Raw genomic sequence first — 64,283 nt, 5'->3', positions numbered from 1 at the left:
AGGGGAGAGGAGCGCACACACACACAGGTCACAGGGGAGAGACGCGCACCACAGGTCACAGGGGAGAGACGCGCACACACACACACAGGTCACAGGGAGAGACGCGCACACACACACACAGGTCACAGGGGAGAGACGCGCACACACACACACAGGTCACAGGGGAGAGACGCGCACACACACACAGGTCACAGGGGAGAGAGAGGGGCGCACACACACACACAGGTCACAGGGGAGAGAGAGGGGCGCACACACACACACAGGTCACAGGGGAGAGACGCGCACACACACACACAGGTCACAGGGGAGAGACGCGCACACACACACAGGTCACAGGGGAGAGACGCGCACACACACACACACAGGTCACAGGGGAGAGACGCGCACACACACACACACAGGTCACAGGGAGAGACGCGCACACACACACACACAGGTCACAGGGGAGAGGCGCGCACACACACACACACAGGTCACAGGGGAGAGGAGCGCACACACACACAGGTCACAGGGGAGAGGCGCGCACACACACACACAGGTCACAGGGGAGAGAGACGCACACACACACACAGGTCACAGGGGAGAGACGCGCACACACACACACAGGTCACAGGGGAGAGACGCGCACACACACACACAGGTCACAGGGGAGAGACGCGCACACACACACACACAGGTCACAGGGGAGAGACGCGCACACACACACAGGTCACAGGGGAGAGACACGCACACACACACACACACACACAGGTCACAGGGGAGAGACGCGCACACACACACACACAGGTCACAGGGGAGAGACGCGCACGCACACACACAGGTCACAGGGGAGAGACGCGCACACACACACACAGGTCACAGGGGAGAGACGCGCACACACACACACAGGTCACAGGGGAGAGACACGCACACACACACACAGGTCACAGGGGAGAGACACACACACACACACACACACACAGGTCACAGGGGAGAGACGCGCACACACACACACAGGTCACAGGGGAGAGACGCGCACACACACACAGGTCACAGGGGAGAGCACGCCAACACACACACACACAGGTCACAGGGGAGAGACGCGCACACACACACACAGGTCACAGGGGAGAGACGCGCACGCACACACACAGGTCACAGGGGAGAGACGCGCACACACACACACAGGTCACAGGGGAGAGGCGCGCACGCACACACACACAGGTCACAGGGGAGAGACGCGCACACACACACACAGGTCACAGGGGGAGAGACGCGCACACACACACACAGGTCACAGGGGAGAGGCGCGCACACACACACACAGGTCACAGGGGAGAGACGCGCACACACACACACAGGTCACAGGGGAGAGACGCGACACCAACACAGGTCACAGGGGAGAGACGCGCACACACAGGTCACAGGGGAGAGACGCGCACACACACACACACAGGTCACAGGGGAGAGACGCGCACACACACACACACAGGTCACAGGGGAGAGACGCGCACACACACACACACAGGTCACAGGGGAGAGAGAGGGCGCACACACACACACAGGTCACAGGGGAGAGAGAGGCGCGCACACACACACACAGGTCACAGGGGAGAGACGCGCACACACACACACAGGTCACAGGGGAGAGACGCGCACACACACACACAGGTCACAGGGAGAGAGAGGGGCGCACACACACACACACACAGGTCACAGGGGAGAGACGCGCACACACACACAGGTCACAGGGGAGAGACACGCACACACACACACACAGGTCACAGGGAGAGACACGCACACACACACACACAGGTCACAGGGGAGAGACGCGCACGCACACACACAGGTCACAGGGGAGAGAGAGGGGCGCACACACACACACAGGTCACAGGGGAGAGACGCGCACACACACACACACAGGTCACAGGGGAGAGACGCGCACACACACACACACAGGTCACAGGGGAGAGGCGCGCGCACACACACACACACAGGTCACAGGGGAGAGGCGCGCACACACACACACAGGTCACAGGGGAGAGGAGAGCACACACACACAGGTCACAGGGGAGAGGCGCGCACACACACACACAGGTCACAGGGGAGAGACGCGCACACACACACAGGTCACAGGGGAGAGACACGCACACACACACAGGTCACAGGGGAGAGACGCGCGCACACACACACACAGGTCACAGGGAGAGACGTGCACGCACACACACAGGTCACAGGGGAGAGACGCGCACACACACACACAGGTCACAGGGGAGAGACGCGCACACACACACACAGGTCACAGGGGAGAGACACGCACACACACACAGGTCACAGGGGAGAGACACGCACACACACACAGGTCACAGGGGAGAGGCGCGCACACACACACAGGTCACAGGGGAGAGACGCGCACGCACACACACAGGTCACAGGGGAGAGACGCGCACACACACACACAGGTCACAGGGGAGAGACGCGCACACCACACACAGGTCACAGGGGAGAGACGCGCACACACACACACAGGTCACAGGGGAGAGACGCGCACACACACACACACAGGTCACAGGGGAGAGACGCGCACACACACACACACACAGGTCACAGGGGAGAGAGAGGGGCGCACACACACACACAGGTCACAGGGGAGAGACGCGCACGCACACACACAGGTCACAGGTCACAGGGGAGAGACGCGCACACACACACACAGGTCACAGGGGAGAGACGCGCACACACACACACAGGTCACAGGGAGAGACGCGCACACACACACACAGGTCACAGGGGAGAGACGCGCACACACACACACAGGTCACAGGGGAGAGACGCGCACACACACACACACACAGGTCACAGGGGAGAGAGAGGGGCGCACACACACACACAGGTCACAGGGGAGAGACGCGCACACACACACACACAGGTCACAGGGGAGAGACGCGCACACACACACACACAGGTCACAGGGGAGAGACGCGCAACACACACACACACACACACAGGTCACAGGGGAGAGGCGCGCACACACACACACACAGGTCACAGGGGAGAGGCGCGCACACACACACAGGTCACAGGGGAGAGACGCGCACACACACACACAGGTCACAGGGGAGAGACGCGCACGCACACACACAGGTCACAGGGGAGAGACGCGCACACACACACACACACACACAGGTCACAGGGGAGAGACGCGCACACACACACACAGGTCACAGGGGAGAGACACGCACACACACACAGGTCACAGGGGAGAGACACACACACACACACACACACACACAGGTCACAGGGGAGAGACGCGCACACACACACACAGGTCACAGGGGAGAGACGCGCACACACACACACAGGTCACAGGGGAGAGACGCGCACACACACACACAGGTCACAGGGGAGAGACGCGCACACACACACACACAGGTCACAGGGGAGAGACGCGCACACACACACACAGGTCACAGGGGAGAGACGCGCACGCACACACACAGGTCACAGGGGAGAGGCGCGCACGCACACACACACAGGTCACAGGGGAGAGACGCGCACACACACACACAGGTCACAGGGGAGAGACGCGCGCACACACACAGGTCACAGGGGAGAGGCGCGCACACACACACACAGGTCACAGGGGAGAGGAGCGCACACACACACAGGTCACAGGGGAGAGACGCGCACACACAGGTCACAGGGGAGAGACGCGCACACACAGGTCACAGGGGAGAGACGCGCACACACAGGTCACAGGGGAGAGACGCGCACACACAGGTCACAGGGGAGAGACGCGCACACACAGGTCACAGGGGAGAGACGCGCACACACACACACACAGGTCACAGGGAGAGACGCGCACACACACACACAGGTCACAGGGGAGAGACGCGCACACACACACACAGGTCACAGGGAGAGAGAGGGGCGCACACACACACACAGGTCACAGGGGAGAGAGAGGGGCGCACACACACACACAGGTCACAGGGGAGAGACGCGCACACACACACACAGGTCACAGGGGAGAGACGCGCACACACACACACAGGTCACAGGGGAGAGAGAGGGGCGCACACACACACACAGGTCACAGGGGAGAGACGCGCACACACACACACAGGTCACAGGGGAGAGACGCGCACACACACACACAGGTCACAGGGGAGAGAGAGGGGCGCACACACACACACAGGTCACAGGGGGAGAGACGCGCACACACACACACACAGGTCACAGGGGAGAGGCGCGCGCACACACACACACACACACAGGTCACAGGGGAGAGGCGCGCGCACACACACACAGGTCACAGGGGAGAGGAGCGCACACACACACAGGTCACAGGGGAGAGGCGCGCACACACACACACAGGTCACAGGGGAGAGACGCGCACACACACACACAGGTCACAGGGGAGAGACGCGCACACACACACAGGTCACAGGGGAGAGACGCGCACACACACACACAGGTCACAGGGGAGAGACGTGCACGCACACACACAGGTCACAGGGGAGAGACGCGCACACACACACACAGGTCACAGGGGAGAGACGCGCACACACACACACAGGTCACAGGGGAGAGACACGCACACACACACACAGGTCACAGGGGAGAGACACGCACACACACACAGGTCACAGGGGAGAGACACGCACACACACACAGGTCACAGGGGAGAGGCGCGCACACACACACAGGTCACAGGGGAGAGACGCGCACGCACACACACAGGTCACATGGGAGAGACGCGCACACACACACACAGGTCACAGGGGAGAGACGCGCACACACACACACAGGTCACAGGGGAGAGGAGCGCACGCACAAAGGTCACAGGGGAGAGACGCGCACACACACACAGGTCACAGGGGAGAGACGCGCACACACACACAGGTCACAGGGGAGAGACGCGCACACACACACACAGGTCACAGGGGAGAGACGCGCACGCACACACACAGGTCACAGGGGAGAGACGCGCACACACACACACAGGTCACAGGGGAGAGACGCGCACGCACACACACAGGTCACAGGGGAGAGACGCGCACACACACACACACACACAGGTCACAGGGGAGAGGCGCGCACGCACACACACACAGGTCACAGGGGAGAGACGCGCACACACACACACAGGTCACAGGGGAGAGACGCGCACACACACAGGTCACAGGGGAGAGGCGCGCACACACACACACAGGTCACAGGGGAGAGACGCGCACACACACACAGGTCACAGGGGAGAGAGAGGGGCGCACACACACACACAGGTCACAGGGGAGAGACGCGCACACACACACACACAGGTCACAGGGGAGAGACGCGCACACACACACACACAGGTCACAGGGGAGAGACGCGCACACACACACACACACACAGGTCACAGGGGAGAGGCGCGCACACACACACACACAGGTCACAGGGGAGAGGCGCGCACACACACACAGGTCACAGGGGAGAGACGCGCACACACACACAGGTCACAGGGGAGAGACGCGCACACACACACAGGTCACAGGGGAGAGACGCGCACACACACACACAGGTCACAGGGGAGAGACACGCACACACACACAGGTCACAGGGGAGAGACACGCACACACACACAGGTCACAGGGGAGAGACGCGCACACACACACAGGTCACAGGGGAGAGACACGCACACACACACAGGTCACAGGGGAGAGACGCGCACACACACACACAGGTCACAGGGGAGAGACGCGCACACACACACAGGTCACAGGGGAGAGACACGCACACACACACACAGGTCACAGGGGAGAGACACGCACACACACACAGGTCACAGGGGAGAGACGCGCACACACACACAGGTCACAGGGGAGAGACACGCACACACACACAGGTCACAGGGGAGAGACGCGCACACACACACAGGTCACAGGGGAGAGACGCGCACACACACACAGGTCACAGGGGAGAGACGCGCACACACACACACAGGTCACAGGGGAGAGACGCGCACGCACACACACAGGTCACAGGGGAGAGACGCGCACGCACACACACAGGTCACAGGGGAGAGACGCGCACACACACACACAGGTCACAGGGGAGAGACACGCACACACACACAGGTCACAGGGGAGAGACACGCACACACACACAGGTCACAGGGGAGAGGCGCGCACACACACACAGGTCACAGGGGAGAGACGCGCACGCACACACACAGGTCACATGGGAGAGACGCGCACGCACACACACAGGTCACAGGGGAGAGACGCGCACACACACACACAGGTCACAGGGGAGAGACGCGCACACACACACAGGTCACAGGGGAGAGACGCGCACACACACACACAGGTCACAGGGGAGAGACGCGCACACACACACACAGGTCACAGGGGAGAGACGCGCACACACACACAGGTCACAGGGGAGAGACACGCACACACACACAGGTCACAGGGGAGAGACGCGCACACACACACAGGTCACAGGGGAGAGACGCGCACACACACACAGGTCACAGGGGAGAGACACGCACACACACACAGGTCACAGGGGAGAGACGCGCACACACACACAGGTCACAGGGGAGAGACGCGCACACACACACAGGTCACAGGGGAGAGACGCGCACACACACACACAGGTCACAGGGGAGAGACGTGCACGCACACACACAGGTCACAGGGGAGAGACGCGCACACACACACACAGGTCACAGGGGAGAGACGCGCACACACACACACAGGTCACAGGGGAGAGACACGCACACACACACAGGTCACAGGGGAGAGACACGCACACACACACAGGTCACAGGGGAGAGGCGCGCACACACACACACAGGTCACAGGGGAGAGACGCGCACACACACACACAGGTCACAGGGGAGAGACGCGCACGCACACACACAGGTCACAGGGGAGAGACGCGCACACACACACACACACAGGTCACAGGGGAGAGACGCGCACACACACACACAGGTCACAGGGGAGAGACGCGCACACACACACACAGGTCACAGGGGAGAGACGCGCACGCACACACACAGGTCACAGGGGAGAGACGCGCACACACACACACACACAGGTCACAGGGGAGAGGCGCGCACGCACACACACACAGGTCACAGGGGAGAGACGCGCACACACACACACAGGTCACAGGGGAGAGACGCGCACACACACAGGTCACAGGGGAGAGGCGCGCACACACACACACAGGTCACAGGGGAGAGACGCGCACACACACACAGGTCACAGGGGAGAGAGAGGGGCGCACACACACACACAGGTCACAGGGGAGAGACGCGCACACACACACACAGGTCACAGGGGAGAGACGCGCACACACACACACACAGGTCACAGGGAGAGACGCGCACACACACACACACACACAGGTCACAGGGGAGAGGCGCGCACACACACACACACAGGTCACAGGGGAGAGGCGCGCACACACACACAGGTCACAGGGGAGAGACGCGCACACACACACAGGTCACAGGGGAGAGACGCGCACACACACACACACAGGTCACAGGGGAGAGACGCGCACACACACACACACACACAGGTCACAGGGGAGAGGCGCGCACACACACACACACAGGTCACAGGGGAGAGGCGCGCACACACACACAGGTCACAGGGGAGAGACGCGCACACACACACAGGTCACAGGGGAGAGACACGCACACACACACACAGGTCACAGGGGAGAGGCGCGCACACACACACACACACAGGTCACAGGGGAGAGACGCGCACACACACACACAGGTCACAGGGGAGAGACGCGCACACACACACAGGTCACAGGGGAGAGACGCGCGCACACACACACACACAGGTCACAGGGGAGAGACGCGCACACACACACACACACACACACACACACAGGTCACAGGGGAGAGACGCGCACACACACACACACAGGTCACAGGGGAGAGACGCGCACACACACACACACAGGTCACAGGGGAGAGACGCGCACACACACACAGGTCACAGGGGAGAGACGCGCACACACACACAGGTCACAGGGGAGAGACGCGCACACACACACACAGGTCACAGGGGAGAGACGCGCACACACACACACACAGGTCACAGGGGAGAGGCGCGCACACACACACAGGTCACAGGGGAGAGACACGCACACACACACAGGTCACAGGGGAGAGACGCGCACACACACACAGGTCACAGGGGAGAGGCGCGCACACACACACAGGTCACAGGGGAGAGGCGCGCACACACACACACACAGGTCACAGGGGAGAGACGCGCACACACACACAGGTCACAGGGGAGAGACGCGCACACACACACAGGTCACAGGGGAGAGACGCGCACACACACACAGGTCACAGGGAGAGACGCGCACACACACACAGGTCACAGGGGAGAGACGCGCACACACACACAGGTCACAGGGGAGAGGCGCGCACACACACACAGGTCACAGGGGAGAGGCGCGCACACACACACAGGTCACAGGGGAGAGGCGCGCACACACACACACAGGTCACAGGGGAGAGGCGCGCACACACACACACACACACACACACAGGTCACAGGGGAGAGGCGCGCACACACACACACACACACACACACAGGTCACAGGGGAGAGGCGCGCACACACACACAGGTCACAGGGGAGAGGCGCGCACACACACACAGGTCACAGGGGAGAGGCGCGCACACACACACACAGGTCACAGGGGAGAGACGCGCACACACACACACAGGTCACAGGGGAGAGACGCGCACACACACACAGGTCACAGGGGAGGTCAGGATCTACAGTTGCTCCGTGATTCTTTGGTACCTTGTGATTCTTGAGGTCAATGAAGCCGAATCCCCGGTGGTCGCTCTTACGGTTCTTCATGATGCGGACCTTGCGTGTAGACAGCTGCACGTAGGGGCAGAGCGCCTTCACCACACTCTCTGGGGTCGTGTTCACACCAATGCCTCTGATGATAACGGCTGCGGACAGACAAGAGACTCCTGAGGAGCGGCTGCAACTCTCGTGTGTCTCATAGATGGAGCCAGGACAGGACCCACTTGCTGGCGCTCGCCGGCGCTCGCCCCACTTGCTGGCGCTCGCCCCACTTGCTGGCGCTCGCCCCACTTGCTGGCGCTCGCCCCACTTGCTGGCGCTCGCCCCACTTGCTGGCGCTCGCCCCACTTGCTGGCGCTCGCCCTACTTACTGGCGCTCTCGGACTCGGCTGGCTTTCCACCTTTGGCGGTGTTGGGACTCTTCTTCCTGTCGGGGCTGTGGGTGGAGGGACTCTGCTTGGCTGGGCGTTTCTTGGCGCGTCGTGAGGTTAGGAAGGGCGGCGTCTTGGCATCTTTCAGGGGATCTCGCACAGGTAAGTGGTCAGACCCTACACAGAACAGCGGACAATATACTGTCACTTCCAGTCACTTTTATATTGTGAGATACAGGACTGCCCTGGGGGTGACTTACCTGCCCGGAGCGCACTGCACTGCCAGCACCGCTCCTTAGATAAGACATTTGCCACGTTACACTGTGAAAACACAAGCAAAGAGGGTGAGAGGAATCAGAAAGCACCCAGCCTCAGCCCCACCGCCCCGGGCACAGCACCCACCTGCTGACAGCTCCACCGGTCTGTATTTGGGATATACTTCAGATTGACCTTTTTCCCTCTAAAATGTAGGACGCCCTAAAAATAAAAAGAAATACGTGAAAGTCAAAAACATCGGGGGGGGGGGGGGCAGGACCAGGTGTGCCGCTCCCAGCACAAGGTTTGGGGGATAGCGGGGGAGGGAGGGGTGCTGGACAAGGCGCGGCGCTCCCAGGACACGGGGGAGGGGGGGGCCGGACCAGGCGCGGTGCTCCCAGGACACGGGGGAGGGGGGCAGGACGAGGCGCGGTGCTCCCAGGACACGGGGGAGGGGGGCAGGACGAGGCGCGGTGCTCCCAGGACACGGGGGAGGGGGGCAGGACGAGGCGCGGTGCTCCCAGGACACGGGGGAGGGGGGCAGGACGAGGCGCGGTGCTCCCAGGACACGGGGGAGGGGGGCAGGACGAGGCGCGGTGCTCCCAGGACACGGGGGAGGGGGGCAGGACGAGGCGCGGTGCTCCCAGGACACGGGGGAGGGGGGCAGGACGAGGCGCGGTGCTCCCAGGACACGGGGGAGGGGGGCAGGACGAGGCGCGGTGCTCCCAGGACACGGGGGAGGGGGCAGGACGAGGCGCGGTGCTCCCAGGACACGGGGGAGGGGGGCAGGACGAGGCGCGGTGCTCCCAGGACACGGGGGAGGGGGCAGGACGAGGCGCGGTGCTCCCAGGACACGGGGGAGGGGGGCAGGACGAGGCGCGGTGCTCCCAGGACACGGGGGAGGGGGGCAGGACGAGGCGCGGTGCTCCCAGGACACGGGGGAGGGGGGCAGGACGAGGCGCGGTGCTCCCAGGACACGGGGGAGGGGGGCAGGACGAGGCGCGGTGCTCCCAGGACACGGGGGAGGGGGGCAGGACGAGGCGCGGTGCTCCCAGGACACGGGGGAGGGGGGCAGGACGAGGCGCGGTGCTCCCAGGACACGGGGGAGGGGGGCAGGACGAGGCGCGGTGCTCCCAGGACACGGGGGAGGGGGCAGGACGAGGCGCGGTGCTCCCAGGACACGGGGGAGGGGGGCAGGACGAGGCGCGGTGCTCCCAGGACACGGGGGAGGGGGGCAGGACGAGGCGCGGTGCTCCCAGGACACGGGGGAGGGGGCCAGGACGAGGCGCGGTGCTCCCAGGACACGGGGGAGGGGGGCAGGACGGGGCGCGGTGCTCCCAGGACACGAAGGGGGGGGGGCAGGACGAGGCACTGCGCTCCCAGCACACGGGGGAGGGCGGCTGTGAAATGAGGATGTCTGAGCTGCACACAGTGCACAAGGAAAGAACAGTGAGGCTGCTCCTATAAAGGGACAAGACAGCGGCACTGCCCCTCAGAGGACTGGCACAACACAGGAACAGGATAGATTCCTTGGACAGAGTCTGATGGACAGAAGGCGGACGCACCTCTGCCCCTCATACAGTGCGTACAGAAAGTATTCAGGCCCCTTTAAATGTATCACATTGCAACCAATTGGTAAGATCAAAAAACTCTCCTTTGCTTAGTAATGTGCCCTCCTGATGGGAAAAACAGAAATGTAGATATTTTTACTAATTATTTAACAAGAAAAACTGAAAAATCACCTTGTGTTAAGTATTCATTTCCTTCTGATCCTCCATTAGATGGTTCTACTCCTTCATTGGGGTCCAGTCGTGTTTAATTAAACTGATTGGACTTGAAGAAAAGCTCACACCTGTGAGCATGTAAGAGCGCATGAGAATCATGAGGTCTAAGGAACTGCCCAAGAAGCACAGAGACCGAATTGTGTCAGTGCACAGATGTGGTCAAGCTTACAAAAGAATTTCTGCAGCTCTTCAGGTTTCTAAGAGCACAGTGGCCTCCATAATCCTTACATGGAAGAAGTTTAGGACGAACACAACTCTTCCTCAACCTAGCCGTCCAAACAAACTAAGCAATCATGGGAGAAGTGCCTTTGTGAGTGGTAAAGAAGACCGATGGAATCCCTGTGTCTGAGCCGGGGGCAGGCGCGCACACTGCGGGGCAGAAGAACGTTTTGATCTTATCAATTGGCTGCAATGAAACAGAGTGAAAAGGGCCCCTCTATCAGCCCCCGCGGGCCCCTCTATCTGCAGGACGGGTGGAGCCCCCCGCGGGCCCCTCTATCAAGTATGTGCCAGGAGATAACGCAGAGCAAGAGGACGCCAGGAGGATACAGAGCAGACAAACCTGCAGTCCTATGTAAGTAAAGCCATCAGGTAAGAGAAAGCTACAGTGTGATCATTTTATGGACTCTGCTTGCTGACAGCAGATGCTTTGTTACAATAGCAGTCCTGTTTGCTATAATGTATCGGTCTGCGGTTATGTTCACAGATGTGGCAACTGTAACAAACCATCAGCTGTGAGATTTATTGTATGAGGAAAGGTTTTTCAGTCCCTGGACAGGAAGCAGAGATGGATGCAGCAGGACAACCACTATGTGCACCCTTGGGATGTCCTGCACATCTCTGTATTACTACCCCCATCAGGACTGTACGAGGTGCACGTACTTGTCATTCATATTACGGAACTCAGGCCTGACCACGAGGGGGCACTCTAACCTAGCGCCTGCTATCCCCCTCCCACCGAACATGTGACCCCAGGACTACGCAGCCGCTGCCTACATCATTACAGGCTAACCCCCTCCCCTCTCCTGAGGATATGCATCCGAAGGAGACTCCATTCACAATACACAGATTCACAAAGAACATGCAGCATAATGGAGGAACCATATGGCGGCACATGGGGCACAACTTTATGGACGGTGCCGCCATTCAGGGGTGAAAGGGGAATAGATCACCTCAACTGCAGCCCCAACAACACGAGCCGATGTCTGCTGGGGGCCTCAGTCACTATAGACCTGGATGTGAGAGGACCCTCAGTCACTATAGACCTGGATGTGAGAGGACCCTCAGTCACTATAGACCTGGATGTAAGAGGACCCCCGGTCACTATAGACCTGGATGTAAGAGGACCCCCAGTCACTACACTGCACTACAGACCTGGATGTGAGAGGACCCTCAGTCACTACACTGCAATACAGGCCTGGATGTGAGAGGACCCCCAGTCACTACACTGCACTACAGGCCTGGATGTAAGAGGACCCCCAGTCACTACACTGCAATACAGACCTGGATGTGAGAGGACCCTCAGTCACTACACTGCAATACAGACCTGGATGTGAGAGGATCCCCAGTCACTACACTGCAATACAGGCCTGGATGTGAGAGGACCCTCAGTCACTATAGACCTGGATGTGAGAGGACCCTCAGTCACTATAGACCTGGATGTGAGAGGACCCTCAGTCACTATAGACCTGGATGTGAGAGGACCCTCAGTCACTACAGACCTGGATGTGAGAGGACCCCCAGTCACTACACTGCAATACAGACCTGGATGTGAGAGGACCCTCAGTCACTATAGACCTGGATGTGAGAGGACCCTCAGTCACTACAGACCTGGATGTGAGAGGACCCCCAGTCACTACAGACCTGGATGTGAGAGGACCCCCAGTCACTACACTGCACTACAGACCTGGATGTGAGAGGACCCTCAGTCACTACACTGCAATACAGACCTGGATGTGAGAGGACCCTCAGTCACTACACTGCAATACAGGCCTGGATGTGAGAGGACCCTCAGTCACTATAGACCTGGATGTGAGAGGACCCTCAGTCACTACAGACCTGGATGTGAGAGGACCCCCAGTCACTACACTGCAATACAGACCTGGATGTGAGAGGACCCTCAGTCACTATAGACCTGGATGTGAGAGGACCCTCAGTCACTATAGACCTGGATGTGAGAGGACCCTCAGTCACTATAGACCTGGATGTGAGAGGACCCTCAGTCACTATAGACCTGGATGTGAGAGGACCCTCAGTCACTATAGACCTGGATGTGAGAGGACCCTCAGTCACTATAGACCTGGATGTGAGAGGACCCTCAGTCACTATAGACCTGGATGTGAGAGGACCCTCAGTCACTATAGACCTGGATGTGAGAGGACCCTCAGTCACTATAGACCTGGATGTGAGAGGACCCTCAGTCACTATAGACCTGGATGTGAGAGGACCCTCAGTCACTATAGACCTGGATGTGAGAGGACCCTCAGTCACTATAGACCTGGATGTGAGAGGACCCTCAGTCACTATAGACCTGGATGTGAGAGGACCCTCAGTCACTATAGACCTGGATGTGAGAGGACCCTCAGTCACTACACTGCAATACAGACCTGCCGTTGAGAGGACCCTCAGTCACTACACTGCACTACAGACCTGGATGTGAGAGGACCCTCAGTCACTACACTGCACTACAGGCCTGGATGTAAGAGGACCCTCAGTCACTATAGACCTGGATGTGAGAGGACCCTCAGTCACTACACTGCACTACAGACCTGGATGTGAGAGGACCCTCGTTCACTACACTGAATTACAGACCTGGATGTGAGAGAACCCTCAGTCACTACACTGAATTACAGACCTGGATGTGAGAGGACCCTCAGTCACTACACTGCAATACAGACCTGGATGTGAGAGGACCCTCAGTCACTATAGACCTGGATGTAAGAGGACCCCCAGTCACTACACTGCACTACAGACCTGGATATAAGAGGACGCCTGATGACTCCAGGGCACTTTAGACCAGGACATGAGCGGATCCCTCAGAGTGCCGCTCTACAGACGCCCAGTGACATTACTGTGCCGTACTTGGATGTTTGGGCACAATATGGCAGCCCCCCTAGATGTTAATCTTACCCCTACACAGACCGCCTCCTGTGTGTGGGCAGTCACTTGACTACTCAGCCCTGGCACAATCGGCCCCCTCTCTCCAGCCTCGGACCACCTGCACCATACATGTGTACAAGGGTCGGGTCTGGGACCCCTGACCCTTCACAGTGGCTTCAGTCTGGAACATTTTGACCACTTTGTCCTGATTCCCAATATTTAGACCTGGAGCTTCCCGAGTCCAGCCCTGACATTTTGAGGAGCCCATTTCATGCGCCTGGCACCAATGAGGAGAGACCTCCAGGATAATGAAGACCTTTCCTGCCCCATTCTGTTAACCCTTTGCTTCCCTGCCTGACCATACAGCACAGTAGAGCTGGCACTAGAGTGCCCCCACTGGGCTGTAGAGGGTATACACATGTTATGCAGATGTTCCACTAGTGTGTCAGGAGCCGCTAAATAGCTGCACCCACAAACCAGCGGAAGGTCTGGCGGGGGCGCAGGAGGGTGGCCCTGTCTCCCTTCCTCTCCATCTTTCCAGGGCAGCGCTGAACAGGTGGACAAGTAACCTTGTTGGCTTCCATGCATCCGACGGCCTCTTCCACGAGGGAAAACTCCACGCAGACAGAGCCGAAGCTGTAACCTAGGGACAGCATGTGATAGACGGGACGTGAGTTAGTACCGCAGCAACAGACATGGCATCACTTACAGCCCCCCTCCCCCCAATACACGCAGCCCTGTATACATGTATACCACAGGACCCTACAGTAGTTACACTGGTCACGCATTTATAAATATTACCGACACAAACTTGGGTCGTGTTCACATGACATTTTTGGAGACTCCAGGATCTCCATAGGGAAGGCTCTGAGTACAACCTAACCCGTCCATAGACTTACACTGGCAGCTTCTGATCGTCCACCAGCACAGTGCATGTCACATCCAGGAGGAAACACAGGCTGCTCTGTATCCTTCTGTACATGCTCCGCCGAGGCCATGATGTCACTATACGGCCTCTATCCCCGTCCTCTGCCGAGATTATACTACGAGTGTTTCCCAGTGATGTCACTATACGGCCTCTATCCCCGTCCTCACCTGAGATTATACTACGAATGATCCCCAGTGATGTCACTATACGGCCTCTATCCCCGTCCTCAGCTGAGATTATACTACGAGTGTTCCCCAGCGATGTCACTATACGGCCTCTATCCCCGTCCTCACCTGAGATTATACTACGAGTGTTCCCAGGTGATGTCACTATACGGCCTCTATCCCCGTCCTCACCTGAGATTATACTACGAGTGTTCCCAGGTGATGTCACTATACGGCCTCTATCCCCGTCCTCACCTGAGATTATACTACGAGTGATCCCCAGTGATGTCACTATACGGCCTCTATCCCCGTCCTCACCTGAGATTATACTACGAGTGTTCCCAGGTGATGTCACTATACGGCCTCTATCCCCGTCCTCACCTGAGATTATACTACGAGTGTTCCCCAGCGATGTCACTATACGGCCTCTATCCCCGTCCTCACCTGAGATTATACTACGAGTGTTCCCCAGCGATGTCACTATACGGCCTCTATCCCCGTCCTCACCTGAGATTATACTACGAGTGTTCCCAGGTGATGTCACTATACGGCCTCTATCCCCGTCCTCACCTGAGATTATACTACGAGTGTTCCCCAGCGATGTCAATGACCGTGTAAGGAGAACCCTGGTCATCAATATACTCTGATCTCCAGTATATGTATCCCCCCCCCCTGTACTCTGATCTCCAGTATATGTATCCCCCCCCCTGTACTCTGATCTCCAGTATATGTATCCCCCCCCCCCCCTGTACTCTGATCTCCAGTATATGTATCCCCCCCCCCCTGTACTCTGATCTCCAGTATATGTACCCCCCCCCCTGTACTCTGATCTCCAGTATATGTACCCCCCCCCCTGTACTCTGATCTCCAGTATATGTACCCCCCCCCCCTGTACTCTGATCTCCAGTATATGTATCCCCCCCCCCTGTACTCTGATCTCCAGTATATGTATCCCCCCCCCTGTACTCTGATCTCCAGTATATGTACCCCCCCCCCTGTACTCTGATCTCCAGTATATGTACCCCCCCCCTGTACTCTGATCTCCAGTATATGTATCCCCCCCCTGTACTCTGATCTCCAGTATATGTACCCCCCCCCCTGTACTCTGATCTCCAGTATATGTACCCCCCCCCCCCTGTACTCTGATCTCCAGTATATGTACCCCCCCCCCTGTACTCTGATCTCCAGTATATGTACCCCCCCCTGTACTCTGATCTCCAGTATATGTACCCCCCCCCCCTGTACTCTGATCTCCAGTATATGTATCCCCCCCCTGTACTCTGATCTCCAGTATATGTACCCCCCCCCCTGTACTCTGATCTCCAGTATATGTATCCCCCCCCTGTACTCTGATCTCCAGTATATGTACCCCCCCCTGTACTCTGATCTCCAGTATATGTATCCCCCCCCCCTGTACTCTGATCTCCAGTATATGTATCCCCCCCCCCTGTACTCTGATCTCCAGTATATGTATCCCCCCCCCTGTACTCTGATCTCCAGTATATGTACCCCCCCCCCTGTACTCTGATCTCCAGTATATGTATCCCCCCCCTGTACTCTGATCTCCAGTATATGTACCCCCCCCCTGTACTCTGATCTCCAGTATATGTACCCCCCCCCTGTACTCTGATCTCCAGTATATGTACCCCCCCCCCTGTACTCTGATCTCCAGTATATGTACCCCCCCCCTGTACTCTGATCTCCAGTATATGTACCCCCCCCCTGTACTCTGATCTCCAGTATATGTACCCCCCCCCCCTGTACTCTGATCTCCAGTATATGTACCCCCCCCCTGTACTCTGATCTCCAGTATATGTATCCCCCCCCCCTGTACTCTGATCTCCAGTATATGTATCCCCCCCCCTGTACTCTGATCTCCAGTATATGTACCCCCCCCCTGTACTCTGATCTCCAGTATATGTATCCCCCCCCTGTACTCTGATCTCCAGTATATGTATCCCCCCCCTGTACTCTGATCTCCAGTATATGTATCCCCCCCCCTGTACTCTGATCTCCAGTATATGTATCCCCCCCCCTGTACTCTGATCTCCAGTATATGTATCCCCCCCCCCCTGTACTCTGATCTCCAGTATATGTATCCCCCCCCCTGTACTCTGATCTCCAGTATATGTATCACCCCCCCCCCCCCTACAAGTTTGGACACTTCAGAATCTGCACAAGGAATAATCAACTCCAGGTCGGAGGGTGCCGGGGTCCATTACATTGGGAGGAGCGGATGAAAAGGCAACGCCCCCTATTATTCAATGGGCACCAACCCACCAGGACTGGGCAGGACCTTTGCTCCTGGGGTACATGGCAGTGGGGGCAGCAGGGATCCTCTAAGTGGGGGTGGGAGCAGCTGTGCCTGGCCAGGGGTCTGCAGCAGGTGACATCATTCACATGGGCACCCACCTGGAATGTATCCAATGAGGTTCACCCCATCATCGGGCAGACGGTGCGCGCCGGAGAGCGCCGAGAGGATCTGCGGAGCAAAAGGGACAATGAGAGGATGGACAGACTGATACCCCGCCAGACGCCCGACTCGCCTCCGCACCTCGCCGCCCGGCCCGCCGCCGCACCTCGCCGCCAGACGCCCGGCCCGCCGCCGCACCTCGCCGCCAGACGCCCGGCCCGCCGCCGCACCTCGCCGCCAGACGCCCGGCCCGCCTCCGCACCTCGCCGCCAGACGCCCGGCCCGCCTCCGCACCTCGCCGCCAGACGCCCGGCCCGCCTCCGCACCTCGCCGCCAGACGCCCGGCCTGCCTTAGACGCCCGGCCTTAGCTTGCATAAGAAGCTAAGAGCAGATTCTGCCAGAGGGGGGCGCTCACTAGTGTGAGCTTCCTTCATCCTTGTTCTGGAACAAACAACTCTACTAACCCCCTCACACCACGCTGCCCCCTGCAGGCAGAGACTTACAGGAGAGCACTTACCTCTTCCCTGGATGCTCCGGTTGGGAGGCCATCCAGCCATATGATCCTGGTGGCCCCGTCGGGGATAGTAGTCCTCCTGTAGTCCTTGTCCTGAGGGGAGAGAGGCAAGATGCATTAGCTTAGGGATTCATCTCTCACTTCTATAGGTGCCCTCCTTGCATCACATGCCCCCTCCCCCATAGGGCCCTCATCATCACTCTGTATGTTCTCTGACATACACAGGTTGCCAAGAATGTGCCATAACTGGGGGAGCCTACCTTACTTCCAGGTTGAAGGTCATCGTGGGATTTTCTGTCTGGACCTCGAGCCACTCTGAGGTCCACATCGTTGTACTCCTGGTTTCTGTAGTCCGTGTCCCGTCTGCCCAGGAACTCCACGCCGGTGGATTGTCCCACGGCTGCTAACTTGCTGCTGGGGGCAGGGTGAGGGGTCTTGGCCTTTGCAGGCTTCTCTGGGGTGTGAGCACCCGCCACTGCCCTGGCGCCTCCTTTTTCTTGCTGCTTTAACTCCTTAGCTGCCAGTTTGAGGAAGTCATAGAGCAGGGAGCTCTGGCTGAGGATGTCCACCGAGGTCTGTTCCTTGCCTCCGCGGAAGTCCTCATCCTTCTTCTGCAGGTATTTACCCATCCTGAAGTCTTGATCGCCTCCGGCCTGAGCCATGTCCTTGCTGCGCATGTCTTGGTCCCCAGGTCGGGGCTCTTTGATGTCCGTTGGGTATGCTAGGACTTTGCTTGGCGCCTCCTTGGTGTCTAGGTTAAGGTCTTCTGGCTTGGGTTGATCTCTAAAGTCTACGTCCAGCTTCCCGGGGTAGGCGCACTTGTCTGACTCCCCCTTTGCTGTGGACAGTGGCCCCTCCTGAACAGGAGCCTTATTATTCATCTTGGACGGAGGTGGAATTGGCGGCTCCTCATAAGGCAGGAAGGGGATCCTCTGCTCTGCACCTGGGGGCACCGGAGCAGGAGCCACCATTGATCTTTTGAGTTCTTTTTCTTTTGTCTCCATCTTTGCACCACCAGCAGGCATCTTCTTTGTGTCTGCGCTCTTTTTTGTGCCATCTTCACTCTTGCGGTAATCTGTGTCTGCACTCTCTCTTTCACGGTAGTCTGAATCGGCGCTCTCTTTACCCCAGTAATCTGAGTCAATAGCCTCTATGTCTCTGTAATCTGAGTCTGTGTTGTCTCTGTAGTCTGAATCGGAGGTCTCTTTTTCCCGGTAATCTAAGTCTACGCTCTCTTTCTCCCGATAATCAGTGTCACTATTAATGCCGGGAATCTCCACTTCCTTCTTATTGGCGGCTGTCTCCTTCAGGTTGGCCCCCTCCATGTACTTAGGCCCCGGGCCCTTTGTCTCAGTATCGTTGTGGGAGTAGCCGATCACCATCCTCTCTCTGTAGTCCAGTTCCTTCTCTTGGTCCATGAAGTTCATGTCGGGCTTCCTGAACCTTAGGTCTAGGTCCGCAGATTCTCGGACATGTGCAGGGAGTCCCCTATCTAATGGCGAGCGCTCTCTCTGCATCATGTCTCCACCCCCCCTGTCTCTGAACACCAAGTCTGAGGATTCTCGCTGTCTCAGGACAATGTCTTGCAGGGCGTCCAGGCGACGCTTGTACTCCAGCTCCTCCATTTCCCTCTGGGAGAAGTCCGGCATGGAGCTGATCCTCTGCCTTTGCTGCTCCAGCGCCTCCCGCTCTCGCAGCTCCATCTCCGCCAGCATCCTCCTCCTGTACTCCAGGCTCTCACGCTCTCTGAAGATGAGAGGGGGTGGCAGTCTCTCCCTGTAGGCAATGGCTGCTCCTTCGTGTCTGTAGTCCACATCCGGCATCCCTCTTGCAGCCGTGATGGAGGCTTCTCTCTCTCTGTAGTCCATATCAGGTGCCAGGGCCCTATAATTCATGTTCAGCCTCGGCCTCCTGGAGGGGTGCAGCTGCTCCTGTTCCCAGTGTCTGTCTATTGCCATATCCCTGTGCATGAAGGGAGCAACTCCAGGGCCACTAAAATGAGGATTAGATCCCCTGGGGCCATCCCGGAAAGGGAAAGGCGGTCGTCCTCGCATTCTGGGATGGGGGCCGGGGGGGATTCTAGGTGTAAATGCTTCGCCCCTGAAAAGAAAAGCAGAAAAGGTTAAGCTGTGCCCTGTACAGAGCAGCGGCTTTCAGGGCAACTTCACATCCAGCACCTTCCAATAGGGAAGAGCAGAAAGTCGTGCCGTCCCCTCCTGTGGAATTAAATCAAATATATCAAACACTCACCGAAATCCGGGCGGGGGTTGTCGGGGGGTGTCCCACATGTTCACTGCCAGGGAAAGGCAAATCTGCAGAGAAATTTAACAGAAATTAGTCATGTGACACCCAACATGGCCCCCTCCTTCTACATCTTATATACCAGAATCATGGTATATAAGCATCAGCCCCTGAGGAGGAGGTGACCCCAGAGTGGAGACAATAGACACCCCCCCCCCCATCCCTCACCCTAGCAGGCCCCCCACCTGGGGGAAGACGATATCCAACCCCTCCTCCGGCCCCTACCCCAAAGAGATCCAACCCCCCTCTTCGGGTTTCCATCCCTACACCCCCCCCCCCCCAAGGCAACCCCATTATCCAGGCCCCTACAAGAGGAGACAATCGGCACCCCCACCCACGAGGAGACAATCACCGCCCCCCCTCCACCAGGCCCCTCCCACGAGGAGACAATCGCCGCCCCCTCCACCAGGCCCCTCCCATGAGGAGACAATCGCCGCCCCCTCCACCAGGCCCCTCCCATGAGGAGACAATACCTTCCCCTACAAAGACACATGTATTTGATCCCTTGGAGGGTGGGACTTTTCACTACATCCGAGCAGCGCCGCACACAGCATCGCCAAGGAGGAGGAGGAGGAGGATAACCACTAACATCCACAATCCCTCCCCACAGCAGAGGGACCATTTATCCTCTACAGGTCACGTTATAGGCAGACTACTAGAAGACTCGGCATCGCCCCCGCTGCGCCCTGTCCTGCTCTTCGACGTTAGCGAGTGATTACCGTCGGCCCCGCCCCCAACGTCCCCGGTTCCGTTACCAGTCAGGCGCCTCAGCTCTCCGCCGATCCTCTTAGAAGCGAAAAACAGAGACTTCCGGTGTAAGGCGGAAATACGTCACGCGCTCCTCGCCGCAAGGCTTTGTGGGACCCGTGGTCCTTATTCTCAGGGAAAAGCGGAAATAACACGGTGTGGACTGCAAGTCCCGAGGGTCAGTGCGCGGGGAGGAGCGAGGGATGCCGGGAAGTGTAGTGCCTGCGGAAGAGAAAGCTGCAGGACCTGGGGGAGTGGCATGCTGGGATTTGTAGTCCCCCTGTGAGGATCCAGGTGTGTGGTATGTTCTGTATTTCCCGCCATTATACGGGGTCTCTGTGTAGTGAGCACAGGGGCTGCTCTGTGCCCCCGGCTCTGACCCCATGGTGACGCTGTGGCCCCCGGCTCTGACCCCCGTGGTGACAGTTGTGACCCCCGTGGTGACAGTTGTGACCCCCGTGGTGACAGTTGTGACCCCCCCGGCTCTGACCCCCGTGGTGACAGTTGTGACCCCCCGGCTCTGACCCCCGTGGTGACAGTTGTGACCCCCCGGCTCTGACCCCCGTGGTGACAGTTGTGACCCCCGTGGTGACAGTTGTGACCCCCCGGCTCTGACCCCCGTGGTGACAGTTGTGACCCCCCGGCTCTGACCCCCGTGGTGACAGTTGTGACCCCCCCCCCCCGGCTCTGACCCCCGTGGTGACAGTTGTGACCCCCCGGCTCTGACCCCCGTGGTGACAGTTGTGACCCCCCCCCCCCCCGGCTCTGACCCCCGTGGTGACAGTTGTGACCCCCCCCCCCCCCCCGGCTCTGACCCCCGTGGTGACAGTTGTGACCCCCCCGGCTCTGACCCCCGTGGTGACAGTTGTGACCCCCCGGCTCTGACCCCCGTGGTGACAGTTGTGACCCCCCGGCTCTGACACCCGTGGTGACAGTTGTGACCCCCCCCCCCCCCCGGCTCTGACCCCGTGGTGACAGTTGTAACCCCCCGGCTCTGACCCCCGTGGTGACAGTTGTGACCCCCCGGCTCTGACCCCCGTGGTGACAGTTGTGACCCCCCGGCTCTGACCCCCGTGGTGACAGTTGTAACCCCCCGGCTCTGACCCCCGTGGTGACAGTTGTGACCCCCCCCCCCCCCCCCCCCGGCTCTGACCCCCGTGGTGACAGTTGTGACCCCCCCCCCCCCGGCTCTGACCCCCGTGGTGACAGTTGTGACCCCCCCGGCTCTGACCCCCGTGGTGACAGTTGTGACCCCCCGGCTCTGACCCCCGTGGTGACAGTTGTGACCCCCCGGCTCTGACCCCCGTGGTGACAGTTGTGACCCCCCGGCTCTGACCCCCGTGGTGACAGTTGTGACCCCCCGGCTCTGACCCCCGTGGTGACATTTGTGACCCCCCCGGCTCTGACCCCCGTGGTGACAGTTGTGACCCCCCCGGCTCTGACCCCCGTGGTGACAGTTGTGACCCCCCCGGCTCTGACCCCCGTGGTGACAGTTGTGACCCCCCGGCTCTGACCCCCGTGGTGACAGTTGTGACCCCCCGGTTCTGACCCCCGTGGTGACAGTTGTGACCCCCCCGGCTCTGACCCCCGTGGTGACAGTTGTGACCCCCCCGGCTCTGACCCCCGTGGTGACAGTTGTGACCCCCCCGGCTCTGACCCCCGTGGTGACAGTTGTGACCCCCGGCTCTGACCCCCATGGTGACAGTTGTGACCCCCGACTCTGACCCCCGTGGTGACAGTTGTGACCGCCCCCGGCTCTGACCCCCGTGGTGACAGTTGTGACCGCCCCCGGCTCTGACCCCCGTGGTGACAGTTGTGACCCCCCGGCTCTGACCCCCGTGGTGACAGTTGTGACCCCCGGCTCTGACCCCCGTGGTGACAGTTGTGACCCCCCGGCTCTGACCCCCGTGGTGACAGTTCTGACCCCCGGCTCTGACCCCCGTGGTGACAGTTGTGACCCCCGGCTCTGACCCCCGTGGTGACAGTTGTGACCCCCGGCTCTGACCCCCGTGGTGACAGTTGTGACCCCCGGCTCTGACCCCCGTGGTGACAGTTGTGACCCCCGGCTCTGACCCCCGTGGTGACAGTTGTGACCCCCCGGCTCTGACCCCCGTGGTGACAGTTGTGACCCCCCGGCTCTGACCCCCGTGGTGACAGTTGTGACCCCCCGGCTCTGACCCCCGTGGTGACAGTTGTGACCCCCCGGCTCTGACCCCCGTGGTGACAGTTGTGACCCCCCGGCTCTGACCCCCGTGGTGACAGTTGTGACCCCCCGGCTCTGACCCCCGTGGTGACAGTTGTGACCCCCCGGCTCTGACCCCCGTGGTGACAGTTGTGACCCCCCGTGGTGACAGTTGTGACCCCCCGTGGTGACAGTTGTGACCCCCCGTGGTGACAGTTGTGACCCCCCGTGGTGACAGTTGTGACCCCCCGGCTCTGACCCCGTGGTGACAGTTGTGACCCCCCGGCTCTGAACCCCGTGGTGACAGTTGTGACACCCGTGGTGACAGTTGTGACCCCCCGGCTCTGACCCCCGTGGTGACAGTTGCGACCCCCGGATCTGACCCCTGTGGTGACAGTTGCGACCCCCGGATCTGACCCCTGTGGTGACAGTTGTGACCCCCGACTCTGACCCCCGTGGTGACAGTTGTGACCCCCGGCTCTGACCCCCGTGGTGACAGTTGCGACCCCCGGATGTGACCCCCGTGGTGACATTTGCGACCCCCGTGGTGACCTTGTGACCTCCGGCGCTGACCCGGAATTTAATGGTTTTCTTCTTCAGTTTCTTGCAGCAGAATCTCCTCCCCCACAATGCAGCAGGGTTGGTCCTGACCTCTGGCTGTCCCCAGGTCACTGCAGCTGTGAGCTAGGGCCCTCGGCCAGGTGAGGGCTGGGAGTGTCAGGGCATGCTGGGACTTGTGGTTCAGCCATGACGTCTGCAGCAGCTCCATCACTGACTCTAGAAGAGGGAGGCGACCGCTCCGAGAGCCCAGCGCCCGCACTAACCCAGGGGACGGAGCCCGGTGAGTGTCAGCTCCGCAGTCTCCAGCCTCTGCAGGGGCCGCTCTGACCTCTGACCTCTCCGCAGGTGCCAGCCAGGATGAAGCCATGTTTGTCCATGCCCAGTCCTACGAGGACCTGAGTGGAGAGGTGGAGGGGCCTGGGAGCCCGGAGCCACAGGGGGAAAGCCTCGAGGAGATCAGCCAGGACTTCAGTAACCTCAGCACCCAGCTCAGCCACGAGGAGACTCCTGAGTGTGAGGACCCCCTGCCCCCCGCTGATGGAGGAGCCCGGGCGCTGGACGACTGGTACCACCACCACAAGCATGTCTTTGTACTGAGCGAGGCAGGGAAGCCCGTGTATTCCCGCTATCAGTCAGAGGAGGCGCTGTCCAGCACTGCCGGGGTCATGATGGCGCTTGTCTCATTCCTGGAGACCGGCAAGAACGCCATCCGCTCCATCCACGCAGGTACCGGAGCACAGGGGCCAGTGCACTGGGGAAAGCTGGGTACAGGACAACACAGGGGCTACTGCACTGGGGAAAGCTGGGTACAGGACAACACAGGGGCTACTGCACTGGGGAAAGCTGGGTACCGGACAACACAGGGGCTACTGCACTGGGGAAAGCTGGGTACAGGACAACACAGGGGCTACTGCACTGGGGAAAGCTGGGTACAGGACAACACAGGGGCTACTGCACTGGGGAAAGCTGGGTACCTGACAACACAGGGGCTACTGCACTGGGGAAAGCTGGGTTACCAGACAACACAGGGGCTACTGCACTGGGGAAAGCTGGGTTACCAGACAACACAGGGGCTACTGCACTGGGGAAAGATGGGTTACCAGACAACACAGGGGCTACTGCACTGGGGAAAGCTGGGTTACCAGACAACACAGGGGCTACTGCACTGGGGAAAGCTGGGTTACCAGACAACACAGGGGCTACTGCACTGGGGAAAGCTGGGTTACCGGACAACACAGGGGCTACTGCACTGGGGAAAGCTGGGTACCGGACAACACAGGGGCTACTGCACTGGGGAAAGCTGGGTACCGGACAACACAGGGGCTACTGCACTGGGGAAAGCTGGGTACCGCAATGTGCAGGGGTGAGCTGTACATGTGGGGGGGGGGGCAGGGAGGAGCTGTACACGCGGGGGGGGGGGGGGATTTACATGGGGGGGAGGCAGGGGTGGCAGGGCAGGAAAGGGCTGTATGTTGGGTGGGGGGGAGGCAGCCTGTCCATGACCTGTCTCTTCTCTTGCAGAGGGTTATGTGGTGGTGTTTGTGCGGCGCTCCCCTCTGGTGCTGGTCTCGGTGTCGCACGGCCGGCAGTCGGAGCAGGAGTTGGCGCAGGAGCTGCTCTACATCTACTACCAGATTGTCAGCCTGGTGACGGCCGCGCAGCTGCACCACCTCTTCCAGCAGCGCCCCAGTTATGACCTGCGGCGGCTTCTCTCCGGCTCCGAACGCATCACTGACAACCTGCTGGACTCCATGGACAGGGACCCCAGCTTCCTCCTAGGGGCGGTGCGCTGTCTCCCCATGGCCCCCGCACTGCGTGAGGCCACCACACACTGTCTGCAGCAGGCCAAGGCCAAGAGCCTGGTCTTCTCCATCCTCATGTCCAGGCAGCAGCTGCTCACCCTGGTGCGGAGGAAGGACCAGTATCTGCACCCCATTGACATCCACCTGCTCTTCAACCTGGTGACCTCCTCCAGCTCCTTCCGGGAGGGTGAGGCCTGGACCCCTGTGTGTCTCCCCAAGTTTAACCCTTCTGGCTTCTTCCACACTCACATCTCGTACCTGAGCCACAACCCAGAGCTGCTCCTGCTGATGGTCTCCACTGATCGCGAGGACTTCTTCACTGTCTCCAACTGCAAGAAGAAGATCATGGAGCGGCTGGAGAAGCGGGGGACATGGGGACCCCTGAAGGAGGCTCTGAGGGGGGCGCGCTATGACGTGGAGCAGGTCGGAATCCCGGAGCTCAGACATTTTCTGTACAAGTCCAAGAGCTCCGGCCTCTACACCAGGTGAGATGTGTGATGAATGATGGAGGTAAATGCAGGGGGGGCCGCGGCCTGTGGAGTCAGGGGGGATTGAGGAGACCCTGCACTGGTATGATTGGTAAGCGAGTCTTTGCTCATGTAATGAGAAGCTATTGACCCCAGGCCTGGGTAGTAGCAACCCCTAGCACTGTATGGACCCCCTCCCCAAAGTCGGAAGCTTCCCCTGATGATTGCAATGGACACTTTTTTTTTTTTTCTAAATCTGTTATTGCTTTATTATTTTCAGCATAACACAAAAACACATTGGGGCTCATTTACTAAGGGTCCGTGGACCGCAATTCTGTCGGGTCTTCCGAATATTTACTTTTTGCGCTGAATTTTCCCAGGTTTTTGCCGCATGCAATCGGATTGTGGCGTATCGGCGCCGGTTTGCATGCAACAGAAATCATGGGGGCGTGCCGTCGGACAACCCAACGGATTTGGACAAACCGCAGAATTTAAAAACAGAATTGTGTCACAAGATCAGCACTTACATGCACCAGGAAGAAGAACGTGAACTCCGGCGGACCTGGGCTGGGAAGCAACACATGCAGGAAATTGGACGCACGACCCTAGTGAATCGCGGCAGCACCCGATTCCTCATCGGACAACGCACCGTGGGATCATGCCCCAATGTCTGCATTGTCAAGGCCCCACCTAGATTTAAGTCACGGCTGTGAGCGGGATATCTTCCTGTAACTGCTGGAAATCCTTAAAGGGCTTGGCCACTCTTTAACATAAATTGTCCATGTGCTTCTACTGCCTTAAAGGGGTTTTCCCACGAAGGTAAGTTAGGCTGCTCCATTAGTCTGACGGAGCGGCGAGGGGTCGGTCGGACCACTCGTTCTTGTGATCGGCGAGGGTCCGACTGACCCCTCACCCCCCCACTGATAGGACCGTGAATAGGGCCTAGCTTGCCTGAGTGGAAAAACCCCTTTATTCCCTGAATGTTCACCAATTGATTTATCATCCCTGATGCTTCTTCTATTGTGTTGTGCAGACTCTCTGTAGGATCTTTGTTTACATGTCTGTGCACTTATAAATGGGAGGGACCTGTAGCAGGAGATTATGGCTTATCCTGCTCCCTTCCCTCTCCCAGGACTGAGGGAAAAGACACTGGAGGCTGCCACTGGTACGGACCGAGAGAAATAGACACACTGGAGGCTGCCACTAGGACGGACTGAGAGAGAGAGACACACTGGAGGCTGCCACTGGGACGGACTGAGAGAAGGAGACACACTGGAGGCTGCCACTGGGACGGACTGAGAGAAGGAGACACACTGGAGGCTGCCACTAGGACGGACTGAGAGAAGGAGACACACTGGAGGCTGCCACTAGGATGGACTGAGAGAAGGAGACACACTGGAGGCTGCCACTAGGATAGACTGAGAGAGAGAGACACACTGGAGGCTGCCACTAGGACGGACCGAGAGAAATAGACACACTGGAGGCTGCCACTAGGATGTACCGAGAGAAGGAGACACACTGGAGGCTGCCACTAGGACGGACTAAGAGAAGGAGACACACTGGAGGCTGCCACTAGGACGGACTAAGAGAAGGAGACACACTGGAGGCTGCCACTAGGATGGACCGAGAGAAGGAGACACACTGGAGGCTGCCACTAGGACGGACCGAGAGAAGGAGACACACTGGAGGCTGCCACTAGGATGGACTGAGAGAGAGAGACACACTGGAGGCGGCCACTAGGACGGACCGAGAGAAAAGACACACTGGAGGCTGCCACTAGGATGGACTGAGAGAGAGAGACGCACTGTAGGCTGCCACTAGGACGGACTGAGAGAAGGAGACACACTGGAGGCTGCCACTAGGATGGACTGAGAGAGAGATACACACTGGAGGCTGCCACTAGGACGGACTGAGAGAGAGAGACACACTGGAGGCTGCCACTAGGACGGACTGAGAGAGAGAGACACACTGGAGGCTGCCACTAGGACGGACTGAGAGAGAGAGATACACTGGAGGCTGCCACTAGGACGGACTGAGAGAGAGAGACACACTGGAGGCTGCCACTAGGACGGACTGAGAGAAGGAGACACACTGGAGGCTGCCACTAGGATGGACCGAGAGAAGGAGACACACTGGAGGCTGCCACTAGGACGGACCGAGAGAAGGAGACACACTGGAGGCTGCCACTAGGATGGACTGAGAGAGAGAGACACACTGGAGGCGGCCACTAGGACGGACCGAGAGAAAAGACACACTGGAGGCTGCCACTAGGATGGACTGAGAGAGAGAGACGCACTGTAGGCTGCCACTAGGACGGACTGAGAGAAGGAGACACACTGGAGGCTGCCACTAGGATGGACTGAGAGAGAGATACACACTGGAGGCTGCCACTAGGACGGACTGAGAGAGAGAGACACACTGGAGGCTGCCACTAGGACGGACTGAGAGAGAGAGACACACTGGAGGCTGCCACTAGGACGGACTGAGAGAGAGAGATACACTGGAGGCTGCCACTAGGACGGACTGAGAGAGAGAGACACACTGGAGGCTGCCACTAGGACGGACTGAGAGAAGGAGACACACTGGAGGCTGCCACTAGGATGGACTGAGAGAGAGAGACACACTGGAGGCTGCCACTAGGACGGACTGAGAGAGAGAGAGAGACACACTGGAGGCTGCCACTAGGACGGACTGAGAGAGAGAGACACACTGGAGGCTGGCGCTAGGATGGACTGAGAGAGAGAGACACGCTGGAGGCTGCCGCTAGGATGGACTGAGAGAGAGAGACACACTGGAGGCTGCCGCTAGGATGGACTGAGAGAGAGAGACACACTGGAGGCGGCCACTAGGATGGACTGAGAGAGAGAGACACACTGGAGGCTGCCACTAGGATGGACTGAGAGAGAGAGACACACTGGAGGCTGCCACTAGGACGGACTGAGAGAGAGAGAGAGACACACTGGAGGCTGCCACTAGGACGGACTGAGAGAGAGAGACACACTGGAGGCTGGCGCTAGGATGGACTGAGAGAGAGAGACACGCTGGAGGCTGCCACTAGGATGGACTGAGAGAGAGAGAGACACACTGGAGGCTGCCACTAGGATGGACTGAGAGAGAGAGAGACACACTGGAGGCGGCCACTAGGACGGACTGAGAGAAGGAGACACACTGGAGGCTGCCACTAGGATGGACTGAGAGAGAGAGAGAGACACTGGAGGCTGCCACTAGGACAGACTGAGAGAGAGAGACACACTGGAGGCTGCCACTAGGATGGACTGAGAGAGAGACACACACTGGAGGCTGCCACTAGGACGGACTGAGAGAAGGAGACACACTGGAGGCTGCCACTAGGATGGACTGAAAGAGAGAGACACACTGGAGGCTGCCACTAGGATGGACTGAGAGAGAGAGAGACACACTGGAGGCTGCCACTAGGATGGACTGAGAGAGAGAGACACACTGGAGGCTGCCACTAGGATGGACTGAGAGAGAGAGACACACACTGGAGGCTGCCACTAGGACGGACTGAGAGAGAGAGACACACTGGAGGCTGCCACTAGGATGGACTGAGAGAGAGAGACACACTGGAGGCTGCCACTAGGATGGACTGAGAGAGAGACACACACTGGAGGCTGCCACTAGGACGGACTGAGAGAGACACACTGGAGGCTGCCACTAGGATGGACTGAGAGAGAGAGACACACTGGAGGCTGCCACTAGGATGGACTGAGAAAGAGAGACACACTGGAGGCGGCCACTAGGACGGACCGAGAGAAAAGACACACTGGAGGCTGCCACTAGGACGGACTGAGAGAGAGAGAGAGAGACACACTGGAGGCTGCCACTAGGACGGACTGAGAGAGAGAGAGACACACTGGAGGCTGCCACTAGGATGGACTGAGAGAAGGAGACACGCTGGAGGCTGCCACTAGGATGGACTGAGAGAAGGAGACACACTGGAGGCTGCCACTAGGACGGACCGAGAGAGAGACACACTGGAGGCTGCCACTAGGACGGACTGAGAGAGAGAGAGACACACTGGAGGCTGCCACTAGGACGGACTGAGAGAGAGAGACACACTGGAGGCTGCCACTAGGATGGACTGAGAGAAGGAGACACACTGGAGGCTGCCACTAGGACGGACCGAGAGAGAGACACACTGGAGGCTGCCACTAGGACGGACTGAGAGAGAGAGAGACACACTGGAGGCTGCCACTAGGACGGACCGAGAGAAGGAGACACACTGGAGGCTGCCACTAGGACGGACCGAGAGAAGGAGACACACTGGAGGCTGCCACTAGGACGGACTGAGAGAGAGAGAGAGAGACACACTGGAGGCTGCCACTAGGACGGACTGAGAGAAGGAGACACACTGGAGGCTGCCACTAGGACGGACAAAGAGAGAGACACACTGGAGGCTGCCACTAGGACGGACTGAGAGAGACACACTGGAGGCGGCCACTAGGACGGACTGAGGAGGGAGAAACGGGAAGTTGTATAGTGATAGAAAGTGCTGCCTGGGAAGAACAGGGGAAGGTACAGCTACATACACAGTACATACATACAAGTCTAATGGAAGAGATTTATAGAAAAGTGGCCAACCCCTTTAAAGTGAGTGTTGGCTTAGGCAAGTGATGGGGAACCTTTTAGAGACTGAGTGCCCAAACTACAACCAAGATCCTTCAACATCATTCAGTTGTATTCCCTCTCCTGAGGCCACCAATACAGTTGAAAGAAGGAGGGCAAATTCACACGCTCATTGTAGCTTCTCTCCAGGAAGAATGGTGGGTCCAGCAGGAGGACCTCCAAAGACCATGCAGTCCAGTCAGCACCTTCTCACTTCTGCAGTTTCAAACAGCCAATGAAGTGTCGCTTTAAAATAGCGCTGAGAGGAGCATCCCTTAAGTTGCTTGGGACTGCAGGAAGATTTGATGGATTTGGTCCTGTTTGGTGAAATTGTGGCAATGGCCTGAGTGCCCACAGAAAGGTCTCCGAGTGCCACCTCTGGCCACCACACTTGTAATACATGGTTATTGCAGCGCATTAGTATGAGGCAGTGATCACACATGATCGATCACTAGTTCATATCCTACTAATGTAAAAATACAAAAAAAGTTTAAAAAAAACACCCCAAAAAGAAATCATTAAAAATACCGTATATACTCAAGTAAAATGTGCTGGAAAACGGAGAACTCGCCCTCCCACGCCCCCAGGCAGGTTCTCTTCTATCCATCAATGCTCCGGCATCAGCTCCATGTCCCCGCGTGGTCCGTGGCAGGCACCGTGACGTTATGGCGCCTGCGACGACCACGCGGGGACACAGACAATACCGGAGCATTGATGGATGAAAGAGAACCTGCCGGGGGGCGTCGGAAGGGGAGTACACAATGGGGCAGATTTACTTACCCGGACCTGTCGCGATCCCGCGGTTTGTTCTCCGAGGATTCGGGTTCTGCTGCCATTCACTAAGATCGTGCGTCCAATTTCCTGCATGTGTCACTTCCCCGCTCAGGTCCCTGGAGTTCACCTTCTTCTTCCTGGTGCATGTAAGTGCATTGTCCGTGTATAATGCGCTGTGCGGGGAGTCACTAAGAACCTGCGCCCGATATCCTGCATGTGTCACTTCCCCGCTCAGGTCCCCGGAGTTCACCTTCTTCTTCCTGGTGCATGTAAGTGCATTGTCCGTGTATAATGTGCTGTGCGGGGAGTCACTAAGATCCTGCACCCGATATCCTGCATGTGTCGCTTCCCCACTCAGGTCCCTGGAGTTCACCTTCTTCTTCCTGGTGCATGTAAGTGCATTGTCCGTGTATAATGCGCTGTGCAGGGAGTCACTAGGATCCTGCGTCCGATATCCTGCATGTGTCGCTTCCCCGCTCAGGTCCCCGGAGTTCACCTTCTTCTTCCTGGTGCATGTAAGTACATTGTCCGTGTATAATGCGCTGTGCGGGGAGTCACTAAGATCCTGCACCCGATATCCTGCATGTGTCACTTCCCCGCTCAGGTCCCCGGAGTTCTCCTTCTTCTTCCTGGTGCATGTAAGTGCATTGTCTGTGTATAATGCGCTGTGCGGGGAGTCACTAAGATCATGCACCTGATATCCGGCATGTGTCGCTTCCCCGCTCAGGTCCCCGGAGTTCACCTTCTTCCTGGTGCATGTAAGTGCATTGTCCATGTATAATGTGCTGTGCGGGGAGACACTAAGATCCTGCACCCGATATCCTGCATGTGTCGCTTCCCCGCTCAGGTCCCCGGAGTTCACCTTCTTCTTCCTGGTGCATGTAAGTGCATTGTCCATGTATAATGTGCTGTGCGGGGAGACACTAAGATCCTGCACCCGATATCCTGCATGTGACGCTTCCCCGCTCAGGTCCCTGGAGTTCACCTTCTTCTTCCTGGTGCATGTAAGTGCATTGTCTGTGTATAATGCGCTGTGCGGGGAGTCACTAAAATCCTGCACCCAATATCCTGCATGTGTCGCTTCCCCGCTCAGGTCCCCGGAGTTCACCTTCTTCTTCCTGGTGCATGTAAGTGCATTGTCCATGTATAATGTGCTGTGCGGGGAGACACTAAGATCCTGCACCCGATATCCTGCATGTGTCGCTTCCCCGCTCAGGTCCCCGGAGTTCATCTTCTTCCTCCTGGTGCACGTAAGTGCATTGTCCGTGTATAATGCGCTGTGCGGGGAGTCACTAAGATCCTGCGCCTGATACCCTGCATGTGTCGCTTCCCCGCTCAGGTCCCTGGAGTTCACCTTCTTCTTCCTGGTGCATGTAAGTGCATTGTCCGTGTATAATGTGCTGTGCGGGGAGTCACTAAGATCCTGCGCCCGATATCCTGCATGTGTCGCTTCCCCGCTCAGGTCCCTGGAGTTCACCTTCTTCTTCCTGGTGCATGTAAGTGCATTGTCTGTGTATAATGTGCTGTGCGGGGAGTCACTAAGATCCTGCCCCCGATATCCTGCATGTGTCGCTTCCCCGCTCAGGTCCCCGGAGTTCACTTTCTTCTTCCTGGTGCATGTAAGTGCTTTGTCCATGTACAATGCGCTGTGCGGGGAGTTACTAAGATCATGCGCCCAATATTCTGCATGTGTCACTTCCCCGCTCAGGTCCCCAGAGTTCACCTACTTCCTCCTGGTGCATGTAAGTGCATTGTCCGTGTATAATGCGCTGTGCGGGGAATCACCAAGATCCTGCGTCCAATATCCTGCATGTGTCACTTCCCCGCTCAGGTCCCTGGAGTTCACCTTCTTCTTCCTGGTGCATTGTCCATGTATAATGCGCTGTGCGGGGAGTCACTAAGATCCTGCGCCCGATATCCTGCATGTGTCGCTTCCCCGCTCAGGTCCCTGGAGTTCACCTTCTTCTTCCTGGTGCATGTAAGTGCATTGTCCATGTATAATGTGCTGTGCGGGGAGTCACTAAGATCCTGCGCCCGATATCCTGCATGTGTCGCTTCCCCGCTCAGGTCCCTGGAGTTCACCTTCTTCTTCCTGGCGCATGTAAGTGCATTGTCCGTGTATAATGCGCTGTGCGGGGAGTCACTAAGATCCTGCGCCCGATATCCTGCATGTGTCGCTTCCCCGCTCAGGTCCCCGGAGTTCACCTTCTTCTTCATGGTGCATGTAAGTGCATTGTCCGTGTATAATGCGCTGTGCGGGGAGTCACTAAGATCCTGCGCCCGATATCCTGCATATGTTGCTTCCCCGCTCAGGTCCCTGGAGTTCACGTTCTTCTTCATGGTGCATGTAAGTGCATTGTCCGTGTATAATGCGCTGTGCGGGGAGTCACTAAGATCCTGCGTCCGATATCCTGCATGTGTCGCTTCCCCGCTCAGGTCCCCGGAGTTCACCTTCTTCTTCCTGGTGCATGTAAGTGCATTGTCTGTGTATAATGTGCTGTGCGGGGAGTCACTAAGATCCTGCGCCCGATATCCTGCATGTGTCTCTTCCCCGCTCAGGTCCCCCGAGTTCACCTTCTTCTTCCTGGTGCATGTAAGTGCATTGTCCGTGTATAATGTGCTGTGCGGGGAGTCACTAAGATCCTGCACCCGATATCCTGCATGTGTCACTTCCCCGCTCAGGTCCCTGGAGTTCACCTTCTTCTTCCTGGTGCATGTAAGTGCATTGTCCGTGTATAATGCGCTGTGCGGGGAGTCACTAAGATCCTGCCCCCGATATCCTGCATGTGTCGCTTCCCCGCTCAGGTCCCCGGAGTTCACCTTCTTCTTCCTGGTGCATGTAAGTGCATTGTCTGTGTATAATGTGCTGTGCGGGGAGTCACTAAGATCCTGCACCCGATATCCTGCATGTGTCGCTTCCCCGCTCAGGTCCCCGGAGTTCTCCTTCTTCTTCCTGGTGCATGTAAGTGCATTGTCCGTGTATAATGCGCTGTGCGGGGAGTCACTAAGATCCTGCGCCCGATATCCTGCATGTGTCGCTTCCCCGCTCAGGTCCCCGGAGTTCTCCTTCTTCTTCCTGGTGCATGTAAGTGCATTGTCCGTGTATAATGCGCTGTGCGGGGAGTCACTAAGATCCTGCGCCCGATATCCTGCATGTGTCTCTTCCCCGCTCAGGTCCCCCGAGTTCACCTTCTTCTTCCTGGTGCATGTAAGTGCATTGTCCGTGTATAATGTGCTGTGCGGGGAGTCACTAAGATCCTGCCCCCGATATCCTGCATGTGTCACTTCCCCGCTCAGGTCCCTGGAGTTCACCTTCTTCTTCCTGGTGCATGTAAGTGCATTGTCCGTGTATAATGTGCTGTGCGGGGAGTCACTAAGATCCTGCCCCCGATATCCTGCATGTGTCACTTCCCCGCTCAGGTCCCCGGAGTTCACCTTCTCCTTCCTGGTGCATGTAAGGGCATTGTCCGTGTATAATGCGCTGTGCGGGGAGTCACTAAGATCCTGCGCCCGATATCCTGCTTGTGTCTCTTCCCCGCTCAGGTCCCTGGAGTTCACCTTCTTCTTCCTGGCGCATGTAAGTGCATTGTCCGTGTATAATGCGCTGTGCGGGGAGTCACTAAGATCCTGCACCCGATATCCTGCATGTGTCACTTCCCCGCTCAGGTCCCAGGAGTTCACCTTCTTCTTCTTCCTGGTGCATGTAAGTGCATTGTCTGTGTATAATGTGCTGTGCGGGGAGTAAGTAAGATCGTGCACCCGATATCCTGCATGTGTCACTTCCCCGCTCAGGTCCCTGGAGTTCACCTTCTTCTTCCTGGCGCATGTAAGTGCATTGTCCGTGTATAATGCGCTTTGCAGGGAGTCACTAAGATCCTGCAACCGATATCCTGCATGTGTCGCTTCCCCGCTCAGGTCCCCGGAGTGCACCTTCTTCTTCCTGGTGCATGTAAGTGCATTGTCTGTGTATAATGTGCTGTGCGGGGAGTCACTAAGATCGTGCACCCGATATCCTGCATGTGTCACTTCCCCGCTCAGGTCCCTGGAGTTCACCTTCTTCTTCCTGGCGCATGTAAGTGCATTGTCCGTGTATAATGCGCTGTGCGGGGAGTCACTAAGATCCTGCGTCCGATATCCTGCATGTGTTTCTTCCCCGCTCAGGTCCCCGGAGTTCACCTTCTTCGTCCTGGTGCATGTAAGTGCATTGTCCGTGTATAATGCGCTGTGCGGGGAGTCACTAAGATCCTTCCCCCGATATCCTGCATGCGTCACTTACCCGCTCAGGTCCCTGGGGTTCACCTTCTTCTTCCTGGTGCATGTAAGTGCATTGTCCGTGTATAATGTGCTGTGCGGGGGGTCACTAAGATCCTGCACCCGATATCCTGCATGTGTCGCTTCCCCGCTCAGGTCCCTGGAGTTCACCTTCTCCTTCCTGGTGCATGTAAGTGCATTGTCCATGTATAATGTGCTGTGCGGGGAGTCACTAAGATCCTGCGCCCGATATCCTGCATGTGTCGCTTCCCCGCTCAGGTCCCTGGAGTTCACCTTCTCCTTCCTGGTGCATGTAAGTGCTTGATCCTGCAACACAATTTAGTTTTTAAATTCCGCGGTTTGTCCGAATCCGTCGGGTTGTCCGACGGCACAACACCCCCCCCCCCCATTTCTGTCGCATGCTGGCGGCGATGCGTCACAATGCGATCGTGTGCGCCAAAACCCCGGCCCAATTCAGGGCAAAACGGAAATATTTGGAAAACCTGACAGAATCGCGGTCCACGGACCCTTAGTAAATGAGCCTCATTTTGATTTTTTTCTACAGCTTTTAGACTGAGGGAGGGGGCTGCGGGCGTTAGACTGGGGGAGGGTCTGCGGGCGTTAGACTAGGGGAGGGGGCTGCAGGCGTTAGACTGGGGGAGGGGGCTGCGGGCGTTAGACTGGGGGAGGGGGCTGCGGGCGTTAGACCGGGGGAGGGGGCTGCGGGCGTTAGACCGGGGGAGGGGGCTGCGGGCGTTAGACCGGGGGAGGGGGCTGCGGGCGTTAGACCGGGGGAGGGGGCTGCGGGTGTTAGACTTGGGGAGGGGGCTGCGGGCGTTAGACCGGGGGAGGGGGCTGCGGGCGTTAGACCGGGGGAGGGGGCTGCGGGCGTTAGACCGGGGGAGGGGGCTGCGGGCGTTAGACCGGGGGAGGGGGCTGCGGGCGTTAGACCGGGGGAGGGGGCTGCGGGCGTTAGACTGGGGGAGGGGGCTGCGGGCGTTAGACTGGGGGAGGGGGCTGCGGGCGTTAGACTGGGGGAGGGGGCTGCGGGCGTTAGACCGGGGGAGGGGGCTGCGGGCGTTAGACCGGGGGAGGGGGCTGCGGGCGTTAGACCGGGGGAGGGGGCTGCGGGCGTTAGACTGGGGGAGGGGGCTGCGGGCGTTAGACTGGGGGAGGGGGCTGCGGGCGTTAGACTTGGGGAGGGGGCTGCGGGCGTTAGACTGGGGGCAGGGCTGCAGTTGCCCTGATTAGTGGGGCCCGGGCTCTATCACAAATGGAGGTGAAGGGCAGAAGTCTGGTAAAAACCTTCCGCAGGGTGTTTGGGGTAAGTTGTGTCTTGTTAGGGATCTGCCTCTTCCTGATGATGATGATGTCCCCGCAGTCCTGTGATGAGCCCTCCCTATGACGCGGAGGAGAAGCGCCTGGTGTCCCTGTACCGGTATCTACATGGCCGCGCCCACTGCAGCGCCCACCCGCTCACCACCATCCATCACATGGGACCCCAGGAGAACGCCCTGGCCTGGGTGAGTAGCCAGAGCCGACCACCACCAGGATCTCTGCTTGCTGTCAGTCATCTGCAGGCTGGTGCACACGAGCGCAACGGCAAGCGGAGATCCTGGAAATACTGAGAGATTGCCATGGGACTGCCCTTGCCCCTCCCCACCCAGCTTTCCCGGGGCCCTGGCAGGTGCATGTTTGTGGTGACGCCTCCTCTTGCTCTGCAGGTGACAGAGGCCTTTGAGATCTTCGCGTGTTTCAGCCCCCTGGGGACCAAGTCTTCAGCCGTAAGTGGCGTCTCCCGACTTCTGCGCTGGATCCGCAAGGAGGAGGAGAGACTGTTCATCCTGAGCTCCCCCACGTACTGACACAGTGCCACAAAATCTCAGCTGTGCCCAGAGCTGCCTGCGCTGACCCCACACGGACTACAGGATGCAGCACATACGGCGCCCCCTACTGATCAGGCCACTCCGGGGGTCTCTTATCTTCCCCTTGTATTGTATGTTGTACATTTGTTTCATTAAATCACATGACACCTCACGTTCTCCTGCTCCAATCACATCCACAGCTGCAGCAACAGTTCTGTAGCTCAAACTCCGATCACTTCTAGAGCTGCAGCGAGATTAACATCATATCAACCTGGTTACAGGTCTAGGTGTAGAGGCCGCCCCTTGTCATGGTTACAGGTCTAGGTGTAGAGCACGCCCCCTTGTCATGGTTACAGGTCTAGGTGTAGAGCACGCCCCCTTGTCATGGTTACAGGTCTAGGTGTAGAGGCCGCCCCCGTGTCATGGTTACAGGTCTAGGTGTAGAGCACGCCCCCTTGTCATGGTTACAGGTCTAGGTGTAGAGGACGCCCCTTGTCATGGTTACAGGTCTAGGTGTAGAGGACGCCCCCTTGTCATGGTTACAGGTCTAGGTGTAGAGGACACCCCCTTGTCATGGTTACAGGTCTAGGTGTAGAGGACGCCCCTTGTCATGGTTACAGGTCTAGGTGTAGAGGACGCCCCTTGTCATGTTTACAGGTCTAGGTGTAGAGGACGCCCCCTTGTCATGGTTACAGGTCTAGGTGTAGAGCACGCCCCCTTGTCATGGTTACAGGTCTAGGTGTAGAGGACGTCCCCTTGTCATGGTTACAGGTCTAGGTGTAGAGCACGCCCCCTTGTCATGGTTACAGGTCTAGGTGTAGAGGACGTCCCCTTGTCATGGTTACAGGTCTAGGTGTAGAGGACGCCCCTTGTCATGGTTACAGGTCTAGGTGTAGAGGACGCCCCCTTGTCATGGTTACAGGTCTAGGTGTAGAGGACACTCCCTTGTCATGGTTACAGGTCTAGGTGTAGAGCACGCCCCCTTGTCATGGTTACAGGTCTAGGTGTAGAGGACGCCCCCTGTCATGGTTACAGGTCTAGGTGTAGAGCACGCCCCCTTGTCATGGTTACAGGTCTAGGTGTAGAGGACGCCCCCTTGTCATGGTTACAGGTCTAGGTGTAGAGCACGCCCCCTTGTCATGGTTACAGGTCTAGGTGTAGAGGACGCCCCTTGTCATGGTTACAGGTCTAGGTGTAGAGGACGCCCCTTGTCATGGTTACAGGTCTAGGTGTAGAGGACGCCCCCTTGTCATGTTTACAGGTCTAGGTGTAGAGGACATCCCCTTGTCATGGTTACAGGTCTAGGTGTAGAGGACGCCCCTTGTCATGGTTACAGGTCTAGGTGTAGAGGACGCCCCCTTGTCATGTTTACAGGTCTAGGTGTAGAGGACATCCCCTTGTCATGGTTACAGGTCTGGGTGTAGAGGACGCCCCCTTTCATGGTTACAGGTCTAGGTGTAGAGGACGCCCCTTGTCATGGTTACAGGTCTAGGTGTAGAGGACGCCCCCTTGTCATGTTTACAGGTCTAGGTGTAGAGGACATCCCCTTGTCATGGTTACAGGTCTGGGTGTAGAGGACGCCCCCTTTCATGGTTACAGGTCTAGGTGGAGAGGACGCCCCCTTGTCATGGTTACAGGTCTAGGTGTAGAGGACATCCCCTTGTCATGGTTACAGGTCTGGGTGTAGAGGACGCCCCCTTTCATGGTTACAGGTCTAGGTGTAGAGGACATCCCCCTGTCATGGTTACAGGTCTAGGTGTAGAGGACGCCCCCTTGTCATGGTTACAGGTCTAGGTGTAGAGGACGCCCCCTTGTCATGTTTACAGGTCTAGGTGTAGAGGACGTCCCCTTGTCATGGTTACAGGTCTAGGTGTAGAGGACGCCCCTTGTCATGGTTACAGGTCTAGGTGTAGAGGACGCCCCCTTGTCATGTTTACAGGTCTAGGTGTAGAGGACATCCCCTTGTCATGGTTACAGGTCTGGGTGTAGAGGACGCCCCCTTTCATGGTTACAGGTCTGGGTGTAGAGGACGCCCCCTTTCATGGTTACAGGTCTAGGTGTAGAGGATGCCCTCATGTCATGGTTACAGGTCTAGGTGTAGAGGACACCCCCTTGTCATGGTTACAGGTCTAGGTGTAGAGGACGTCCCCTTGTCATGGTTACAGGTCTAGGTGTAGAGGACGCCCCTTGTCATGGTTACAGGTCTAGGTGTAGAGGACGCCTTCTTGTCATGGTTACAGGTCTAGGTGTAGAGGACACTCCCTTGTCATGGTTACAGGTCTAGGTGTAGAGGACGCCCCTTGTCATGGTTACAGGTCTAGGTGTAGAGCACTCCCCCTTGTCATGGTTACAGGTCTAGGTGTAGAGGACGCCCCCTGTCATGGTTACAGGTCTAGGTGTAGAGCACGCCCCCTTGTCATGGTTACAGGTCTAGGTGTAGAGGACGCCCCCTTGTCATGGTTACAGGTCTAGGTGTAGAGGACGCCCCCTTGTCATGGTTACAGGTCTAGGTGTAGAGGACGTCCCCTTGTCATGGTTACAGGTCTAGGTGTAGAGGACGCCCCCTTGTCATGGTTACAGGTCTAGGTGTAGAGGACGCCCCCTTGTCATGGTTACAGGTCTAGGTGTAGAGGACGCCCCCTTGTCATGGTTACAGGTCTAGGTGTAGAGCACGCCCCCTTGTCATGGTTACAGGTCTAGGTGTAGAGGACGCCCCCTTGTCATGGTTACAGGTCTAGGTGTAGAGGCCGCCCCCTTGTCATGGTTACAGGTCTAGGTGTAGAGGACGCCCCCTTGTCATGGTTACAGGTCTAGGTGTAGAGGACGCCCCCTTGTCATGTTTACAGGTCTAGGTGTAGAGGACATCCCCTTGTCATGGTTACAGGTCTGGGTGTAGAGGACGCCCCCTTTCATGGTTACAGGTCTAGGTGTAGAGGACGCCCTCATGTCATGGTTACAGGTCTAGGTGTAGAGGACGCCCCCTTGTCATGGTTACAGGTCTAGGTGTAGAGGACGCCCCTTGTCATGGTTACAGGTCTAGGTGTAGAGGACACTCCCTTGTCATGGTTACAGGTCTAGGTGTAGAGGACGCCCCCTTGTCATGGTTACAGGTCTAGGTGTAGAGGACGCCCCCTTGTCATGGTTACAGGTCTAGGTGTAGAGGACGCCCCCTTGTCATGGTTACAGGTCTAGATGTAGAGGACGCCCCCTTGTCATGGTTACAGGTCTAGGTGTAGAGCACGCCCCCTTGTCATGGTTACAGGTCTAGGTGTAGAGGCCGCCCCCTTGTCATGGTTACAGGTCTAGGTGTAGAGGACTCCCCCTGTCATGGTTACAGGTCTGGGTGTAGAGGACGCCCCCTTGTTATGGTTACAGGTCTAGGTGTAGAGGACGCCCCCTTGTCATGGTTACAGGTCTAGGTGTAGAGGACGCCCCTTGTCATGGTTACAGGTCTAGGTGGAGAGGACGCCCCCTTGTCATGGTTACAGGTCTAGGTGTAGAGGACGCCTACTTGTCATGGTTACAGGTCTAGGTGGAGAGGACGCCCCTTGTCATGGTTACAGGTCTAGGTGTAGAGGCCGCCCCTTGTCATGGTTACAGGTATAGATGTAGAGGACGCCCCCTGTCATGGTTACAGGTCTAGGTGTAGAGGACGCCCCCTTGTCAGGGTTACAGGTCTAGGTGTAGAGGACGCCCCTTGTCATGGTTACAGGTCTAGGTGTAGAGGACGCCCCTTGTCATGGTTACAGGTCTAGGTGGAGAGGACGCCCCCTTGTCATGGTTACAGGTCTAGGTGGAGAGGACGCCCCCATGTCATGGTTACAGGTCTAGGTGGAGAGGACGCCCCCTTGTCATGGTTACAGGTCTAGGTGTAGAGGACGCCCCTTGTCATGGTTACAGGTGGAGGTGTAGAGGACGCCCCCTTGTCATGGTTACAGGTGGAGGTGTAGAGGACGCCCCCTTGTCATGGTTACAGGTCTAGGTGGAGAGGATGCCCCCTTGTCATGGTTACAGGTCTAGGTGTAGAGGACGCCCCTTGTCATGGTTACAGGTCTAGGTGTAGAGCACGCCCCCTTGTCATGGTTACAGGTCCTCGGTGTAGAGCACGCCCCCTTGTCATGGTTACAGGTCTAGGTGTAGAGCACGCCCCCTTGTCATGGTTACAGGTCTAGGTGTAGAGCACGCCCCCTTGTCATGGTTACAGGTCTAGGTGTAGAGGACGTCCCCTTGTCATGGTTACAGGTCTAGGTGTAGAGGACGCCCCTTGTCATGGTTACAGGTCTAGGTGTAGAGGACACTCCCTTGTCATGGTTACAGGTCTAGGTGTAGAGCACGCCCCCTTGTCATGGTTACAGGTCTAGGTGTAGAGGACGCCCCCTGTCATGGTTACAGGTCTAGGTGTAGAGCACGCCCCCTTGTCATGGTTACAGGTCTAGGTGTAGAGGACGCCCCCTTGTCATGGTTACAGGTCTAGGTGTAGAGGACGCCCCCTTGTCATGGTTACAGGTCTAGGTGTAGAGGACGTCCCCTTGTCATGGTTACAGGTCTAGGTGTAGAGGACGCCCCTTGTCATGGTTACAGGTCTAGGTGTAGAGGACGCCCCCTTGTCATGTTTACAGGTCTAGGTGTAGAGGACATCCCCTTGTCATGGTTACAGGTCTGGGTGTAGAGGACGCCCCCTTTCATGGTTACAGGTCTAGGTGTAGAGGACGCCCCCTTGTCATGGTTACAGGTCTAGGTGTAGAGGACGCCCCTTGTCATGGTTACAGGTCTAGGTGTAGAGGACCCCCCTTGTCATGGTTACAGGTCTAGGTGTAGAGGACACTCCCTTGTCATGGTTACAGGTCTAGGTGTAGAGCACGCCCCCTTGTCATGGTTACAGGTCTAGGTGTAGAGGACGCCCCCTGTCATGGTTACAGGTCTAGGTGTAGAGCACGCCCCCTTGTCATGGTTACAGGTCTAGGTGTAGAGGACGCCCCCTTGTCATGGTTACAGGTCTAGGTGTAGAGGACGCCCCCTTGTCATGGTTACAGGTCTAGGTGTAGAGGACGTCCCCTTGTCATGGTTACAGGTCTAGGTGTAGAGGACGCCCCTTGTCATGGTTACAGGTCTAGGTGTAGAGGACGCCCCCTTGTCATGGTTACAGGTCTAGGTGTAGAGGACGCCCCTTGTCATGGTTACAGGTCTAGGTGTAGAGCACGCCCCCTTGTCATGGTTACAGGTCTAGGTGTAGAGGACGTCCCCTTGTCATGTTTACAGGTCTAGGTGTAGAGGACATCCCCTTGTCATGGTTACAGGTCTGGGTGTAGAGGACGCCCCCTTTCATGGTTACAGGTCTAGGTGTAGAGGACGCCCTCATGTCATGGTTACAGGTCTAGGTGTAGAGGACGCCCCCTTGTCATGGTTACAGGTCTAGGTGTAGAGGACGCCCCTTGTCATGGTTACAGGTCTAGGTGTAGAGGACACTCCCTTGTCATGGTTACACTTCTAGGTGTAGAGGACGCCCCCTTGTCATGGTTACAGGTCTAGGTGTAGAGGACGCCCCCTTGTCATGGTTACAGGTCTAGATGTAGAGGACACCCCCTTGTCATGGTTACAGGTCTAGGTGTAGAGGACGCCCCCTTGTCATGGTTACAGGTCTAGGTGTAGAGGACGCCCCCTTGTCATGGTTACAGGTCTAGGTGTAGAGGACGCCCCCTTGTCATGGTTACAGGTCTAGGTGTAGAGGCCGCCCCCTTGTCATGGTTACAGGTCTAGGTGTAGAGGACTCCCCCTGTCATGGTTACAGGTCTGGGTGTAGAGCACGCCCCCTTGTTATGGTTACAGGTCTAGGTGTAGAGGACGCCCCCTTGTCATGGTTACAGGTCTAGGTGTAGAGGACGCCCCTTGTCATGGTTACAGGTCTAGGTGGAGAGGACGCCCCCTTGTCATGGTTACAGGTCTAGGTGTAGAGGACGCCTACTTGTCATGGTTACAGGTCTAGGTGTAGAGGACACCCCTTGTCATGGTTACAGGTCTAGGTGTAGAGGCCGCCCCTTGTCATGGTTACAGGTATAGATGTAGAGGACGCCCCCTGTCATGGTTACAGGTCTAGGTGTAGAGGACGCCCCCTTGTCAGGGTTACAGGTCTAGGTGTAGAGGACGCCCCTTGTCATGGTTACAGGTCTAGGTGTAGAGGACGCCCCTTGTCATGGTTACAGGTCTAGGTGGAGAGGACGCCCCCTTGTCATGGTTACAGGTCTAGGTGGAGAGGACGCCCCCTTGTCATGGTTACAGGTCTAGGTGGAGAGGACGCCCCCTTGTCATGGTTACAGGTCTAGGTGTAGAGGACGCCCCTTGTCATGGTTACAGGTGGAGGTGTAGAGGACGCCCCCTTGTCATGGTTACAGGTGGAGGTGTAGAGGACGCCCCCTTGTCATGGTTACAGGTCTAGGTGGAGAGGACGCCCCCTTGTCATGGTTACAGGTCTAGGTGTAGAGGACGCCCTTTGTCATGGTTACAGGTCTAGGTGTAGAGCACGCCCCCTTGTCATGGTTACAGGTCTAGGTTTAGAGCACGCCCCCTTGTCATGGTTACAGGTCTAGGTTTAGAGGACGCCCCCTTGTCATGGTTACAGGTCTAGGTGTAGAGGACGCCCCCTTGTCATGGTTACAGGTCTAGGTGTAGAGGACGCCCCCTTGTCATGGTTACAGGTCTAGGTGTAGAGGACGCCCTCATGTCATGGTTACAGGTCTAGGTGTAGAGGACGCCCCCTTGTCATGGTTACAGGTCTAGGTGTAGAGGACGCCCCCTGTCATGGTTACAGGTCTAGGTGTAGAGGACGCCCTCATGTCATGGTTACAGGTCTAGGTGCAGAGGACGCCCCCTTGTCATGGTTACAGGTCTAGGTGTAGAGGACACCCCCTGTCATGGTTACAGGTCTAGGTGTAGAGGACGCCCCCTTGTCATGTTTACAGGTCTAGGTGTAGAGGACGCCCCCTTGTCATGGTTACAGGTCTAGGTGTAGAGGACGCCCCTTGTCATGGTTACAGGTCTAGGTGTTGAGGACGCCCCCTTGTCATGGTTACAGGTCTAGGTGTAGAGGACGCCCCCTGTCATGGTTACAGGTCTAGGTGTAGAGGACGCCCCCTTGTCATGTTTACAGGTCTAGGTGTAGAGGACGCCCCCTTGTCATGGTTACAGGTCTAGGTGTAGAGGACAGCCCCTTCTCATGGTTAGAGATTTAGGTGTAGAGGACGCCCCCTTGTCATGGTTACAGGTCTAGGTGTAGAGGACGCCCCCTTGTCATGGTTACAGGTCTAGGTGTAGAGGACACCCCCTTGTCATGGTTACAGGTCTAGGTGTAGAGGACGCCCCCTTGTCATGGTTACAGGTCTAGGTGTAGAGGACGCCCCCTTGTCGTGGTTAGAGGTCTAGGTGTAGAGGACACCCCCTTGTCATGGTTACAGGTCTAGGTGTAGAGGAGGCCCCCTTGTCATGGTTACAGGTCTAGGTGTAGAGGCCGCCCCCGTGTCATGGTTACAGGTCTAGGTGTAGAGGACAGCCCCTTCTCATGGTTAGAGGTCTAGGTGTAGAGGACACCCCCTTGTCATGGTTACAGGTCTAGGTGTAGAGGACGCCCCCTTGTCATGGTTACAGGTCTAGGTGTAGAAGACGCCCCCTTGTCATGGTTACAGGTCTAGGTGTAGAGGACGCCCCCTGTCATGGTTACAGGTCTAGGTGTAGAAGACGCCCCCTTGTCATGTTTACAGGTCTAGGTGTAGAGGACGCCCCCTTGTCATGGTTACAGGTCTAGGTGTAGAGGACAGCCCCTTCTCATGGTTAGAGGTCTAGGTGTAGAGGACGCCCCCTTGTCATGGTTACAGGTCTAGGTGTAGAGGACGCCCCCTTGTCATGGTTACAGGTCTAGGTGTAGAGGACGCCCCCTTGTCATGGTTACAGGTCTAGGTGTAGAGGACGCCCCCTTGTCATGGTTACAGGTCTAGGTGTAGAGGACGCCCCCTTGTCATGGTTACAGGTCTAGGTGTAGAGGACGCCCCCTTGTCATGGTTACAGGTCTAGGTGTAGAGGACGCCCCCTTGTCGTGGTTAGAGGTCTAGGTGTAGAGGACACCCCCTTGTCATGGTTACAGGTCTAGGTGTAGAGGAGGCCCCCTTGTCATGGTTACAGGTCTAGGTGTAGAGGCCGCCCCCGTGTCATGGTTACAGGTCTAGGTGTAGAGGACAGCCCCTTCTCATGGTTAGAGGTCTAGGTGTAGAGGACACCCCCTTGTCATGGTTACAGGTCTAGGTGTAGAGGACGCCCCCTTGTCATGGTTACAGGTCTAGGTGTAGAAGACGCCCCCTTGTCATGGTTACAGGTCTAGGTGTAGAGGACGCCCCCTTGTCATGGTTACAGGTCTAGGTGTAGAGGACGCCCCCTGTCATGGTTACAGGTCTAGGTGTAGAGGACGCCTCCTTGTCATGGTTACAGGTCTAGGTGTAGAGGACGCCCCCTTGTCATGGTTACAGGTCTAGGTGTAGAGGACGCCCCCTTGTCATGGTTACAGGTCTAGGTGTAGAGGACACCCCCTTGTCATGGTTACTGGTCTAGGTGTAGAGGACGCCCCCTTGTCATGGTTACAGTTCTAGGTGTAGAGGACGCCCCCTTGTCATGATTACAGGTCTAGGTGTAGAGGACGCCCCCTTGTCATGGTTACAGGTCTAGGTGTAGAGGACGCCCCCTTGTCATGGTTACAGGTCTAGGTGTAGAGGACGCCCCCTGTCATGGTTACAGGTCTAGGTGTAGAGGACGCCCCCTTTCATAGTTACAGGTCTAGGTGTAGAGGACGCCCCCTTGTCATGGTTACAGGTCTAGGTGTAGAGGACGCCCCCTGTCATGGTTACAGGTCTAGGTGTAGAGGACGCCCCCTTGTCATGGTTACAGGTCTAGGTGTAGAGGACACCCCCTTGTCATGGTTACTGGTCTAGATGTAGAGGACGCCCCCTGTCATGGTTACAGGTCTAGGTGTAGAGGACGCACCTTGTCATGGTTACAGGTCTAGATGTAGAGGCCGCCCCCTTGTCATGGTTACAGGTCTAGGTGTAGAGGACGCCCCCTGTCATGGTTACAGGTCTAGGTGTAGAGGACACCCCCTGTCATAGTTACAGGTCTAGATGTAGAGGACGCCCCCTGTCATAGTTACAGGTCTAGATGTAGAGGACGCCCCCTGTCATGGTTACAGGTCTAGGTGTAGAGGACGCCCCCTGTCATGGTTACAGGTCTAGGTGTAGAGGACGCCCCCTGTCATGGTTACAGGTCTAGGTGTAGAGGACGTCCCCTGTCATGGTTACAGGTCTAGGTGTAGAGGACGCCCCCTTGTCATGGTTACAGGTCTAGGTGTAGAGGACGCCCCCTTGTCATGGTTACAGGTCTAGGTGTAGAGGACGCCCCAATGTCATGGTTACAGGTCTAGGTGTAGAGGAGGCCCCCTTGTCATGGTTACAGGTCTAGGTGTAGAGGACACTCCCTTGTCATGGTTACAGGTCTAGGTGTAGAGGACGCCCCCTTGTCATGGTTACAGGTCTAGGTGTAGAGGACGCCCCCTTGTCATGGTTACAGGTCTAGGTGTAGAGGACACCCCCTTGTCATGGTTACAGGTCTAGGTGTAGAGGACGCCCCCTTGTCATGGTTACAGGTCTAGGTGTAGAAGACGCCCCCTTGTCATGGTTACAGGTCTAGGTGTAGAGGACGCCCCCTTGTCATGGTTACAGGTATAGGTGTAGAGGACGCCCCCTTGTCATGGTTACAGGTCTAGGTGTAGAGGACGCCCCCTTTCATGGTTACAGGTCTAGGTGTAGAGGACGTCCCCTTGTCATGGTTACAGGTCTAGGTGTAGAGGACGCCCCCTGTCATGGTTACAGGTCTAGATGTAGAGGACGCCCCCTGTCATGGTTACAGGTCTAGGTGTAGAGGACGCCCCCTGTCATGGTTACAGGTCTAGGTGTAGAGGACAGCCCCCTGTCATGGTTAGAGATCTAGGTGTAGAGGACGCCCCCTTGTCATGGTTACAGGTCTAGGTGTAGAGGACAGCCCCCTTGTCATGGTTAGAGATCTAGGTGTAGAGGACAGCCCCCTTGTCATGGTTACAGGTCTGGGTGTAGAGGACGCCCCCTGTCATGGTTACAGGTCTAGGTGTAGAGGACGCCCCCTTTCATGGTTACAGGTCTAGATGTAGAGGACGCCCCCTGTCATGGTTACAGGTCTAGGTGTAGAGGATGTCCCCTTGTCATGGTTACAGGTCTAGGTGTAGAGGACGCCCCCTTGTCATGGTTACAGGTCTAGGTGTAGAGGACGCCCCCTGTCGTGGTTACAGGTCTAGGTGTAGAGGACGCCCCCTTGTCATGGTTACAGGTCTAGGTGTAGAGGACGCCCCCTTGTCATGGTTACAGGTCTAGGTGTAGAGGACGTCTCCTTGTCATGGTTACAGGTCTAGGTGTAGAGGCCGCCCCCTTGTCATGGTTACAGGTCTAGGTGTAGAGGACGCCCCCTTGTCATGGTTACAGGTCTAGGTGTAGAGGACGCCCCCTTGTCATGGTTACAGGTCTAGGTGTAGAGGACGCCCCCTTGTCATGGTTACAGGTCTAGGTGGAGAGGACACCCCCTTGTCATGGTTACAGGTCTAGGTGTAGAGGACGCCCCCTTGTCATGGTTACAGGTCTAGGTGTAGAGGACGCCCACTTGTCATGGTTACAGGTCTAGGTGTAGAGGACGCCTCCTTGTCATGGTTACAGGACTAGGTGTAGAGGACGCCCCCTGTCATGGTTACAGGTCTAGGTGTAGAGGCCGCCCCCTTGTCATGGTTACAGGTCTAGGTGTAGAGGACGCCCCCTTGTCATGGTTACAGGTCTAGGTGTAGAGGACGCCCACTTGTCATGGTTACAGGTCTAGGTGTAGAGGACGCCCCCTTGTCATGGTTACAGGTCTAGATGTAGAGGACGCCCCCTTGTCATGGTTACAGGTCTAGGTGTAGAGGACGCCCCCTTGTCATGGTTACAGGTCTAGGTGCTCGAGCTGTACACAGTGCATGACAGGTAGGTGGCTGTTTTTGGACTGTACACAGTGGGGGGTAGGTATGTGGCTGTGCTCGGGCTGTACAGGGTGCGGGCAGGTAGGTGGCTGTACTGGATGCAGGGCAGGTAGGTGGCTGTACAGGGTGCAGGACAGATCGGTGGTTGTACAGGGTGCGGGGCAGGTAGGTGGCTGTGCTAGGGCTGTACAGGGTGTGGAGCAAGTAGGTGGCTGTACAGGGTGCGGACAGTTAGGTGGCTGTGCTAGGGCTGTACAGGGTGTGGAGCAGGTAGGTGGCTGTACAGGGTGTGGAGCAGGTAGGTGGCTGTGCTAGGGATGTGCGGGGCAGGTAGGTGGCTGTACAGGGTGCGGGGCAGGTCGGTGGCTGTACATGGTGCAGAGCAGGTCGGTGGTGTACAGGCTGCGGGGCAGGTCGGGGGATGTACAGGGTGCGGGGCAGGTAGGTGACTGTACAGGGTGCGGTGCAGGTCGGTGGCTGTACAGGGTGCGGGGCAGGTCGGTGGTGTACAGAGTGCGGGGCAGGTCGGTGGCTGTACAGAGTGCGGGGCAGGTCGGTGGCTGTACAGGGTGCGGGGCAGGTAGGTGGCTGTACAGGGTGCGGGGCAGGTCGGTGGTGTACAGAGTGCGGGGCAGGTCGGTGGCTGTACAGAGTGCGGGGCAGGTCGGTGGCTGTACAGGGTGCGGGGCAGGTAGGTGGCTGTACAGGGTGCGGACAGGTAGGTGGCTGTGCTAGGGCTGTACAGGGTGTGGAGCAAGTAGGTGGCTGTACAGGGTGCGGACAGGTAGGTGGCTGTGCTAGGGCTGTACAGGGTGTGGAGCAGGTAGGTGGCTGTACAGGGTGTGGAGCAGGTAGGTGGCTGTGCTAGGGATGTGCGGGGCAGGTAGGTGGCTGTACAGGGTGCGGGGCAGGTCGGTGGCTGTACAGGGTGCTGGGCAAGTCGGTGGCTGTTCAGGGTGCAGGGCAGGTCGGTGGCTGTACAGAGTGCGGGGCAGGTCGGTGTTGTACAGGGTGCGGGGCAGGTCGGTGGCTGTACAGGGTGCGGGGCAGGTCGGTGGCTGTACAGGGTGCGGGGCAGGTCGGTGGCTGTACAGAGTGCGGGGCAGGTCGGTGGTGTACAGGGTGCGGGGCAGGTCGGCGGCTGTACAGGGTGCGGGGCAGGTCGGCGGCTGTACAGGGTGCGGGGCAGGTCGGCGGCTGTACAGGGTGCGGGGCAGGTCGGTGGTGTACAGGGTGCGGGGCAGGTCGTGTTGTACAGGGTGCGGAGCAGGTCGGCGGCTGTACAGGGTGCGGGGCAGGTAGGCGGCTGTACGGGGTGCGGGGCAGGTCGGCGGCTGTACGGGGTGCGGGGCAGGTCGGCGGCTGTACGGGGTGCGGGGCAGGTCGGTGGCTGTACAGAGTGCGGGGCAGGTCGGTGGCTGTACAGAGTGCGGGGCAGGTCGGTGGCTGTACAGGGTGCGGGCAGGTAGGTGGCTGTACAGGGTGCGGACAGGTAGGTGGCTGTTCTAGGGCTGTACAGGGTGTGGAGCAAGTAGGTGGCTGTACAGGGTGCGGGGCAGGTCGGCGGCTGTACAGGGTGCGGGGCAGGTCGGTGGTGTACAGGGTGCGGGGCAGGTCGGTGGCTGTACAGAGTGCGGGGCAGGTCGGTGGCTGTACAGGGTGCGGGCAGGTAGGTGGCTGTACAGTGTGCGGACAGGTAGCTGGCTGTTCTAGGGCTGTACAGGGTGTGGAGCAAGTAGGTGGCTGTACAGGGTGCGGACAGGTAGGTGGCTGTTCTAGGGCTGTACAGGGTGTGGAGCAAGTAGGTGGCTGTACAGGGTGCGGACAGGTAGGTGGCTGTGCTAGGGCTGTACAGGGTGTGGAGCAGGTAGGTGGCTGTACAGGGTGTGGAGCAGGTAGGTGGCTGTGCTAGGGATGTGCGGGGCAGGTAGGTGGCTGTACAGGGTGCGGGGCAGGTCGGTGGCTGTACAGGGTGCGGGGCAGGTCGGTGGCTGTTCAGGGTGCGGGGCAGGTCGGTGTTGTACAGGGTGCGGGGCAGGTCGGTGGCTGTACAGGGTGCGGGGCAGGTCGATGGCTGTACAGAGTGCGGGGCAGGTCGGCGGCTGTACAGGGTGCGGGGCAGGTCGGCGGCTGTACAGGGTGCGGGGCAGGTCGGCGGCTGTACAGGGTGCGGGGCAGGTCGGTGGTGTACAGGGTGCGGGGCAGGTCGTGTTGTACAGGGTGCGGGGCAGGTAGGCGGCTGTACGGGGTGCGGGGCAGGTCGGCGGCTGTACGGGGTGCGGGGCAGGTCGGCGGCTGTACGGGGTGCGGGGCAGGTCGGTGTTGTACAGGGTGCGGGGCAGGTCGGTAGCTGTACAGGGTGCGGGGCAGGTAGGCGGCTGTACAGGGTGCGGGGCAGGTCGGTGGTGTACAGGGTGCGGTGCAGGTCGGTGGCTGTACAGGGTGCGGGGCAGGTCGGCGGCTGTACAGGGTGCGGGGCAGGTCGGCGGCTGTACAGGGTGCGGAGCAGGTCGGGGGCTGTACAGGGTGCGGGGCAGGTCGGTGGTGTACAGGGTGCGGGGCAGGTCGGCGGCTGTACAGGGTGCGGGGCAGGTCGGCGGCTGTACAGGGTGCGGGGCAGGTCGGCGGCTGTACAGGGTGCGGGGCAGGTCGGCGGCTGTACAGGGTGCGGGGCAGGTCGGGGGGCTGTACAGGGTGCGGGGCAGGTCGGTGGTGTACAGGGTGCGGGGCAGGTCGGTGGTGTACAGGGTGCGGGGCAGGTCGGCGGCTGTACAGGGTGCGGGCATGTCGGCGGCTGTACAGGGTGCGGGGCAGGTCGGCCGCTGTACAGGGTGCGGGGCAGGTCGGGGGCTGTACGGGGTACGGGGCAGGTAGGCGGCTGTACAGGGTGCGGGGCAGGTCGGGGGCTGTACAGGGTGCGGGGCAGGTCGGCGGCTGTACAGGGTGCGGGGCAGGTCGGGGGCTGTACAGGGTACGATGCAGGTAGGCGGCTGTACAGGGTGCGGGGCAGGTCGGCGGCTGTACAGGGTGCGGGGCAGGTCGGCGGTTGTACAGGGTGCGGGGCAGGTCGGGGGCTGTACAGGGTGCGGGGCAGGTCGGTGGTGTACAGGGTGCGGGGCAGGTCGGTGGCTGTACAGGGTGCGGGCAGGTTGGCGGCTGTACAGGGTGCGGGGCAGGTCGACGGCTGTACAGGGTGCGGGGCAGGTCGGGGGCTGTACGGGGTACGGGGCAGGTAGGCGGCTGTACAGGGTGCGGGGCAGGTCGGTGGTGTACAGGGTGCGGGGCAGGTCGGTGGTGTTCAGGGTGCGGGGCAGGTCGGTGTTGTACAGGGTGCGGGGCAGGTCGGTGGTGTTCAGGGTGCGGGGCAGGTCGGTGGTGTTCAGGGTGCGGGGCAGGTCGGGGGCTGTACGGGGTACGGGGCAGGTAGGCGGCTGTACGGGGTGCGGGGCAGGTCGGCGGCTGTACAGGGTGCGGGGCAGGTCGGTGGTGTACAGGGTGCGGGGCAGGTCGGGGGCTGTACAGGGTGCGGGGCAGGTCGGCGGCTGTACAGGGTGCGGGGCAGGTCGGGGGCTGTACAGAGTGCGGGGCAGGTCGGCGGCTGTACAGGGTGCGGGGCAGGTCGGCGGCTGTACAGGGTGCGGGGCAGGTCGGCGGCTGTACAGGGTGCGGGGCAGGTCGGCGGCTGTACAGGGTGCGGGGCAGGTCGGCGGCTGTACAGGGTGCGGGGCAGGTCGGTGGTGTACAGGGTGCGGGGCAGGTCGTGTTGTACTGGGTGCGGGGCAGGTAGGCGGCTGTACGGGGTGCGGGGCAGGTAGGCGGCTGTACGGGGTGCGGGGCAGGTCGGCGGCTGTACGGGGTACGGGGCAGGTCGGCGGCTGTACGGGGTGCGGGGCAGGTCGGTGTTGTACAGGGTGCGGGGCAGGTCGCTGGTGTTCAGGGTGCGGGGCAGGTCGCTGGCTGTACAGGGTGCGGGGCAGGTCGGTGGCTGTACAGGGTGCGGGGCAGGTAGGCGGCTGTACGGGGTGCGGGGCAGGTCGGTGGCTGTACAGGGTGCGGGGCAGGTCGGCGGCTGTACGGGGTGCGGGGCAGGTCGGTGTTGTACAGGGTGCGGGGCAGGTCGGTGGTGTTCAGGGTGCGGGGCAGGTCGGTGGTGTTCAGGGTGCGGAGCAGGTCGGGGGCTGTACAGGGTGCGGGGCAGGTCGGGGGCTGTACGGGGTACGGGGCAGGTAGGCGGCTGTACAGGGTGCGGGGCAGGTCGGTGGCTGTACAGGGTGCGGGGCAGGTCGGTGGCTGTACAGGGTGCGGGGCAGGTCGGTGGCTGTACAGGGTGCGGGCAGGTCGGTGGCTGTACGGGGTGCGGGGCAGGTCGCTGGTGTACAGGGTGCGGGGCAGGTCGGCGGCTGTACAGGGTGCGGGGCAGGTCGGGGGCTGTACGGGGTACGGGGCAGGTAGGCGGCTGTACAGGGTGCGGGGCAGGTCGGGGGCTGTACGGGGTACGGGGCAGGTAGGCGGCTGTACAGGGTGCGGGGCAGGTCGGTGGCTGTACAGGGTGCGGGGCAGGTCGGTGGCTGTACAGGGTGCGGGGCAGGTCGGTGGCTGTACAGGGTGCGGGGCAGGTCGGTGGCTGTACAGGGTGCGGGGCAGGTCGGGGGCTGTACAGGGTGCGGGGCAGGTCAGTGGCTGTACAGGGTGCGGGGCAGGTCGGCGGCTGTACAGGGTGCGGGGCAGGTCGGTGGCTGTACAGGGTGCGGGCAGGTCGGTGGCTGTACGGGGTGCGGGGCAGGTCGCTGGTGTACAGGGTGCGGGGCAGGTCGGCGGCTGTACAGGGTGCGGGGCAGGTCGGGGGCTGTACGGGGTACGGGGCAGGTAGGCGGCTGTACAGGGTGCGGGGCAGGTCGGCGGCTGTACGGGGTGTGGGGCAGGTCGGGGGCTGTACAGGGTGCAGGGCAGGTCGGTGGTGTTCAGGGTGTGGGGCAGGTCTGTGGCTGTACAGCTGTGGATTGTGTAAGGCTCCTGGGGTGGGGGTGGAGGCGGCTCCCTGCTCCCGGCTGCTCCCTGCTCCTCCTCCTCCTGCAGCTTCTCCTCCTCCCCGTCAGACCAGAACTTCCAGTCACATTCCTGAGCTGCGGCAGGTAAGTTCCATGATCTCCTCTGGGCACATTTCTGGGGTTGGGCTGCGATCAGACAAGCGGTGACCAGAATCAGCGCCACTGACTCCCAGGGTGGATTATAGGGTTGTGGGTGACCCCGGCGAGTACCCCCTGACCCTGACCCTCACCCTGACCCCTGTGCCCCGTCCCATCTAATCTGACTGTGGGCATCGGCGCTGAGTATCATGAAAAACCATGTTGTGCCCAGTGCTTCGTGGACGGGCCGGTGATGGTACCTGGGGGTGTGTGGACGGGCCGGTGCTGGTACCTGGGGGTGTGTGAATGGGCCGGTGCTGGTACCTGGGGGTGTGTGGACGGGCCGGTGCTGGTACCTGGGGGTGTGTGGACGGGTCAGTGCTGGTACCTGGGGGTGTGTGAATGGGCCGGTGCTGGTACCTGGGGGTGTGTGGACGGGCCGGTGCTGGTACCTGGGGGTGTGTGGACGGGTCAGTGCTGGTACCTGGGGGTGTGTGGACGGGCCGGTGCTGGTACCTGGGGGTGTGTGGACGGGCCGGTGCTGGTACCTGGGGGTGTGTGAATGGGCCGGTGCTGGTCCCTGGGGGTGTGTGAACGGGCCGGTGCTGGTACCTGTGGGTGTGTGAATGGGCCGGTGCTGGTCCCTGGGGGTGTGTGAATGGGCCGGTGCTGGTACCTGGGGGTGTGTGGACGGGCCGGTGCTGGTCCCTGGGGGTGTGTGGACGGGCCGGTGCTGGTACCTGGGGGTGTGTGGACGGGCCGGTGCTGGTCCCTGCGGGTGTGTGAATGGGCCGGTGCTGGTCCCTGGGGGTGTGTGAATGGGCCGGTGCTGGTACCTGGGGGTGTGTGAATGGGCCGGTGATGGTACCTGGGGGTGTGTGGACGGGCCGGTGCTGGTCCCTGGGGGTGTGTGAATGGGCCGGTGCTGGTCCCTGGGGGTGTGTGAATGGGCCGGTGCTGGTCCCTGGGGGTGTGTGAATGGGCCGGTGCTGGTCCCTGGGGGTGTGTGAATGGGCCGGTGCTGGTACCTGGGGGTGTGTGGACGGGCCGGTGCTGGTCCCTGGGGGTGTGTGAATGGGCCGGTGCTGGTCCCTGGGGGTGTGTGAATGGGCCGGTGCTGGTACCTGGGGGTGTGTGAATGGGCCGGTGCTGGTCCCTGGGGGTGTGTGAATGGGCCGGTGCTGGTCCCTGGGGGTGTGTGAATGGGCCGGTGCTGGTACCTGGGGGTGTGTGAATGGGCCGGTGCTGGTCCCTGGGGGTGTGTGAATGGGCCGGTGCTGTTCCCTGGGGGTGTGTGAATGGGCCGGTGCTGGTACCTGGGGGTGTGTGGACGGGCCGGTGCTGGTCCCTGGGGGTGTGTGGACGGGCCGGTGCTGGTCCCTGGGGGTGTGTGAATGGGCCGGTGCTGGTCCCTGGGGGTGTGTGAATGGGCCGGTGCTGGTACCTGGGGGTGTGTGGACGGGCCGGTGCTAATACCTGGGGGTGTGTGAATGGGCCGGTGCTGGTACCTGGGGGTGTGTGGACGGGCCGGTGCTGGTACCTGGGGGTGTGTGGACGGGCCGGTGCTGGTACCTGGGGGTGTGTGGACGGGCCGGTGCTGGTACCTGGGGGTGTGTGAATGGGCCGGTGCTGGTCCCTGGGGGTGTGTGAATGGGCCGGTGCTGGTACCTGGGGGTGTGTGGACGGGCCGGTGCTGGTACCTGGGGGTGTGTGGATGGGGCGGTGCTGGTACCTGGGGGTGTGGGCCGGTGCTGGTCCCTGGGGGTGTGTGAATGGGCCGGTGCTGGTCCCTGGGGGTGTGTGAATGGGCCGGTGCTGGTACCTGGGGGTTTGTGGACGGGCCGGTGCTGGTCCCTGGGGGTGTGTGGACGGGCCGGTACTGGTCCCTGGGGGTGTGTGAATGGGCCGGTGCTGGTACCTGGGGGTGTGTGAATGGGCCGGTGCTGGTCCCTGGGGGTGTGTGAATGGGCCGGTGCTGGTACCTGGGGGTGTGTGAATGGGCCGGTGCTGGTCCCTGGGGGTGTGTGGACGGGCCGGTACTGGTCCCTGGGGGTGTGTGAATGGGCCGGTGCTGGTACCTGGGGGTGTGTGAATGGGCCGGTGCTGGTCCCTGGGGGTGTGTGAATGGGCCGGTGCTGGTCCCTGGGGGTGTGTGAATGGGCCGGTGCTGGTCCCTGGGGGTGTGTGGACGGGCCGGTGCTGGTCCCTAGGGGTGTGTGAATGGGCCGGTGCTGGTCCCTGGGGGTGTGTGGACGGGCCGGTGCTGGTCCCTGGGGGTGTGTGAATGGGCCGGTGCTGGTCCCTGGGGGTGTGTGAATGGGCCGGTGCTGGTCCCTGGGGGTGTGTGGACGGGCCGGTGCTGGTCCCTGGGGGTGTGTGAATGGGCCGGTGCTGGTCCCTGGGGGTGTGAATGGGCCGGTGCTGGTCCCTGGGGGGGTGTGGACGGGCCGGTGCTGGTCCCTGGGGGTGTGTGATTGGGCCCCCCTCCCCGGCTGTCTCTCTGCTCGGTCTCGGTGCTGTCCGGGGTTTCGGGCCGCTCCTTTGTTTACTGACGATGGCTGTGCTGGTTTCCTGTGTTCTGTATCTGGGATGACATCAGCGCCGGGTGACAGCGGGAGCGGCTGCAGCTGTTGGGGCTTGTAGTGCCACAAGGGATGAGAGAGTCTGCTGGGAGTTGTAGTATGCTAACAAATGGGAGGAGGTGCAGTAATGTGAGGTATGCTGAGAGTGGTAGTCCTCCGCCATAGACACTGCATGCATCTAATAATACAAGCTTAGATACACAACTCGGCAGACTGTATCACACAGGCTAGGATTAGATACACAACTCGGCAGACTGTATCACACAGGAGAGGATTAGATACACAGCTCAGCATACAGTATCACACAGGAGAGGATTAGATACACAGCTCAGCAGACAGTATCACACAGGAGAGGATTAGATACACAGCTCAGCAGTCAGTATCACACGGGAGAGGATTAGATACACAGCTCAGCAGACAGTATCACACAGGAGAGGATTAGATACACAGCTCAGCAGGCAGTATCACACGGGAGAGGATTAGATACACAGCTCAGCAGACAGTATCACACGGGAGAGGATTAGATACACAGCTCAGCAGACAGTATCACACGGGAGAGGATTAGATACACAGCTCAGCAGACAGTATCACACGGGAGAGGATTAGATACACGGCTCAGCAGTCAGTATCACACAGGAGAGGATTAGATACACAGCTCAGCAGACAGTATCACACAGGAGAGGATTAGATACACAGCTCAGCAGACAGTATCACACAGGATAGGATTAGATACACAGATCAGCAGTCAGTATCACACAGGAGAGGATTAGATACACAGCTCAGCAGACAGTATCACACAGGAGAGGATTAGATACACAGCTCAGCAGACAGTATCACACAGGATAGGATTAGATACACAGATCAGCAGTCAGTATCACACAGGATAGGATTAGATACACAGCTCGGCAGTCAGTATCACACAGGATAGGATTAGATACACAGATCAGCAGACAGTATCACACAGGATAGGATTAGATACACAGATCAGCAGTCAGTATCACACAGGATAGGATTAGATACACAGCTCGGCAGTCAGTATCACACAGGATAGGATTAGATACACAGCTCAGCAGACAGTATCACACAGGATAGGATTAGATACACAGCTCAGCAGTCAGTATCACACAGGATAGGATTAGATACACAGCTCAGCAGACAGTATCACACAGGATAGGATTAGATACACAGATCAGCAGTCAGTATCACACAGGATAGGATTAGATACACAGCTCGGCAGTCAGTATCACACAGGATAGGATTAGATACACAGCTCAGCAGTCAGTATCACACAGGAGAGGATTAGATACACAGCTCAGCAGACAGTATCACACAGGAGAGGATTAGATACACAGCTCGGCAGTCAGTATCACACAGGATAGGATTAGATACACAGATCAGCAGACAGTATCACACAGGATAGGATTAGATACACAGATCAGCAGTCAGTATCACACAGGATAGGATTAGATACACAGCTCGGCAGTCAGTATCACACAGGATAGGATTAGATACAGGGCTCAGCAGACAGTATCACACAGGAGAGGATTAGATACACAGATCAGCAGTCAGTATCACACAGGATAGGATTAGATACACAGCTCAGCAGACAGTATCACACAGGATAGGATTAGATACACAGCTCAGCAGTCAGTATCACACAGGATAGGATTAGATACACAGCTCGGCAGTCAGTATCACACAGGATAGGATTAGATACACAGCTCGGCAGTCAGTATCACACAGGAAAGGATTAGATACACAGCTCGGCAGTCAGTATCACACAGGAGAGGATTAGATACACAACTCAGTAGACAGTATCACACAGGAGAGGATTAGATACACAGCTCGGCAGTCAGTATCACACAGGATAGGATTAGATACACAGCTCGGCAGTCAGTATCACACAGGAGAGGATTAGATACACAACTCAGTAGACAGTATCACACAGGAGAGGATTAGATACACAGCTCGGCAGTCAGTATCACACAGGAGAGGATTAGATACACAGCTCGGCAGTCAGTATCACACAGGAGAGGATTAGATACACAGCTCGGCAGTCAGTATCACACAGGATAGGATTAGATACACAGCTCGGCAGTCAGTATCACACAGGAGAGGATTAGATACACAACTCAGTAGACAGTATCACACAGGAGAGGATTAGATACACAGCTCGGCAGTCAGTATCACACAGGAGAGGATTAGATACACAGCTCGGCAGTCAGTATCACACAGGAGAGGATTAGATACACAGCTCGGCAGTCAGTTTCACACAGGAGAGGATTAGATACACAGCACAGCACTTGCAGTGAGAGAGCAGATTTATAGGAGGTTATTTCTGTGGTTTCTCTCCAGACAAAGAATAAACTTCCCGAATGTTGTGAGGAATCCAAAGTCAGAAAGAAGGAACAACCCAAAAATTCTCAGTAATGGCGCCGCTGCTCTCTAGTGATGGATAGGCTGTATTCTCAGTGATGGCGCCGCTGCTCTCTAGTGATGGATAGGCTGTATTCTCAGTGATGGCGCCGCTGCTCTCTAGTGATGGATAGGCTGTATTCTCAGTGATGGCACCGCTGCTCTCTAGTGATGGATAGGCTGTATTCTCAGTGATGGCGCCGCTGCTCTCTAGTGATGGATAGGCTGTATTCTCAGTGATGGCACCGCTGCTCTCTAGTGATGGATAGGCTGTATTCTCAGTGATGGCACCGCTGCTCTCTAGTGATGGATAGGCTGTATTCTCAGTGATGGCACCGCTGCTCTCTAGTGATGGATAGGCTGTATTCTCAGTGATGGCACCGCTGCTCTCTAGTGATGGATAGGCTGTATTCTCAGTAATGGCGCCTCTGCTCTCTAGTGATGGATAGGCTGTACTCTCAGTGATGACACCGCTGCTCTCTAGTGATGGATAGGCTGTATTCTCAGTGATGGCACCGCTGCTCTCTAGTGATGGATAGGCTGTATTCTCAGTGATGGCACCGCTGCTCTCTAGTGATGGATAGGCTGTATTCTCAGTGATGGCACCGCTGCTCTCTAGTGATGGATAGGCTGTATTCTCAGTGATGGCACCGCTGCTCTCTAGTGATGGATAGGCTGTATTTTCAGTGATGGCACCGCTGCTCTCTAGTGATGGATAGGCTGTATTCTCAGTAATGGCGCCTCTGCTCTCTAGTGATGGATAGGCTGTACTCTCAGTGATGACACCGCTGCTCTCTAGTGATGGATAGGCTGTATTCTCAGTGATGGCACCGCTGCTCTCTAGTGATGGATAGGCTGTATTCTCAGTGATGGCACCGCTGCTCTCTAGTGACGGATAGGCTGTATTCTCAGTGATGGCACCGCTGCTCTCTAGTGATGGATAGGCTGTATTCTCAGTGATGGCACCGCTGCTCTCTAGTGATAGGCTGTATTCTCAGTGATGGCACCGCTGCCCTCTAGTGATGGATAGGCTGTATTCTCAGTGATGACACCGCTGCTCTCTAGTGATGGATAGGCTGTATTCTCAGTGATGGCACCGCTGCTCTCTAGTGATGGATAGGCTGTATTCTCAGTGATGGCGCCGCTGCTCTCTAGTGATGGATAGGCTGTATTCTCAGTGATGGCACCGCTGCTCTCTAGTGATGGATAGACTGTATTCTCAGTGATGTCACCGCTGCTCTCTAGTGATAGGCTGTATTCTCAGTGATGGCACCGCTGCTCTCTAGTGATGGATAGGCTGTATTCTCAGTGATGGCACCGCTGCTCTCTAGTGATGGATAGGCTGTATTCTCAGTGATGGCACCGCTGCTCTCTAGTGATGGATAGGCTGTACTCTCAGTGATGACACCGCTGCTCTCTAGTGATGGATAGGCTGTATTCTCAGTGATGGCACCGCTGCTCTCTAGTGAGGGATAGGCTGTATTCTCAGTGATGGCTCCGCTGCTCTCTAGTGATGGATAGGCTGTATTCTCAGTGATGACGCCGCTGCTCTCTAGTGATGGATAGGCTGTATTCTCAGTGATGACGCCGCTGCTCTCTAGTGATGGATAGGCTGTATTCTCAGTGATGGCGCCGCTGCTCTCTAGTGATGGATAAGCTGTATTCTCAGTGATGGCTCCGCTGCTCTCTAGTGATGGATGGGCTGTATTCTCAGTGATGGCACCGCTGCTCTCTAGTGATGGATGGGCTGTATTCTCAGTGATGGCATCGCTGCTCTCTAGTGATGGATAGGCTGTATTCTCAGTAATGGCGCCTCTGCTCTCTAGTGATGGATAGGCTGTACTCTCAGTGATGACACCGCTGCTCTCTAGTGATGGATAGGCTGTATTCTCAGTGATGGCGCCGCTGCTCTCTAGTGAGGGATAGGCTGTATTCTCAGTGATGACATCGCTGCTCTCTAGTGATGGATAGGCGGTATTCTCAGTGATGACATCGCTGCTCTCTAGTGATGGATAGGCTGTATTCTCAGTGATGGCACCGCTGCTCTCTAGTGATGGATGGGCTGTATTCTCAGTGATGGCACCGCTGCTCTCTAGTGATGGATGGGCTGTATTCTCAGTGATGGCACCGCTGCTCTCTAGTGATGGATAGGCTGTATTCTCAGTAATGGCGCCTCTGCTCTCTAGTGATGGATAGGCTGTACTCTCAGTGATGACACCGCTGCTCTCTAGTGATGGATAGGCTGTATTCTCAGTGATGGCGCCGCTGCTCTCTAGTGAGGGATAGGCTGTATTCTCAGTGATGGCTCCGCTGCTCTCTAGTGATGGATAGGCTGTATTCTCAGTGATGACGCCGCTGCTCTCTAGTGATGGATAGGCTGTATTCTCAGTGATGACGCCGCTGCTCTCTAGTGATGGATAGGCTGTATTCTCAGTGATGGCGCCGCTGCTCTCTAGTGATGGATAAGCTGTATTCTCAGTGATGGCTCCGCTGCTCTCTAGTGATGGATAGGCTGTATTCTCAGTGATGACATCGCTGCTCTCTAGTGATGGATAGGCTGTATTCTCAGTGACGGCACCGCTGCTCTCTAGTGATGGATAGGCTGTATTCTCAGTGATGACACCGCTGCTCTCTAGTGATGGATAAGCTGTATTCTCAGTGATGTCACCGCTGCTCTCTAGTGATGGATAGGCTGTATTCTCAGTGATGGCACCGCTGCTCTCTAGTGATGGATAGGCTGTATTCTCAGTGATGGCTCCGCTGCTCTCTAGTGATGGATAGGCTGTATTCTCAGTGATGGCGCCGCTGCTCTCTAGTGAGGGATAGGCTGTATTCTCAGTGATGACATCGCTGCTCTCTAGTGATGGATAGGCTGTATTCTCAGTGATGACATCGCTGCTCTCTAGTGATGGATAGGCTGTATTCTCAGTGATGGCACCGCTGCTCTCTAGTGATGGATGGGCTGTATTCTCAGTGATGGCACCGCTGCTCTCTAGTGATGGATGGGCTGTATTCTCAGTGATGGCACCGCTGCTCTCTAGTGATGGATAGGCTGTATTCTCAGTAATGGCGCCTCTGCTCTCTAGTGATGGATAGGCTGTACTCTCGGTGATGACACCGCTGCTCTCTAGTGATGGATAGGCTGTATTCTCAGTGATGGCGCCGCTGCTCTCTAGTGAGGGATAGGCTGTATTCTCAGTGATGGCTCCGCTGCTCTCTAGTGATGGATAGGCTGTATTCTCAGTGATGACGCCGCTGCTCTCTAGTGATGGATAGGCTGTATTCTCAGTGATGACGCCGCTGCTCTCTAGTGATGGATAGGCTGTATTCTCAGTGATGGCGTCGCTGCTCTCTAGTGATGGATAAGCTGTATTCTCAGTGATGGCTCCGCTGCTCTCTAGTGATGGATAGGCTGTATTCTCAGTGATGACATCGCTGCTCTCTAGTGATGGATAGGCTGTATTCTCAGTGACGGCACCGCTGCTCTCTAGTGATGGATAGGCTGTATTCTCAGTGATGACACCGCTGCTCTCTAGTGATGGATAAGCTGTATTCTCAGTGATGTCACCGCTGCTCTCTAGTGATGGATAGGCTGTATTCTCAGTGATGGCACCGCTGCTCTCTAGTGAGGGATAGGCTGTATTCTCAGTGATGTCACCGCTGCTCTCTAGTGATGGATAGGCTGTATTCTCAGTGATGGCACCGCTGCTCTCTAGTGATGGATAGGCTGTATTCTCAGTGATGGCACCGCTGCTCTCTAGTGATGGATAGGCTGTATTCTCAGTGATGGCACCGCTGCTCTCTAGTGATGGATAGGCTGTATTCTCAGTGATGGCACCGCTGCTCTCTAGTGAGGGATAGGCTGTATTCTCAGTGATGACGCCGCTGCTCTCTAGTGATGGATAGGCTGTATTCTCAGTGATGGCGCCGCTGCTCTCTAGTGACGGATAGGCTGTATTCTCAGTGATGGCACCGCTGCTCTCTAGTGATGGATAGGCTGTATTCTCAGTGATGGCTCCGCTGCTCTCTAGTGATGGATAGGCTGTATTCTCAGTGATGGCACCGCTGCTCTCTAGTGAGGGATAGGCTGTATTCTCAGTGATGGCTCCGCTGCTCTCTAGTGATGGATAGGCTGTATTCTCAGTGATGGCTCCGCTGCTCTCTAGTGATGGATAGGCTGTATTCTCAGTGATGGCACCGCTGCTCTCTAGTGATGGATAGGCTGTATTCTCAGTGATGGCACCGCTGCTCTCTAGTGATGGATAGGCTGTATTCTCAGTGATGGCACCGCTGCTCTCTAGTGATGGATAGGCTGTATTCTCAGTGATGGCACCGCTGCTCTCTAGTAATGGATAGGCTGTATTCTCAGTGATGGCACCGCTGCTCTCTAGTGATGGATAGGCTGTATTCTCAGTGATGGCACCGCTGCTCTAGTGATGGATAGGCTGTATTCTCAGTGATGGCACCGCTGCTCTCTAGTGATGGATAGGCTGTATTCTCAGTGATGACACCGCTGCTCTCTAGTGATGGATAGGCTGTATTCTCAGTGATGGCACCGCTGCTCTCTAGTGATGGATAGGCTGTATTCTCAGTGATGGCACTGCTGCTCTCTAGTGATGGATAGGCTGTATTCTCAGTGATGGCACCGCTGCTCTCTAGTGATGAATAGGCTGTATTCTCAGTGATGGCGCCGCTGCTCTTTAGTGATGGATAGGCTGTATTCTCAGTGATGGCACCGCTGCTCTCTAGTGATGGATAGGCTGTATTCTCAGTGATGGCACCGCTGCTCTCTAGTGATGGATAGTCTGTATTCTCAGTGATGACACCACTGCTCTCTAGTGATGGATAGGCTGTATTCTCAGTGATGGCTCCGCTGCTCTCTAGTGATGGATAGTCTGTATTCTCAGTGATGACACCACTGCTCTCTAGTGATGGATAGTCTGTATTCTCAGTGATGACACCACTGCTCTCTAGTGATGGATAGGCTGTATTCTCAGTGATGGCACCGCTGCTCTCTAGTGATGGATAAGCTGTATTCTCAGTGATGACACCGCTGCTCTCTAGTGATGGATAGTCTGTATTCTCAGTGATGACACCGCTGCTCTCTAGTGATGGATAGGCTGTATTCTCAGTGATGGCACCGCTGCTCTCTAGTGATGGA

The 64,283-nt window shown here is 58.0% G+C and overlaps 2 protein-coding genes across 4 annotated transcripts; one reads left to right on the top strand and one right to left on the bottom strand.

The window, feature by feature from the left end:
* Window positions 1-8,814: 8,814 nt before the first annotated feature.
* LOC140108774 (uncharacterized) lies at window positions 8,815-21,362 on the bottom strand (the record flags this gene model as incomplete). Its single annotated transcript, XM_072131947.1, has 10 exons — window positions 21,246-21,362; window positions 20,606-20,667; window positions 18,616-20,455; window positions 18,359-18,448; window positions 17,840-17,909; window positions 14,905-14,978; window positions 9,600-9,674; window positions 9,458-9,518; window positions 9,198-9,374; window positions 8,815-8,972 (listed from the first exon to the last, which is right to left on the bottom strand). Coding segments are annotated over exons 1-10 (2,640 nt in total), but the record flags the coding sequence as incomplete, so codon positions are not given.
* MON1A (MON1 homolog A, secretory trafficking associated) lies at window positions 21,351-38,103 on the top strand. Of its 3 annotated transcripts, none has more exons than XM_072131951.1 (6): window positions 21,481-21,697; window positions 24,186-24,426; window positions 24,492-24,872; window positions 25,668-26,433; window positions 37,448-37,589; window positions 37,791-38,103. In XM_072131951.1, the coding sequence occupies exons 2-6, from the start codon at window positions 24,333-24,335 to the stop codon at window positions 37,929-37,931; spliced, it is 1,524 nt and encodes a 507-aa protein (XP_071988052.1). In that variant the 5' UTR covers window positions 21,481-21,697; window positions 24,186-24,332; the 3' UTR covers window positions 37,932-38,103. The 3 variants fall into 3 exon arrangements, with proteins under 3 accessions (XP_071988054.1, XP_071988052.1, XP_071988053.1); XM_072131952.1 differs by having other exon boundaries at window positions 21,481-21,704; XM_072131953.1 differs by lacking the exons at window positions 21,481-21,697; window positions 24,186-24,426 and adding an exon at window positions 21,351-21,471.
* The last annotated feature ends 26,180 nt before the right edge of the window (window positions 38,104-64,283 follow it).

The sequence above is a fragment of the Engystomops pustulosus genome, unplaced genomic scaffold (assembly GCF_040894005.1).
Source record: "Engystomops pustulosus unplaced genomic scaffold, aEngPut4.maternal MAT_SCAFFOLD_181, whole genome shotgun sequence".
Taxonomy (NCBI): domain Eukaryota; kingdom Metazoa; phylum Chordata; class Amphibia; order Anura; family Leptodactylidae; genus Engystomops; species Engystomops pustulosus.
This window is presented reverse-complemented; position numbering and strand designations above follow the sequence as displayed.

What these genes read in the sequence shown, in the direction of transcription:
- MON1A (XM_072131951.1), top strand. Translation starts at nt 24,333, where the DNA reads ATGACGTCTGCAGCAGCTCCATCACTGACTCTAGAAGAGGGAGGCGAC. An exon ending in CATCCGCTCCATCCACGCAG is followed by an intron (nt 24,873 to 25,667) that starts GTACCGGAGCAC and finishes CTTCTCTTGCAG; the next exon opens with AGGGTTATGTGGTGGTGTTT. An exon ending in AGGAGAACGCCCTGGCCTGG is followed by an intron (nt 37,590 to 37,790) that starts GTGAGTAGCCAG and finishes CTTGCTCTGCAG; the next exon opens with GTGACAGAGGCCTTTGAGAT.